The sequence below is a fragment of the Amphiura filiformis genome, unplaced genomic scaffold, assembly GCF_039555335.1.
Source record: "Amphiura filiformis unplaced genomic scaffold, Afil_fr2py scaffold_97, whole genome shotgun sequence".
Classification (NCBI taxonomy): Eukaryota; Metazoa; Echinodermata; class Ophiuroidea; order Amphilepidida; family Amphiuridae; genus Amphiura; species Amphiura filiformis.
The window spans coordinates 11,902-83,990 of NW_027305561.1; the positions used below are offsets into that span (position 1 = coordinate 11,902).

The 72,089-nt window shown below is 37.4% G+C and overlaps 1 long non-coding RNA gene and 1 other non-coding gene across 2 annotated transcripts; one reads left to right on the top strand and one right to left on the bottom strand.

The window, feature by feature from the left end:
* Positions 1-22,261: 22,261 nt before the first annotated feature.
* LOC140144911 (uncharacterized) lies at positions 22,262-33,196 on the bottom strand. The gene is made up of 3 exons (XR_011857958.1): positions 33,090-33,196; positions 29,934-29,984; positions 22,262-23,060 (listed from the first exon to the last, which is right to left on the bottom strand). It is a non-coding gene; the product is annotated as an uncharacterized lncRNA (long non-coding RNA).
* Positions 32,034-32,106, top strand: Trnat-agu (transfer RNA threonine (anticodon AGU)). The gene has a single exon. It is a non-coding gene; the product is annotated as a tRNA-Thr (tRNA).
* Positions 33,197-72,089: the final 38,893 nt, after the last annotated feature.

Here is a 72,089-nt window from a genome sequence, read left to right on the forward strand (position 1 = left end):
TACATCTAGACACGTTAAACACCCTATGATCTCTTCACTACATATCGTATAACAATATTGATTAATCAAACCACGCTTATGAGAGGTCGGTGTTTTATGTCTTATTGGCTTTTAAATGGTATTCTGAATAATGAGCTAGGAATTAAACAAGATATTAATTCCATACTCTAAATTCTATGATTACCGTTCGGAACTTTTTAGCATTTTACTCCACTAATACTGTTTTTATAACGTAACAGTATTGATGAATTCCAAAATACTATATTAACCTTTCGGTTCCATATGGTATTAAAGGTGGACTGCTCTATAATCCGACGCTTCTATAATCCGAAGGTTCTTTAGTCCGAAGGTTCGCTAGTCCGAACATGTGTTCATAGCATTCGCTAGTCCGAATTTTAAAAGAGGTTCTTTAGTCCGAAAAAAATTTAAAAGAGGTTCTTTATTCCGACGCCTCTTTATTTCGAAGGTTCTATAGTCCGAATTTTAAAAAAAGGTTCCCTAATCCGAATATTAAAAGAGGTCCTTTAATCCGAATTTTAAAAACGGTTCTCTATTCCGAATATGAAAATAGGCTCTATAGTCCGAATTTTAAAAAGGGTTCTATAGTCCGAATATGGAAATAGGCTCTATAGTCCGAATTTAAAAAAAAGGTTCCCTAATCCGAATATTAAAAGAGGTCCTTTAATCCGAATTTTAAAAACGGTTCTCTATTCCGAATATGATAATAGGCTCTATGGTCCGAATTTTAAAAAGGGTTCTATAGTCCGAAACGGATACCGTGTTCTTTAGTCCGAATTGGTAAACGGGTTCTATAGTCCGAATTCAATTTTCATCATTTGTTTCAGTGTCAAATCATCAATTGTTTTAACAATTGATGATTTGACACTGAAATACATATCCGATGAAGTTCAACATGGTTGCTTTTTCTGGATATTTTCCGTAGCATACATTGACGTTTATCTTTATTCTGATGGTATTTTCATCATTTTTTATCTGTTATTCATTCCGTTATAATATTATGTACTAGTAAAAAAATTAAGAGACTCAACACTCTACGGTGTATTTGAGCTCTAGTTTTAATAGCGCTATCCTGCGATGCATGTAAGTGCTGCGGCTTTTGCCTAAAACAAATTAGTTTACAGCATAGTATGATTTTATCTTGCGATTTGAAGGGGGTGTAAAATATCCTGGCTGGCTTTTATCAGGGATGCGAACGGGTAACATGCATGCAATTGGCAGTGATGGCGGCTGGCCCTGGGATTGCTTGTCCCTTTTTTGTGTTCGTTTTCATTCTGTCTTTCATTGTTTTTTCTTTCTTTCGTATACCATTTTCCGAATGTTCTTCTTTTGTTCGTCGTTTAGTTTGTTCTTTAATTCATTTGTTCATTGTTTCATTCTTGATTTCGTTCGATATTTTTTCATTCCCTTTCCCATTTTGTTTGTATGTTCTGTATTCAAAATGTAGTATACGTTAATGTTATAAAAATTCGGACTATAGAACCTTTTTACCAATTCGGACTAAAGAACACGGTATCCGTTTCGGACTATAGAACCGTTTTGCAATTTCGGACTATAGAACCTTTTTTTTAATTCGGACTATAGATCTTATTTTCATATTCGGACTATAGAACCCTTTTTAAAATTCGGACTATAGAGCCTATTTTCATATTCGTGACCAAGCACCTTTTGCACCCGAGTACGACTATACTCCACTACGGAGGGATGTACTCAATGGAAGAAGAGAAGAAGAACAAGACGCATATGATTGTGGTGTGCGCGATAAGGACTTTTAGTCCTTAATGTGCCGATCCTAGTCTCTGATGAAATCACCCAAGGTGATTTTGAAATATGCAGGATCTGGGATGCTGGATGTTGGATGGAATAGTATTCCAATCCCTTATTGTCTTTGGAAAAATAGAGTACTTATGGCTGTCAATTCTTGCCTGATGCTCTATAAAAGCCCCTTGTGATTATCTGCGAGTGAGCCTCCGGGTCGGCTGGGCGTAGTTTTGCACTGGTAACGCTAAGTGCCCCCATATGGGCTTGTGGAAGATACAGTCTTGATATTTTTCTCCTGGTTGACAGCATGTCCAACTCTGATTTATGTATGAGTTCTGTTACGCTTTCTTTCCAGTCATAATTATTGTGTATAAAGCGCGCTGATCTACGTTGAATTCTCCCCACCTACTGTGTAAGTCTTATAAGTGCAGTATATGCAGCCTTTTTTGTATCTTTTGTGCATGCCCCCATGTTTCTACGCACAAAATCAAGTGTTCTACTAGCGGAGGTTGTTATTTTGTCTATGTGTGAGTTCCATTTCAGGCCTTGCTGAATATTTACGCACAGGTAATTATGTTGGGTGGTTTCTTGTAGAATAGTTCACCCCAGTTTGTATTTGCTGATTATTGGAGCTCTAGATGCTGGTATTCTTAAAACAAAACATTTGTCAGGATTGAAGCTCATTTGCCAACGACTTTCCCATGCTGATAACGTCTCCAGATCTTCTTGGAGAGCATGAGCATTCTTTTATAAAGAACACAATCGTCAGCAAAGAGACGTACAGTTGAGTGTAGATTATCCGGCAAATCGTTGATGTAGATGAGGAACAAGAGTGGGCCTAGGACCAGACTCCACTCTTGCCCGGCCGGAGTAATCACCTCCCACGACGACACGTTGGTTACGGTTTTTTTTTTAAATGCAGACAGCCAATCCATGATCTTACCATTATTACCATATTGAGAACATTTGAGTAGTAAACGATTGCGTGGCACGGTATCAAACGCTTTTGAAAAATCCATAATTATGACGTCAGTTTGAGTTTTGTTGTTGAGTGAGTATGAAAATCAACTGTGTCTCACAGGAGTGACCCTTTCTGAAACCGTGTTGCGATGTTGTAAGTATGTTATGTTTATCTAAGAAGCTCATGATGTGAGAGTGAACAATGTGTACTAATACCTTGCATGAAACAGATGTGAGAGAAACAGGTCTGTAATTACTTGCCATAGTTCTCTCGCCCTTTTTGAAAATTGGTTATTTAACCATGATATTGATTTACAACTGTATGCCAGCTCCAGCAGGAGGAAGCTCATGTATGTATAATCTACATTACTACTATATATTTTCACAAGGCTCGTGTGATGTAAACAGATTGAGTCTTACCAGCGGTCGATCCCACTCCTTGGAATTCGTTGCTAAAGTCACTCTCAGATTGAGGCTCAATAATTAACTAAAATTATCGCAATCTGTTTGATATACTTGCTGGTGTACTGCAAGGAGACACCCTTGCCCCATACCTCTTTGTGGTGGTTTTGGACTACGCATTGAGAGAGGCAGTCGAAGGCAGAGAAGAGCAGCTTGGATTCCAGCTGGAAAAGAGAAGAAGCAGACGAATAGGACCTGAAGTGCTAACAGATTTAGACTTTGCAGACGACATAGCCCTACTTTCAGAGGAAATCCACCAAGCACAAGAGCTACTGCAAAGGGTTGAATCATCTGTTGGAAAAGTTGGCCTCAAAATGAATGCTTCAAAAAACAAAGTTCATGTCTTTCAACCATAGTCAAGAGATATCTATGCAGACAAACAACGGCACCAAACTAGATGAGGTGAGCGACTTCAAGTATCTGGGTGCATGGATGGCTAGCACGGAAAAAGACGTAAAAACACGCAAAGCAGCTGCATGGAGAGCATGTAACAGCCTCAACAAAATCTGGAGGTCAACTCTCCCAAGGAAATTCAAGACTCGTTTATTTTCTGCTACCGTACTAACCTATGGATGTGAAGCATGGACCATGTCTCCCAAATTATGTAAAGATGGTTGCTACACAAGAATGGTTGCTACACAAGAATGCTTAGAGCAGTTTACAACATCAATTGGAAGCAGCACATCACAAACAAAGAGCTGTATGGGGACCTACCGAAACTTTCACAGAAGATCAGAGAGAGGAGGACACGTTTCGCTGGGCATGCATACAGAAGCAAAAATGAGCCTGTAGCCAAGCTGATCCATTGGACACCAAAACATGGAAACAGAAAACCTGGCAGACCCCCTCTAACATACGTGGATGTATTGAAACAGGACACTGGACTGGATGTTATGGATTTGGGAACGGCCATGCAGGACAGAAGGGTTTGGCGTGCTGTTGTAGTTCGAGGACACCACTCATCTTAAGCAAGTAAGCAATCGCAATACCCACAATGATCATTGGTAACGTAACATAATGAATGAGAGATGGGGGCACTCGGCCATAGGGGAAGAGACTCGGAGAAATACCAGCGCTACTCTTACTCACAGCACGACCCGTGTAGGCAACTTAGCACGCCATTTTGGAATCCACTACCATTTCGCAATTACACTGTAGCGATGACGTGTGAATCAAGATGGCCGACTCACGCTTGACCAGGACGATTTTTAAGTCCAAATTCGGAGCGATGTTGAGGTCCGACTGTACCACTTCAAGGGCGCACACCACTATGCACGGCCATAGATAAAAAGATGACAGTGAAAAGTCAAAAGGCGTGGTGTTCAAATACCCTACATAGAGGGCCTCCCTGAACGTGTTTTTAGAGTTTGCAAAAACACGATTTTTCTATTGCTATGAGTAAAAAATGCTGACCCCTCTTTTCATCGAGTTGTGTAGTGTTAAGTCCACAACCACATATTTCTCATTTACTTGTGTGATACAATCACGAATACTTGGACAGGTTTGACATTAGCGACAATGAGTTGTACCATCAGAAAGCCATTACTTACCACAACAATGCTTGTTAACAATATGCAGACTATTGTTCTCATTTGGGAATCAAAGGCCTCACACAGTTACTGTGCATCCATCCACTGTTTGCTTTGTAATGGTGCATCCAACTGAAATTAGAATACCTAGCATTACAACCCATTACAATATCACACAGGTGAATCAGAAACATGTGTTTGTGGACTTAACACGGTTTGGAAGTAAGCTCTTCATTTGTAGGTGTATAATATCGTCGGTCGCAACACATAGTGGCGTATAGCCATTTTCCAAATTTTCCGTTTCACATAGTGGCGTATAGGTTTAGAGCTAGCTAATATCCTTTAATAGTTATTCCTTGTTAACTATGAAAGATACAGTTCAATAGTTTGAACCTTAAACTTTAATTTTAAATGGAATCGGGCCACTAAGAGATAACAGTGGAGGAGTATCGACTCCGTTACTAGTAGCATATCCTTCAAAAACGTTTTTGATCGGAGACGTATTTTGTCCTTTACATACGCCACTATGTGTTGCGACCGACGATATTATACCAACATATCCAGTGCCTTGGCGTATAATATTATACTGCATTGTCGCAATGCTATCTTACACCACAGATAATATTTACTTATTAATTGTATAATATTGTACCAACATGTCCAGTGCCATTGTATGTTATATTATACTGTATTGTTGCAATACAAGCCTACACAGCAGACAATGCTTCACTTGCATTAATTGTGTAATATTATAAAAATTTATCCAGTGCCATAATGTATAATATTATACTGCATTGTTGCAATGCAGGCCTACACCACAGACAATGCTTTACTTGTATTAAGGGTAGTCCTAACCCTGGAATTATGGAAACTTTCGGGCCTCATAACTCTAAATTGTTTGTCTAAAGTGTATAAAAGTATACACATTCAGAAATGGGAGGAGTTTGAAATATGCCTCTTAAAAGTGGTTAGCACTCAGAAAGTTTGAATGTCCCCCACTGGGGTTAAATATTATAACCTTACGGTACATAACAACTGCGCGGATTTCTGGTTGTCCAATGAACTCCTCTGTTTATTTGTGTACTGTCAGTTTATAAAACTTGGCCCCATGGGCCATTCAAACTTCCTAGTACGTACCACTTTTAAGAGCCAATATTTTTTTCAAAAGCTCATCCCACATTCAAAACTTGTACATTACAAGTGCATTTCAGTTCTGATCAACACCTATTGGTATTTAGGTTCAATGTGAAACGTCAAGATTATCTTCACATGTTTGTACATATTTACGAATAATTGATTTTCATAAAACTAAAATATTGTATTTTCTTTCTATTTTTGAAGAGAACATCAAATTAATATGAAATAGTGTGGTAAACAAAATGAAATAGTGTGGTTTGTCAAAGAATTTTGGAAATGTCTTTTTGATTGCTAATATTACACCACCGTATTCAACAAAATTTGTGAGAACATGAAATATTCGCATCTAGTCCTCAAGCAAAAGGAATTTCCCTCTATCATTTAACAAACCTTGTTTACCCACTTTGATGTTTTCCCTATACCAAAGTGAACTTGTAAGTATTTCCTGCCTGGTAGTTGGTTGATGGCAGTTAGAAAACTAATCCATGCCGAAAAACATCTTTCAAAAATTGATTTGGTTTATTTTTGTTGTTATTCATGAAATTCATAATATTAATAAATCCACACTCAATATCCTGAATACGATTTACTCATTTTTCCTCCGTATTTTTAATGATTCTACGGATCCAGGTCATTTTAGCGCCTGTATTATATGACTGGACATCACTCATTCCCACACCTCCTTGACCATAATCTTGGATAATTTTATTTCATGTAACCTTGTCAATACCTGTTCATATAAATTGATAGATTATTTGATTTAAGGGTACAGGCTATAGGAATAAAGACCAATCGAACATATTCTTGTTTATTTTTTTAAAAAGTGGTTCTTTTAATTTTTGAAAATCTGGATTTTTCGTACTGATCATACTATAATGATCACCAGACAATAATGTTCTAATCACACTATAGACTGTGTTGACATGAGACGTCAATTACTAGGCAATTGCGGTCATATGCCCACGGATATGTTATGTTCAGTACATGTAACATGCTAACTTAAAATAATTTTTGTAAACTCAAATGATTTTTTACAAACTCAAATAATTATTACAAACTTACCTTTATACAAAGTTGGGTGGGAGAAATCTGTTTTACTCACCAGTGAGGCAAAAAAAATTTCCATCTCACTAGTGGGCGAAGTTGTTTTCGGCGAAGTTTTTTTTTCAAAAACATTAATGTTTTTAAGCAAATAAAATTCCAAAATATGGTACGTTTTCTGTCTTTGCTTGCCACGTGGTAAGCCTATATTGAGGTTGCGATTATATGTACAAAAAAAATCAAGATGGATACCAACAAGTCGTGTGGCCAAGCGGTCTAAGACCCTTCTTTTTTTTTAATCATATTATCGCATCGCGCATAGACTCAATCTCGATAGCCTGAGTCTCGCTGGGAGTCTTGCTCTCTCGTGAAAGTCGAAAGTTTGCAAAAAATATTTCAAGTTTGTAAAAAATTATTTGAGTTTGTAGAAAGTTATTTGAGATTGTAAAAAATTATTAGAGTTTGTAAAAAACTATTTGAGTTTGTAGAAAATCATTTCAGTTTGTAAAAAGATATTTGAGTTTGTGAAAAATTATTTTAAGTTTGCATGTCCCTCATGGTACAACCGTAGTTCAAGGACCGTGCTTTTAAAATACCCGCCAGATCGCAATCAGGCCATTGACCTGTGTAGTGGTCATACGTTGCTCGCTCAACCATAACAGCATGACTGTCCCTAATAGCTACTCATTAATAATGCGTTGCATCAGGTCATGGACTCTATTCAATAATTTTAATCCTTTCTTTGAGGTCAATAGATGAAAGGGAGACCTTGGAAAACAGATGCGTGGTTCTAGATAATATTTTATCATCATAGCTGGTGATCTAGGATATTTCTAGGAGGCGACACTTATTAATTCATAACGCTCACATCTTTCTTCATCCAATGGACGTTGGGGAACTGCTGAGATAATGAGTGGATATTACAATCTAATCGGCTACAATCGGCATAGTTGATGATATCTGATTCTGATAATTCACTAGTAGCAGCGAAATTAATTAGCTATATAAATCTTATATGGATTAATGTTATTTATTTATTTATTTATTTTATAAATATTTCTCTTGTAAACACAATCTAATGTGGTGCTCACTACATGTAGAAGGCCTAGTCTGCAAATGTTCAGTGCATAAATCTAGTAAAGATAAAGCTTCATGTTTAGTGTAATCAAATGAAATACCAAAGCTGGATATTAAACAATATTGATGCATTCCTTCTCAAGTATTAACTTTGATATTATTATGGCAATATCCATTCCCTTCTCAATTGATTATGCTTTCTTTTCGAAAAAATAAACCATGAGGCCTAGAGGCCATGATATAAACCTATATTCGGTATGCGGAAACCTTCCACGGTTAGGGCGGCGCTTGCACTCGCATATTCGCTAAACTGCCGCCTCCTTCATTTGCCAACCTTTATCGAGGGACGAGTTTGAGGTTTTATAGTCATACATGTAGGCCTACCATTTTACACCCTGATGTGGCAGTCAACGTTAACGCGTTGAAGCAGCTGTTTCGCTCGCGCATCTATGTGGCGTCTTAAGCGTGTGCATGTGTACACCAGCGCTTTGACCGAACGCTAGTAATTATTTGGCTTTGCCCAATTAAATGCTCACTGTACTGACATCACTACCACATCAGGATGAATCGCATATCGCAAACCAGCCAAATTTGTCATAGGTTTGAATTGCTAGTAGGAAAACCGTGAATATAGGGTCTCAAACTCTGAAACATCTGAGCAGAAACGTGTCCTTTTTACTGGTTTAAAGTGAGTCTGTAGCCGTCGCCATCTTTGGAATATAATACAACATTCTCTGGCCAAACATCGGGTTAAATGTAAGTAAATAGTTAAAATCGTCTAAATTCAATAATATCAAACAGCCACGGACATTAAGTCAAGGCTACATGAGAAGTTTGGGGTAGGTCACGCATTTCCTTGGTATAAAAAACAGCTAAAAGGATGTCCAAAATTCCCTCTTTTTATCACAACGCGATTTATTACGAAACAGCATTTTCATAGGGCATACGCTGGTTCTTTCAATTCTAGTTTAAAATCTGTTCGTCACATGCAGTCTGATTTGGTATCTATGTTTTCATCAAAGTCTTGGGAACTAGTGTGGACAGTTGTTTTGTTTAAAAAACGGATACTGTTTAAAATATCAGTTTTGAGTGTGTAAAATGCATTGAAAATTGTCGGCTAAAGAGTGCATAAATTAAAATCGCGAACAGTAATAGCAACAATAACTATCTACATTCCAAGCGGAAACGCTTTTCATATGCATACCACCTATTTTTGAGCAATCGCTGCAACCGAAATATGAAATTCCAGGCCATCTGTAAAAAAGAGCGTGAGCATATTTTACTATGAACTTGGGACATCACAACACATGTTTTAATTGGTGTCAGACCTATTTTAATGATACGATAATTATAACCCCAATAATGGCTTTCATTTGAACTATTATTTGTTAAACTGCTATTTTTACTTTTTGAGAAATTAATGAATTTATCGAAAAACTCTACGGAGAGTGTCACCTTGACTGCTACATCCCTTAAATCTTTTATTAACTCGTATTGGGGATTAGTCAGAGTTCAAATCAAAAAGGTAATAGTGTAGTCAAAAACCTCAATTCCGGGACCATTCTCTGGCTAGTAAGGTTTGACGATTGATTTGACTTCTATGGACAATTTAGAAAAAAATTAGCCCCCATGTCCCTCGCGAAAATCCCGGCATTTTTCGCTAGAGGCCAAAATCCAAAATGGCCGCCGCCACCATTTTAAAAATTAAGTTTTGGACCAGAGCACCTATAATCATGTAGAAAGACACTTTTTCGAGTATGTCGAGCACAAGGAGTTCGACTCTGACATTAGTTTGACATTAAGGCATGATTTTCACCCATAAATCCAAGATGGTGGCCGGCATGCACCATCTTGAAAAATTTAGTTTTGAACCAGAGTACCTAAAATCGTGTACAAAGACACTTTTTCGGGTAAGTCGACCCCAAGCAATCCGAATCTGACATTAATTTGACGTTATAACAAAATTTTTGCCCAGAAATCCAAGATGGCCTCCATTTGGTAGAGCGTAAATGTAATTTTTGAGTGGGAGCACCTAGGATCATGAATTAACTCCCTTTTTGGCTAATTATGAAATAGTAATAGATATGGAAGCATTAGATATCGTTTCAGCTTTATCTTGGGTTAACGTCCCTTATCTGGGGTTTAGATTGCTCTATCTGCGGTTTACGTCCCTTATCTATGGATAAGGCACCTTATCTGGGGTTTAAATGCCTTATCTGAGGGTTACACTGCTTTATCTGGGCTTACGTCTCTTAGCTGGGGTTAAGGCGCCTTATATGAGGTTTAGATGCCTTATCATGGGTTTAGACTGTGTTATCTAGGTTTACGTCCCTCATCTGCAGTTAAGGCGCCCTATCTGGGGTTTAGATGCCTTATCTGGGGTTTACGTTCCTTATCTGGGGTTAAAGCACCTTATCTGGGGTTTAGACTGCCTTATTTGGGGTATACTTTTCTTTTCTTAGGTTTATGTTCCTTATTTAGGGTTAAGGCGACTTATTTGGGGTTTGGACTGCTTTATCTGGGGTCTAGATGCCTTATCTGGGTTTATACTGCGATATGCTAGGGTTAAGGCATCTTAGCCACAGGTAAAGGAACGTAAACCCCGGATAAGTCCGTCTAAACCACAGATAAGGCGCCTTATCCCTAGATAAGGGATGTAAACCTAAGATAAGGCAGTTTAACCCCCGGATAAGGGACATAAACCCCAGATAAGGCGGAAATGACACACTTATGCTTCTGCTCCCACTCAAAAATTACATTTACGCTCTACCAAATGGGGGCCATCTAGGATTTCTGGGCAAAAACTATGTTATAACGTTAAATTCGGATTTCTTGGGGTCGACTTACCCGAAAAAGTGTCTTTGTACACGATTTTATGTACTCTGGTTCAAAACTTATTTTTTCAAGATGGTGGCCGCGGAAATCTTGGATTTCCGGGTAAAAATGAGGTCGTAATGTCAAAGTAATGTCAGATTTGAAATCCTTGTGGTCGACTTATCCAAAAAAGTGTCTTTGTACACGATTTTAGGTCTTCTGGCTCAAAACTAAATTTTTCAAGATGGTGCCGGCCACCATCTTGGATTTCTGGGTGAAAATGATACCGTAATGTCAAACTAATGTCAGAATTGGAATCCTTGTGCTCGACATACCCGAAAAAGTGTCTTTCTACATGATTATAGGTGCTCTGGTTCAAAACTTATTTTTTCAAAATGGTGGCGGCGGCCATTTTGGATTTTGGCCTTTAGCGATAAATGCCGGGATTTTCTCGAGGGACATGGGTGCTAATTTTTTTCTAAATAATCCATAGAAGTCATATCAATCGTCAAACCTTACTAGCCAGAGAATGGTCACGGAATTGAGGTTTTTAACTACACTATAAGTTTAGATAAAACAAGCGATTTAACTATTGGTCATTGACAAGGTATACAATAGAAATCACAGAAGTCACAGAAATCAAATCACTGGTCAAAGTTTCGGAAACTTCGTAATCGCCTGAAAAATCTGATCGCTGTTAAATATGACCAGTACATTGATGATTTTAGGTCTACGCTTCTGGAAAATCAAAAACGTTTTTGGTGATTTTTTAGATCTAAAACCAGATCAAAATCCTTGCCCCAGGTCATCAGTGATACCAATGGTGTAACCGCTTCCTCTGCTAAAGAAAAGGCTATTCTCTTTAACAGTTATTTCTTTTCTGTATTTACAAAACCAAAGAATGATCTGAACTTTCCAAATATTCCCATCTTTGAACATGAATCATTGGACAATTTTGAACTTCAAAATGATGATGTACTTGATATTCTGAAAAATTTGAATGTTTCCAAAGCATCAGGCCCGTACGGTATATCACCACGTGTTCTAAAGAAATGTGCATATCAAATTGTATCTCCCTTATGCCATATTTTAACGTGTCTCTGAGTGAAGGTAAATTACCTCAGGAATGGCCTGAAGCCAATGTAATACCGGCTTATAAAAAGGCCGACAAACAACAGGTTGGAAATTACAGGCCAGTCTCTTTACTTTGTATATGTGGAAAAATCATGGAGAGAGCAATATTGTCAATTTGGTTTTTCCTCATATAAAAGAGAGGCTCTATCATATTCTACATGGCTTTATAAAAGGGCGTTCCACTGTCAGTCAGCTGCTTGAAGTTTTTCATGAAGTCAGTGCAGTCTTGGACAACGCTGGGCAGGTACGTCGATATGGTTTTATCTTGATTTTTCCAAAGCTTTCGACAGTGTTTGTCATAAATTACTCTTATACAAACTCTTTTGGTTTTCATTCTGGTCTACTTAATTGGTTTGACGCTTAGCTTACCAATCGACGCCAACGTGTTGTTGTTGATGACGTCCAATCTGATTGGCTTCCAGTGGTACCGGGGTTCCACAGGGCTCTATCCTTGGGCCCGTCTTTTGGGTTTTATACATAAAACGACCTGCCCAGTGTTTCCCAACATTCTAAGATTGCTTTATTTGCCAACGATGCTAAGTGTTTATTAATGTAAAAAACCTTCAGATTGTGAGCAGCTTCAGTCAGACTTAAATGCTCTAGTCAATTGGAGTAATACCTGGGAGCTTAATTTTCACCCATCCAAATGCCAGGTCATTTCCTTGACAAGATGTAGGAAACCCGTCCTTTATTATTAGAATATGAATGGCACAACTCTCAGTAAAATTGATACCATCAAAGATTTGGGTGTCGACATATCAGCTAAACTTGTCTGGGATACCCATATTAATAGAGTTGTCAAAAAATGCAATCGTACGATGGGCATGATCATAAATGTAGATATTTATATAGCGCTTTATGCCGTAAACAGTCTCAACGCGCTTTACATTTATTCCGCCGTCATTAGAATATGTCGGAACCACGTTTGCAGCCTACAAGTGGCGCAGGGTCCATCAGTACAACGACTGTGACTACCCCTAACAGCTTCCCATTCCACCTGGGTGGGGTGAGGCAAGCGAGGCAAAGCGCCTTGCCCAAGGGCGCAACACGGTGGTGGGACGGGGAATCGAACTCACGCACGTCGAGCAAGCTCTCAGATTATGAGTCCAAGGCCGTAACCACTGAGCCACCGTGCCCTCACGCGTATAGTAGCGTTCAATGCCCCAGTAAAAGTTACCAGAACTCTTTATACTCAAGATCAGGAGTGATCTTGAGTATGGTAGCTGTCTTTGGAATGGTACATCCAAACACAACATCCAGATGTTGGAAGGTGTTCAAAGACGTGCTACCAAATTCATTTTACATTATCCTGATCAGGATTATAAGGAGAGACTTACCAATTTGGACTTACTTCCCCGTACTCTCAGGAGAGACAAAAGTGATCTCTTGTTATTTTACAGATGTAGGGAGGGTCACTATGATATTAATATCAATAATTATGTTAAATTCAGCCAAGGCAATGGGCAGGACCATCCCACCACAAGATTATTTTCCGATCCATTTAAACTTAAAATTCAACGTTGCAAAACCGAAGCACACATGACTTTTTATTTTAATCGCATTGTGCAGCTTTGGAATCAGCTGCCTTTGTCTACAAGGTCAGCCGGTTCCTTTTCTTCCTTCAAATCCGGGGTGGTTGAATTTTTGAATTCTCATTTTACTCAAAATTGTTGTTCTTTGAATACATGCTCTTGGAGTGCTTACTGCAGATGCTCGAATTGCAGGCTTATATAATTTGGGATGGGGCTGTGTTGTTTTTTGTTGTTTTTTTCCCTATAAATTGTTTTCAAAAATCGAAAGGTGGGGTGGTCCCAGAGGTGATTTTGCACCTGTTTGTCCCATTCTTTTCGCTGGCATTTTACTCTATTTACTTTGTCTTGATTAGTATGTGCAATATTTATATATATATATCTAATATATTTGTCTTTGTAATTGTATATGAGCCAGTGATGAAGCATAATAAATAAATAAATAAATAAATAAATAAATAAATAAATAAATAAATAAATAAATAAATAAATAAATAAATAAATAAATAAATAAATAAATAAATAAATAAATAAATAAATAAATAAATAAATAAATAAATAAATAATCGATCCAAAAATGTAAGATTACATTTTGACCATTGTTGAATTAATTAATCTTTCAAGTAACACATTCTGCATCCCCTATTTATAGGTTAATGAACGCGTATTACTTGTTGGGAGATAAATTAGACATTAGCTGATGTTGATGCGTCTAATGCACGAGCCCCGAACAACATCAGCGCAAGTGCATTATTTTGTTTAATTTGACGAGCAACAAATAATACGCGTTCATTAAGCTATTTCATACACGAGAAGAAAAAAAACATGTGATTTTTGTTGTTTTTATAACAAAATTTTCACTAAAATTATTGGAAAACAAAACCAAATATGAAGGCATCAATCCGCCCAAAAATGAATGAAGCCTACGCGACGCGAACGCGTGTGCAATCAATGCATGGTTTGGATTTTTCTAACGATTGGTCTGATTAGTTCGCGCTATATAAGAGTGTATGAATGTATTACCATTAATATTTTGATTGTTTTGAACCATCATACCCAACACTTCCACACATTAAATAAATTAAATAAGTCGCCTTGTCTGCATCCTCTGCCCATCTTAAAAGATTCCGAAAGAACGCCATTAACTATGACTGGTGATGAACCTTGATTGTAAAAAACGCGAATCCATTTTTGATTGAATTGCCAAAATAAATTTCCATTATAAATGTATGTGATACCTAGTCGAAAGCCTTTCAAAATTCACCATGAGAGGCTAGGAATGTTTTTATTCTCTGCCAAACTCATCAGATCGTTTTCGCCAATATATTGTCCCGAGACAAAACCTTTTTGGTGTTCATGTATAATATTAGACAAGCAAGATTTCAATCTGGTTGCAATGCACGACGAGGCGAGGCGAGTTTATAAGATACATTTAGTAGGGAAATAGGCCTTCAGTTCTTCAAATATTGGTGTGGTTTTATCTACATATTTGCATCATTAATTAGCATTTATGCAAATTAGGTCATTAATTATGCAATTATGCACATTAGAGGGAGGCTGGACAAAATAATACATTAGAACATATTAGAAACACTATTACCAAGTTTCAAGGCTCAAATATGCAAAATAAAACTACCCTGAACATTTATGCGGGGAATTTTTGCAAATATTACATATTAATGAGTCTTTTCAGTCAAGTTAACCACATTGATTATTAATTTTTATTAAAACATGATACAAAAACAACATAATTTCATGTATTCTGAAAGCTGTATGTTCGATTTGCTTCAACCAAAGGCATAATGATCAGTATACTTTACCCTAATCCATTAATCTATTGACAACATGCTCAGAGCATTTCCAGAAATATCCTCGTATATTCTGTGTATGTTATAGGACCTTCAAGACTATCACGCCGGGGTCGGACCCTTGAAAATTGGTAAGGACCCTTAAAATCTCAAAGGCAAGGGTCCGGATTTCGAGGCCTGGATGTGACCTTTTCAAATCAAAGCTAAACCATGATCTATAAAAAAAATAATAATAAATATGATAGAAATAATAGCTCTGCCAGCAGTGAGGGTCTTGCCGCCTAGTGCTACTCACCAAGTCATCTAATCAACTCTCCTGTTTGTTGTTCTGCACTCTGCACATTTATGAGCATCATCACCTTACTCCTGGATAAGCTTCGCATTCTGCGTGTTTCTACTGGGGAACGGTTGGCGGGTAATGCGGTTTTGTTTAGAGTGTTACCGGTTAATGTGCTTAGTGGAAACAGATCGGTTCAGAGTGATGCGGTGTGGACACCCGGCAACCGTGATCTACCTCATGAGGTAGACCATGTGGTGTAATACCCGGTATTTCTGACAGTGGAAACACAACAGTTAACGGTTGCTGGGTGTTGAACTTGATTTTATGTATCCCATCGTGACCTTAAAAGCAGCTTGGGGTCAGGAAAATACTTTCAGTACTTCCGGTACACACCACAACCCTTATTTTAAGCATCAGTAGAAACGTGCTGGTTGTTGCCTGAATCGAATTGTGGGTTACCGGGTAATACCGGGTAAAAATACAGAGTGCTCAGTGAAAACACGCAGTTTGTTAGGAGATGAGTACTTGAAGACTTCATATTACTTCAATTACAGATGAAAATATAATTTGATATGAAACCAAAAACATTTATGATTCTACATAAATTTAAGTCGTGTGAAAATGACAAATACATATAAAACCATAATTTTACATAGCTATGATGAAAATAATAAATTGCCATAAATTATGGATATAATTTGAAATGAAACCAAAAGTAAAGGGGGAGTGGGTTCTTGACGGTTACATATAAAAATGTCTTGCCTCAGAAAGAATATTCTCTTAAGTTGGTTAACGGGTCGGGCAATTTTAAATCGATCTGCGATCGCAGTTTAACAAATACTGTTCAAATGAAAGCCATTATTGGGGGCTAATTGTTGTATAACTATGAAAGGCCTTGCACCAATATAAACATTTGTTTCGGTGACCCAAGTTCATGGTCATTTCTGCTCACGCACTTTTTTACAGATGGCCTGGAATGTCATATTTCGGTTTCAGCGATTGCCCGAAAAAAGGTGGTATGTTTTTGAAACGCCTTTCCGCTTGGAATGTAGATAGTTATTGTTGCTATTACTCTTCGCGATTTTAATTTATGCACTCTTTAGCCGACAATTTTCAATGCATTTTACACACTAGAAATGTCGCTTACATAAATACCGATATTTTTAACAGTATCGTTTTGTTAACCAAAATACCATCCACATATTTTTCCCAAGAATTTGATGGAACCATAGATACCAAATCGGACTGCAGGTGATGGACAGATTTTAAACTAGATTCAAAAGAACCATTTTTAAATATATCGCGCTGTGATAAAAAGGACGGCTTTTTCCTTGTATTTTATAACAAGGAAAAGCGTGACTTACCCCCAACTTCTCACGTAGTGTTGTCTCGATGTCCGTTGCTGGTTGGTATTATTCCGATTAAACGATTTTCATGATTTAGGCCTACTTAGACTACATTTGACCAAATATTTGCCCACACAATGTTCCAATGTATTCCAAAAATGGCGCTGCATTCAGTGTCACATTAACGACAAGGTTATACTAACATGTGTGAGACTTTCTGACACTATATTCACGGTTTTTCTACTAGCTATTCAAACCTATGACAAATTTGGCTGGTTTGCGATGTTCAATACCATTTTCACCCTGATGTGGCAGTGACGTCGTGTCAGTACTGTACGAATTTTATTAGGCGCAGCCTCACTCGCTAGAGTTCGATCAAAGCGCTGGTATATATACGCACGCGCTTAAAGACGCCGCATAAATGCGCGAGCGAAACAGCTGTTTCAACGCGTTGACGTCACTGCCACATCGGGGTGAAAAAGGGTATAGGTAATAGATTATGAAACCTCAAACTGGCCCCTCGATAAAGGTTTTTAATTGAAGCAGGCGTCAGTTTAGCGAACTTTGCCGGTTGAATGCGATGCGAGTGCAAGCGCCGCCCGGACTGTCGTTTCCGCATACCGTATATGGGTTTAGGTTAGGCCTATATCATCACCTCTAGGCCCTATGAGTTAATTTTCGAAAAGAAAGCCTAATCCAGGAGCCTAATCAATCATTTGCAGACCCGGCCTTCTACACGTAGTGGGTACAACATTAGAATGTGTTTAAGAAATAATAAGCGCCGCCTCCATAAAATATCCTATGCCAGCAGCTTTGATGGTAAAATATTATCTTCAACCACGCACCTGTGTGATTGAAGGTCTTTCTTTTATCTATTGACCTCAAAGAAAGGATTGAAATGATCATATTGCCGTCCCTGACCTGTTTCCACACATTGTTAATGAGTCACTAAGGAACTGTGCCTACTGTTATGCTTCAGTGAATACGTATGACCACTACACAGTTCAATGGCCTTATTGTGATCTGGCGGTTGTTTTAAAAGGACCGTCCCTGAGCACAACATGACGCGTGCATGGGCATATTTCCGGGCCGGAACAATATAGACAAATTGCCTGGCAATGACGTCACATGTAATCCCAGTCTATAGTGTGATCAGAACATTATAGACTGGTGGTCGTTAATAGTACGATCAGTGCGAAAAGTCCAATGCCATTTTTAATGTATTTTCTAAAATTAAAAGAACCCTTTTTTAGCGGGAATTTTTGTAAGTTACAAAGCTGAAGTTGTGAAAGGGTTGAAAGACTACAATATTACGACATTAACAAAAATATGTTTGTTTGGTCTTTATTCCTATAGCCACATCCCTGCCGGAGCCATCAGTAAATACTATTCTGCTTATTGTTTTGTTAACTAATTACGTTTTTCCATGTTCAAAATTATATTTAAACGGTTATTCACCTAGCTCAAACCAACGAGTTGTTGATCTTATTAAGACTCTGCTCCTTCATTTTACCTTTACGCAGATCGGTCTGCTTCATTTTAATTGTTTCCGAGGCGACCTTTGTCTCAGATTCAAGTTATCTCTCCAATCTTTCCAAATCATTGTTTTTGGAAGCTGGATAAGAAATTAGCACGAAGTTTTAGCATAAATTTCTAATAAAATCATTTCCAAAAACAGTTGGTCATTGATTATAAACTGAATATCTCTAGGATGAATTGTGTTTAAATTTGACAAAAGGTATGACGGTGCCACATACCTTTCTACCACTTCTTTTAGTTTTCGTCACAAAATTAACATATTCTGTATCCTTTACGAGAGAGTAGGCCTATTCGACTTCCTGGTAGTAGTTTTTGCCACATTCAATGTCATCGAAATCTACAATCCAGGAAAAAAAGGTTGGCACACTTTGCCTGTCTTTTGGTATATCTCTTCCCCCGCTCCCCCAATTCAATGTTGGACCAAGCCATGTTGTCAACAGGTCCGTGAGACCCTCCAACATTGAAGGATGGGGAGTGGGGAAGGTGAGATATAGGGGAGTCTGTACTTCACTTATATTGCATGCATGTTTCACTAGCCTCTCCAATTTTGATAGGGCACGCATTTCCATTGTTTAGTGCAAGTGTGCCAACTATTTTTTTCCTGGATTGTAGATGCATATCAACTAATGAATGGTCTGTACGATATCCTGGTTTGATTTAGATAATTCGTCGTCCGTATTCCATAATGGCGTATAGTGGTGCGCCGCGAATAAACAACTTTTCGAGAAAATCGGGTTTGAAGAAATGCCAATTTAAAATCGAGTTGTGTAAATCAGACATTCATAATATTTTGTAAATGATGTGAAATTTCTGTAGTAAACTAAATAGATTTTATTGTTATATATTTTTCAAAAGAAATAAATACATACTATTGCTGGCAAACTGACAATAAAACTATACGTCACTATGGAAAACGAACAAAACGCAATACCCTAACCTTACGTTAACCGTACGCCACCTCGGTCGCCGTGTAATCCCTATGGCGTTACTTTTCGTCGTTCGTATTCCATAGTGGCGTATAGGTCCGATACGCGTACGCCACTATGACATACGATGTTTTTCATTTTGCCGATATTTCATAATTATAAAATGTGTATAAAAAGTGGCGTATGGTCGATACGCCACTATGGAATACAAAAATGTCACTTTGTAACTATACGCCACATTTAATTAATTAATTACTAATTAATTAGCTAATTATGACTGATGAGACTTAGAAAAATGAAAGAGAACATCATTAAAAACATATGTGCCAATTTTCAAAAAATGACCAAAAATCACTATACGCCACTATGGAATACGGACGACGAATTTGGAGTTTAATTCTGACGATATTAATAAGAAGTCAAGACGGGCTTGTTTTAACGTATCATGTTGCCGCCATGTATATTTACGTAGATCTTGATTATTTAAACGCCAAACATCCGCCAAGTTCAATGAATTGCAAAGTTCTACAACTCACTTTTTTTTTTTTGGCATTTGGATTATCTATTCTAACATAATTAAAGTATCAAGAACCTCATTCATTACCAAATTCTTATCACCGAAAATAGCTATATATATATATAAACAAATTCAAAGTATAGACCTCTGGAAAAGGCAACCGTTACTACTAGTTTCACAGCATACCCTCACTTACGATCATTGGGTATACCGATCATCAGACGGATAATTTGTCATGGTTTCAAGTTAGCACAAATGCATATACGTGTATATACATTCTGTGGTGTCAAAACCGTGACAAACCTAGCCATTCCAGCACAGTCTTTACTCCAAAAGTAGTCGAAAGTGCTCAACCACTATAAATAGTGGGGGCGTAATATAACAAGTATTGTTTTTCAGGTGACTAACTTTGGAATTAAATGTCAAACCCATTACAGGTGAGCGTAAGAAACTTTTAATTCAAAGTTAGACACTCTGAAAACAATACCGTTATACTAGTTTCACTATTTATAGTGGTCACTTACGATCTTTGGAGTAAACCGATCATCAGAATGGATAGGTTTGTCATGGTTTCAAGTTAGCACAAATGCATATACACGTATATGCATTTGTGCTAACTTGAAAACCATGACAAATTATCCGTCTGATGATCTTTATACCCAATGATCGTAAGTGAGGGTATGCTGTGAAACTAGTAGTAACGGTATTGTTTTTCCAGAGGACTATACTTTGAATTAAAAGTTTCTCACGCTCACCTGTACAGGTTTGAGCACAAATTCCAAAGTTAGTCACCTGGAAAAACAATACTTGTTATATTACGCCCCACTATTTATACTGGTTGAGCACTTACGACTACATTGGAGTAAAGATCATGCAGAATGGATAGGTTTGTCATGGTTTTGACACACAGAATGTATATACACGTATATGCATTTGTGCTAACTTGAAACCATGACAAATTATCCGTCTGATGATCGGTATACCCAATGATCGTAAGTGAGGGTATGCTGTGAAACTAGTAGTAACGGTTGCCTTGTTTTCCAGAGGTCTATACTTTGAATTTGTTTTTACGCTCACCTGTAATGGGTTTGAGCACTTTTAATTCCAAAGTTAGTCACCTGAAAAACAATACTTGTTATATATATATATATATATATATACATTTAAAATAGACTTGGTGATTTATTACAGCATTATTTACAATATTGTTTCATGCAAGCCAGCCGAAGCCGACCTACACTCGTCAGAATTATGCTTATCACTGGAAACTGATTATGATGCACGGAATGCTCACGCCGCGAAGTGGCGACGGTGAGCGCGAAGCGCGATCACCGAGCGTAAAGCGCGCGGAGCTAGTGCTAGATCATTAGACAGTTTAATTGGCATACATTTACAGTCAAAAATGGTTACATAACATTATAAGCAATTCAAGTTCATGAAGGCAGTCAATACTTGATATATTGATCAGTTGTAGTTTATCAAGAGATGCTTCTTCCTGTGTCTACAAGTGTTTATTAGCTCATTCCTTTTGTTCAGTGAAGAGAGATGAGGCTTAAATATGATGAAGTATTTTTCCTCTAAACAAAGTCTGCATAGTTTGTTGGTAGTTGAATAGGCCTTAGCCCGACTGATTAATTTCCATTCAGTTGAATAAGGTATTTTCTTATCCTTTAATTTCCAAATGTACTCGCTCAATGTTGTTGAATGCCTTTTGTCACTGTTATTAAAGTCGCTCTTATGGCAATTAAAGCGTGTTTTGAACGAGTTAGCGGTTAGTCCAATATATGTTTCCTGATGTGAATTGTCAAGTCGAGTTACCGTCGCCTGGTAAATTATACTGGAAGCTAAACAATTGCCTTGGAGGGACAGTCAAGTTTCACTTTACAGTTGCAAGTTTTTCCATCTGGTTCCTTGGGTTCTGCTTTGTGCAAAATTGATCTGTTGTGTGAAGTTATAATTTGTTTCACGTTGGTCATGCAACAATAACTAAGTTTGATAGTATTTCTGTTTAAGAGTTTGTGCAATTTGTGTCCAGGGGGGAAACATCTGTCCAGCAAGTTGAAGAATTTTCTTCCAAGGTTTGTTGATACGCTTTCGCTATATGGCGGGTTAAACCAAGTTATGTTTCTTGAGCGTTGTCGTTTTTTGTTGTCTTTATTTGGTCTCCGGTGATCATTAAATGTGAGAGTCTCACTATATCCGCTATTCTGTAAAGCTGTTTGATATGGCGGAATGGCAGACTTGAAGGCCTGTTCACTTGCAGAAATTTTAGTGAGGCGTTTGTTTATACTGTCCGGAATATTCTTTATAATGGATGGCGGGTGATTGCTGTCTCTATGTACATAGAGGGGGTTATTGTTGGCCTTCATGTAGGGTCTATATTCCCCAACCATCCCCATACATCGTTATTACTCGTTTTTATATTCTATGGTGTCAAATATAGCTTCAAAACGTTTCATATACGCTCTTAACTTAATTAATAACCACACAGGGTGACATCACTTCACTAATGTACTCAATATTAGCAATTTGGAAGGTCGACCTGTCGTGTTATTTAAACATGCCAAAAGGCTTAAGATACACAACAGTGAACTGAAGTCAATGTTATTAGTTAAACTTCAACACAACTTGTGTATTTCTTGTAAGCTAAATAAGCAAGTAGTATTGAAGTTAAATTTCAATTACTTTCATTTTATTACCATTACATATGAATGTGCAATTCTATTAATTAACTAAAGACCTTTCAATTCACTAAGTGATGTATAGTGATCTGTTTGAAGCAAACTGTTGATTTACAGTTGACCTTATCTGACTATTAGAATAATAATTCGAGTTACATTTTAGAACTTCATATAAACTAGTATTGTTTCCTTGTTTACCTCTAATGTCTAGAGGAACTATTTGAGATGTATATATCATCCAAATTGGAACATTTTAACATTTTAATTTCTGTGTATTTGACCTGTTCCATGCATCTGGAAGTGGGTAATTTTGGAGTGGAGCATATTCAGAAGTTGATCACCATGATATAAGGAAGCCAAATGCCAAATTGATGCTTTTGTCCACTCTGTCCGCGTCTTGATTAAATCGAAATTTATCCTCACGGACATTCTTTTGGACACGCAAACGCACACCAGCCTGGACAACCATACTTATTTGCACACTTCTTACAGTAAGACGTCCTGCACATTGAAAAAAGAAAACAATCGAGACTTTTAAGTATCTTGTGAGATATAAATGCATTATCAAGATTAGTCGCACAAATGTGATGTGCCTTGTGAATGACAATGTCAGTTATGAGCTTGTGAATATTTTGAAATCTATAATTTTTTTAAATGTTGCTAGCAAAAAAAATAACGCTTGTTTATTACACAGGCTAGGAAAGCCTGATTACCTTTCCAGAGGAAGGCGATGGCACGTTTATCAAAGAAATCTTTGTACAATCCGATGTACAAAGGATTATAAATTTGATATTTTTCACATTTTTGATATATAACAGTCCTCGAAGTAAATTTTATAAATTTAATGATATATTCTTAAAGTGTTTGTAGCTGGGATGAAAAGCCGATAATCAATTGAAAATTTTGATCTTTCATATTTAAGATATGGATTTTTTTCCCAAAAAGACCTATTTTTTTGTGTTTTGGAGAAAAAATCCATATCTTCAATGGGCTATTCCAGAAATTAACGGCACCTACCCTAAAGAAGACATGGGATTCCCAATAAGTTTGCGTTTTCCCATGTCTTCTTTAGGGTAAAAAGCCGTCCTCAGCAATTGCGAGCATCAACATGCGAGGGGGGGTATACACCCCCCCCAAACCCACACACACGCATTTGAACATGAGAGTCCGTGATCATTATTTTTAGAATCCAATTAAATATTCATAGCTGATTGATCATTGATTATCGGTTATCGACTATCGATTAACACCATCTCAAACGCTGCTTACCAGCGTGCTAAGGTAAGACTGTGATGAAATCCGTAGGGATGATACTCTATGCACTACTGCTGGCTATATGATCTGACCTCATTGTTTACGAGGTCAGATCTTAAAAAAAAGATTAAGATTTTCCCATGTCTTCTTTAGGGGTGGGCCAAAATATCTGGATGCGCCCATATAAGGCAGGGTCACGTGACACAAAAGTTCGGACGCTCTGAGAGGCTGTATATCAATCTTCTGTCACAGTTCCATAACAGGGATTAAAGAGTGAAGTGAAAGCAGCAGGCGGAGTTGGGTGTATGAGGCTATTATTGTCAAAGTGTCCAATATTCCAATATAGTTTGTTTATTTCTTTATCATGTAGGCCTACTTGTACACGAAATTAGGGTCAGGGTTAGGATTAGGGTTATGAGTAGCATTAGGGTTAGGGTTTGGGTTCGGGGGTATCATTTACATGAAGTATCAGCTTAGAATTTGTTTTCGTTTTTTTTTTTTTTTTTTTTTTTTTTTAAGTTATTAAGCATATATAAAGATCTTATAAAACGATTTTGAAGAAAATTTATTTTCGAGTCCCAATTTTTTTTCTTGAGAAAAAGGCAGTTTTGTGATTTTTCTTCCATAGATGACAATGTTAAAACTATTTTTGCTGTTATCCGTTTGTCAAAATGGAAACTCGGATGGCTTTCAAAATACAGTACCACGTGCCCACGGATATGATGATTGATATAAAAAGTTTGAAATTTACCATCAAAATCCGTAATAGTTTTCATTTTATACCAAGAGAGATTTTCCAATTCAGAACAAAATATTTGAGCCTCATTTTACGAAAAATGTCATTTTTAAGTTGTTGAAATTCAAAACGGAAACAAATTTCGTTCCTTCAGGTTGCAAGAGATACGATGTGCATAGAAATGATTAAAGAGTGTGCTTTTATAGCACTTTGGAGAAAATCATTTTTTCAAATTAATGCAGATATCCCGTTTTGGCGTTTGTGTAGGCCTATACATTTTCAAACATTGAATATGGATAAACTAATGATTGATTATCAATAATCGATAATTGATTATCGATAATCGATAATCGATAATCAATTATCGATTATCAATTCCTCACCCAACCCCCCCAGGAGATCATCCTTAGCAATTCCTAGTTTTGTCGGTTGCGGAGGCCTATACATTTTCAACAATGAATATGGATAAATTAATGATTGATTATCGATAAATGATAATTGATTATCGATAATCGATAATCAATAATCAATTATCGATTATCAATTCCCCTCACACCCCCCATGCCCAGAAGGAGATCATCCTTAGCGATTCCTAGTTTTGTCGGTTGCGGAGGCCTATACATTTTTCAACAATGAATATGGATAAACTAATGATTGATTATGGATAATTAATCATCGATAATCGATAATCGATAGTCAATAATCAATTATCGACTATCGATTCCGCCTCACCCACCCCCCCCCCCCCACTACCCAGAAGCAAATCATCCTTAGCGATTCCTTGATCATCATTTGCGTGTTTGGGTTTAACTGAACGTTTATAACTGATTGATCATTGATTATCGGTTATCGACTATCTGTAATTATATATTCTCCCCCACCGCACCAACTCTAGCACTACTTTACAATGGCATCTACTAGCGTGGTGGGAAAAGCTTCTGATTATGAAGTTGGGGGGGCAGACCGTGGGCTATTCCAGAAATTAACGGCACCTACCCTAAAGAAGACATGGGATTCCCAATAAGTTTGCGTTTTCCCATGTCTTCTTTAGGGTAAAAGCCGTCCTCAGCAATTGCGAGCATCAACATGCGAGGGGGGGTATACCCCCCCAAACCCACACACACGCATTTGAACATGAGAGTCCGTGATCATTATTTTTAGAATCCAATTAAATATTCATAGATGATTGATCATTGATTATCGGTTATCGGTTATCGACTATCGATTAACACCATCTCAAACGCTGCTTACCAGCGTGCTAAGGTAAGACTGTGATGAAATCCGTAGGGATGATACTCTATGCACTACTGCTGGCTATATGATCTGACCTCATTGTTTACGAGGTCAGATCTTAAAAAAGATTAAGATTTTCCCATGTCTTCTTTAGGGGGTGGGCCAAAAATATCTGGATGCGCCCAATACGAAAGGTCAAAATGTTTAATTGATCGTCGGCTTTTCATCCCACCTACATACACTATAAGTATAAGTTATCAGATTTATAAAGTTTACTTCGAGTACTGTTAAATATAAAAAATATCTATGTTTAATCATTTGGCATAAAATGTGTATTACATTATGAATTTCAAAAAATCAAAATTATTTGATATCAGAAGGACATTCTTCGTATTCAGAATGCAATTCGATATGTCTAATGTGCTCTAATGTTCCACAATAAATACTGTCCAAACGTTTATACCCCATCCCTTAATAATGTTGTATTATCATCGATACATTAATACAGATGGTTTTAATGGAAATCTGTATTAGGAACATATGGGGTTTGTCAAAGACTTATAAACTCGGCATTCGATTTGTATTTTGCATACCCTGAGGAAAATACAAAGATTTGCACAAGGGGCGCGTTCGCCCCTTTGAGGATGGGGCATGTTCGCCCTGTATTTTCCCCGGGCGGACTTACCTCAAACTGGTGGGCGGACCTGACCCATCAGCGTATACCATTTAACAAGGTAAAACTACTGAAAAGCTTGTTTTTTTAAAAGTTATGTGGTATCAGTATTACTCATACCACCGTTTATATCCTAATCCATAATCCACCCCCCCGAAGTTGTATACAAATACGCTTAACCTCACTTTGGACCTCTTAAGCTTTACCTGAACCCGACCCCTGCAATAAATTTAGTAACTCCACAGAAGAGAATGAATGCTCTGTATACTCATGCTAAATGTTTGTATTGAATATGTTATTGTTATGTTTTTATTTACCGTCGTTTTATCTTTTCTGTTTCTGTTTCTGTTTCCGGTTTCGGTTTCGGATCTCATTGTTATTTTGAAGTGTTAGCATGGTACGTGTGAACAATCCTTTAATCTAGTCTTTTGTTGACTACAGAAAAGTTGAACAAAGATAACTTCTGTTTCGGTTTCGGGAGTTATGTTAATTTCTGACATGAAAAAACGTGAGATGAGAGGGTTGATGCTAATCTAGATCTAGACAAAAGAAGTGTCTAAATTTTACTGTCGTAAATTCGCGATAAATTGTACGGCTTCAATTGACTTGCGTTGGGTGTATAGGTACTCCAGCCTAGGCGGGAGTAGCTCGTGAAAATAGCCCAGCGTAGAAATATACATTAACATGATTAATATAAATTAATCAATAGTAATCAGTGCTGCCAAGAATTACGTATACTTGTTCGTGCAATCGCGCAAAAATCGGTCATATTATAATTATGTAGAGATTAAACGGGGAATTATTTTTGTCCCAAATACACCTTAAAACTTGGTAATATGCAACACCAGAGAAGTGCGTTGAAGTGAAACTAATAAGATTTCTTTCATTGGAATTGGTAATCTGATAATTACGTCAGGCAAAATTGCCAGACTCAAATCTATTTTAAATGTATATTATTTGAGAGAGTGGGGATGATGAGACGAGGAGATGATCTGGTGGAGGAGAGGAGAAGAGAGAGAGGAGAGGAGAGAGAGAGGAGAGAGGAGAGAGAGGAGGAGAGAGAGAGAGAAGAGAAGAGAAGAGAAGAGAAGAGAAGAGAAGAGAAGAGAAGAGAAGAGAAGAGAAGAGAAGAGAAGAGAAGAGAAGAGAAGAGAATATAAGAGAAGAGAAGAGAAGAGAAGAGAAGAGAAGAAGAAGAGAAGAGAAGAGAAGAGAAGAGAAGAGAAGAGAAGAGAAGAGAAGAGAAGAGAAGAGAAGAGAGAGAGGAGAGGAGAGGAGAGGGGAGGAGAAGAGAGGGAGAGGAGAGGAGATCGAGAGAAGAGTCGAGAGGGGGCGAGCAGAGCAGGGAGGAGTTTGTTCCTTTTATTTTAATTTTTCCACATTGATCATAGGCATACTGCTAAAACAGTGAGAGGGGGAGAAGGGTAAAGGAAATACAACATCCAATATAATTCAGATATCCACATAATTCAAATAATTCAAAAGATGGCACAGGTGAGAGTTGGGGAGGGGGAGAGACAGACAGACTAGAAAGAGAAGAAAGTGAGAGGAGAAGAGGCAGGGGTCCTTGTTTTAAATGTCACAGTAATATAGACCATAATGACACCAAATTTGCGTTCGGACCTATCCTGCCTAGTTAAATGACTGACATGAGTAAGATTACCCACTTGAGACGCCAGTGTTGCATATAATTGACTTATCCAACCTTTATTGACAGACATAAGTGTGATTGACAGCACCTATTACTACCTCTTCAAATGAGAAGCATGATGCCCCAAACGTAACAATGAAGTCAACCTACACACCATCCCACTTAGTCCCTTGCGTTTTCGTTTCTGAACAATAGAGCTCCCGAAACAGAAAAGATAAAACGACAGTTAAAGGAGTATTTCGTGATCCTAGCATCCTCTTTTTATGGCATTTTTCAGTACATATCCACGAAAAAGCATATTCCCAAAATTTCAGTTGATTCCGATTTTGCGTTTGCGAGTTATGCATGATTATGTGTATTACACTGCTCCATAGACAATGCGTTGTAATTTCGTTCTGGTGCACCAGAACGAAATTCAAATTTCACGATATCTTTGCAAAACGAATTAATCTGCAAGAAATATTTTGTACATAAACATTATGTAGCCAGAGGTTTCCAGTGATATAAAAATCTCAACTTTTTTGAGAAAAGTGGGGGATGAGGCTGTGGATCACGAAATGCCCCTTTAAGGTGAACTCACCCCACCATATGGGCGAACCTGCCCCCAACATGGGACAAGTTCGCCACTTTGCAAACAATTTTTGTTTGCTCTATCCTGTTGCTATTGTAAGACCTATAGTTCTGAGATTGTAGTCGTATATAGCCAAGACATATGGCTTTCACATGAGCTAATCAGGTCATCCCTAACCTTAAAATTGACATCGCTAGGCTGGTCGGAAAAAAATAGGGCGAACACTCCCGGATAGGGCCTACTATACACAATCATATTTTCTTGGCCGCTGAACTATTTTTCCCACTGATGAAGGCCTATGCATTTTTAAGTTAGAGATACTTCATAACGTGTTCCATGTTGAAATGTGATAAATCTGCTTAAGACGATTTATTTGTATTATGACTTTTTTAATATACCTATTTATATAAATTATATATCTCATACCTAATCAAGAATATAAGAAAATAATGTAACGGCCGTAGATATACGCACTTATGTATAGTGAGACCCGTATATGACCTTTGACCCCGGTTGACCTCTGCTGCCTGAAGACCTTTGACCTCGGATGACATTAATTAATTAACGACTCTTTCATGAGTAACGTCGTTTTGCATGCCGTCTATTGATAGGAATTTGCAAGTTATGTTGACAAATCTAGCAAATCTAGCGAATGTAGTATCATACGCAACACGACCAACATATACGTGTGTCCGCCATTGCCCATGTTATTTTAAACAATAATTGGTTAAATTTTGCGGCACAATGTTTGCAAACAAAGTTTTATGGTAATCGACACTATAAGCGTATGATATAAACTTCAAAAGTTAAATTTAAAGAAAAAATATATTGCCACGTCAAATGGTCATGTCTGTTATGCTAATGCCTTCCAATGTCCTGTTTTGGATCTGCATAATATTGTAAAGTAAATTAATATTCTTTTATTATGATATCAGGTTTTTGCAGCTGTAGACTGCTACTTTAACTAGTATGACAATGCGCTTGCAACAAAATGGAATTCACACACAAAAATAGTACAAACCTTTTACAGCATTTTGATTAGTAATGAGAAATCCATAACTTTAAAATAACTATTTTTTCCGTAACTATCTCACTTGCTTTAAGCTTCAGCTTGTGACCTGGATCTTATACCTCTCTATTTAAACTTGTAAAACCATTTTGTATAAAAGGAAATGTATGTTTTGCCAAATATGGCTTATTCTATAAGAAATATGTTTCTGTCATCACTAATCGTAGCATAGGACGGTACTACTTACCTCTTGTTCAGTCGTTCTGACTCCTCGCTACCAGAGTTAACAGGTACACGTCTTTAAGGAAAGAAAAATTAAAACAATATCAATGCAAGATCATTAATGATGTCACATATGCATACCCCATCTCACACCCCGGTCCCACATGTGAAGAGAAGGGGTAGGGAAATGACAAACAAAATTAATTTCCGTAATGTTTACCTAAGCCTTTTTAGAACGTTTTAACCAAAAATTGCCCACCCCCGGCTTGTCAAAAAACCTCAAGTGTTCCCTTCATCCAATCAGAATTTGTTTTTTATATCAAACGAAAGCTGACACTTCCCCCTAAAAACGTTTTCAGTCACTAGGTCAACAGATAAGAGTGCACACCAGTAAATACAAGTCTCCTACACCCTGGGAGAAAAAAATCAGTGTTTCAAACGAGGAAACGTGCAATACGACTGAATTAAATCCATTAGAAAAGGCTTAAAACCCAACTATTAGGCCTTGATTCATATTTAATCCTCATTTAGGCCTGGGAAATAGATTGTCTGTGACAAATGAGCAGGATCTGACTTTTTATTACAATTTGGCTAAACTTTCAAAATGTGTTACATTTCAGAAACACCAAGCTATTTGTAAGGTGGCGTACGCTGTATGGGCTATAGGGTGATCTAGTCGGCATTTTTCTGAAAAAAATGCTGGACTCCGTATATAATTTCTACAATAGATGACTTCATCTGACCTTTGACTTGCAGAAAGGGTAAGTTTTGAAGAACTGAGTCGCTCTGGAGTCAAGAAAATGACGTTTTCCTGGACCCTGTTTGTACAGAAAGTCAATGGGAGCTATTTACTGGTGTGCACCCATAACGCAATTCATTGTTATAGCAAGGCGAATGTAGAAAATCTGTTGACAATTACCTATCCAAGCACATTTTTTGACCAAAATGTAGGTTTTAAAAGTCAAAACCTCAAGTTTTCCTTACAAAATGTTTCAAATTTTATGTCATTAAATGAAAAGACACACTTATATTGTCCATATACTAGAGTCACTAGAATGAGCAATGGTCAATTCTCTTTGAATTGCAAATCTTGTACAAAAAGTTACTATTTTCGCCTGTTTTGTCATACAGTTGTAAATTCAATGAACTATGACTTTTAAAAAGGAGCGCTTACAAATTGATATGTTTGAGAGTTATGAATGATTATGTGCTTTTAATGAATTAAAACCATAATGTGTGATTTGCTCTACATCAGCGACGACCTCAATTTTTTTTCTACTTTTTGCATGGTGTATTAAAATACCATGTGAAAGACTAAGCCTGAAGTGCTTTAATTACAGTAAATTTAAGTTTTTATATTAAAACCGGATATTTCCGGTTTTATTCAGAGTTCACTGATCGAGTGGTGGTTAAACACATCGCGTAGGCCTACATGTGTATTGTTGAATCAGTGACGTATATCACTTATTAAGAAGTATAACAACTGCCATGTCGAGAAACGCCATGGGTCATTATATGTGTTATTTGTTTACAAAGTTTTCTTTTTATCTGGTAAGATTTGATTTGATTTGAGTTTATTTATGGTTTGAGCAAATTGGTGAAAAATAGGTATTTTGCACTTTTTTTCAATAATAATAATAATTATAATAACATTAAAATCCACTGAAAGGGAAGTGGGAAAGGGAAGTTATAAACCGGACTATAAGGCGAAATAAGCCTTAGTCGGATGTCCTCGGCTCATTATGTGCCTTAAAGGTCGGAACAAAATGGCCATGCGTGGCTGTGGACTCAACCTACCATGGCGATTTCTGCCATGAAGATATCGGGGGGATGACACTGTGCGTCGGTCTAACAGAAAATCAATTTAAAACTAGATACAGGAATCACACAAGCTCATTCAGAAACGTCAAATATAGATCCATTAAATTAGAGTTCTGGAACAAACCGTTTTTATTTTCTGGGAGACCACGAAGGCTGAGTGGTAAGACGGGTCGCTAATCCAGCCGATATAGGTATACTGCCATGGCATTTAAAAAGCCGTACTAGGCCTATATGCATGGTGGAACAATACGTAAAGCAAAGCCTCGCCTATATCGGCTGGATTAGCGACCCGTCATACCACTCAGCCTTCGTGGTCTAGTGGTTAGGACGTGTGCATAGTACGCATGAGGTCCCCGGTTCGAGTCCGGGTGAAGGTTTTTGCTTTACGTTCTTCGTGGGTTTTTCTCTATTCTTGTTCAGTGTCTTTATATTTATTTCATAGAGAAGCGCATCGTTCCGATCCCCAATATGAGTACTGCCAGTGGTTTTCCACTTTCCCGTTCAGTGTATTTATAATTATTTCAGTGGATTGCATCACTTGGTGATCACCCAGCAGTATACCATGGCATTTAAAAAGCCGTACTAGGCCTATATGCATGGTGGAACAATAAGTAAAGCAAAGCCTCGCCTATATCGGCTGGATTAGCGACCCGTCTTACCACTCAGCCTTCGTGGTCTAGTGGTTAGGACGTGTCCATAGTACGCATGAGGTCCCCGGTTCGAGTCCGGGCGAAGGTTTTTGCTTTACGTTCTTCGTGGGTTTTTCTCTATTCTTGTTCAGTGTCTTTATATTTATTTCATAGAGAAGCGCATCGTTCCGATCCCCAATATGAGTACTGCCAGGGTTTTTCCACTTTCCCGTTCAGTGTCTTTATAATTATTTCAGTGGATTGCATCACTTGGTGATCACTCAGCAGTATACCATGGCATTTAAAAAGCCGTACTAGGCCTATATGCATGGTGGAACAATAAGTAAAGCAAAGCCTCGCCTATATCGGCTGGACGAAGGTTTTTGCTTTACGTTCTTCGTGGGTTTTTCTCTATTCTATATATATAAATATATAAGTATTATTTTTCAGGTGACTAACTTTGGAATTAAAAGTACACAAAAAGGAATCAGCAAACAGCGCATATTATAAAGGGTAGCTGGATCACGGATGTGATGCAAACCAATGAAAGAAAATAAACAGTTGAACAACAGAAATTGGTAAACAGCTCTGACCAAGCTTTCGCTATTAATACATAGCTTCTTCAGGGTAAAATTTACATGGAACAAAAAAAAATATATATATATATATACGTAAACGGCTAGGTCGCATTAACAATAAAAGACCACAATAAACATGCTCAAATTACATACCTGTCCTTGTCCTCACCAGAACATTTGGTCGTAGATATGAATGCCATGAGCACAATTAACACAACAAGGATAGTTGATTTCATCATGTTGCTAGTAGTATGGTTACGAGTACAATGAGAAGTATGTTCACATTAAACGCATATTTATAGGTTTTTGGTTGGATACATTAACCATGATGAACGTGCAAAATGATGTAATTGAATTTGATGAATTGCAAAATGATGTAATTGAATTTTTGCGGTGATGTATTCAAACACGTTTTGGCGGTTTGGTACAATTGGTGATCCTACTTCTTATACGCTACTTTTCATACCCACTTGACCCGCCTTATTGTTGTTATTATACATCTTGTTTAAATATTTTAATGTAAATGAAATCTATCGAATTGAAATGGCTAAATCAGTGTAATTAGTGAAAAATTCATGTTTTAGAAAATATTATCTATAAACCTAGCTCGTTCTTTCTCATTCGCCGCCATAATCTCCAGTCGTTTTAGGATAAGCTACCTTTTCGTAAGAAAGTAAATCTGTCTGTCGCATTAATATCTACACATGGTGACATTATAAAATTTAATATTGTCATTGCATGAAGTATTTAGCCTTTTACTGCTAGAAACATTTGGGATTCAATGTACTGCCCTAGTTGCTGTAAGCAAGTTCATCAAAGTTAGCAGATCAAGGCATGTGGTTATTGGTTTTTTTTCTCCTGGTAATTGGTCAATACATGGTAAAGCAAACACTGAAAGCAAACTTTTAAACCAGGGGTAAGGGCAAACTTAAAGTACTGGTAGGCCTAACTGGAGAGACGACGCAACGAAGAATCCCAAATCACAGCGCCAGGTAATGACCGGGCCACCGAGTGCAAATGTGCATTTATTTTGGTAGGTTCATGTTGGTTTTAAATTTTGGGGCGTTTTTTCCGAAATTTAATATTTTGGTGATATTACAAGAAAGCGACATCATGCCAAAGACAAATCGTTTGGCACAAAGTTTGTTATTGTTAATACAACTCTTTTCTGCATACCTACATTACAATTCATTTTGGTGGTTTAGTAATATCATAAATTGTGTGACTGTATTTTGGCGTTTTCAATGCGTTTTAAGCTTACCGTGGAATTAACGCTGATATCTGGTCCTGCTCCTTTTATAATTTCTGTCTGAACGTCGGCTTTTGCAAATAATATGATATAATTAATAAGGAATCTATATATGAGGTATATAATAAATACTGTTCTCCATTGAACTTTGAATTTGATTAAACAACGATATCGATACTGAAGATGGTACTGGTAAAATGAAAATATTTTGGCAACTATTTTATCCCCCTATGTGTTGATATATATTTTATTTTACAGCAACTGCTATCTACTTAAGATAACATTGATTGAAAAAGCTGCCACAACATATTTTGCTTGAAATTCGCAATGTCAAAAAATGACACTTATACTTTCAAATTCTACTGAAGCATGAATTGCAAAACAGTTGCGAATAGTTGCTTTTAATTTGCAATCGATATGTGCAAATATTAAAATGTTATCTACAAATTTCAGTAACCTCATTGTTTGTGTGTGTGTGTGTTTTCAAAACTCAAAACAAAAATATCGATTTTATCTACAATGCAAAAGGTGGTCTAATTTGAACAAAAAATAGGGTAATTCAGAATACGGGACATATCGTCGTCCGTATTCCATAGTGGCGTATAGTGGGGCGCCGCGAATAAACAACTTTTTGAGAAAATCGGGTTTGAAGAAATGCCAATTTAAAATCGAGTTGTGTAAATCAGACATTCATTATATTTTGTAATGTGAAATTTCTGTAGTAAACTAAATAGATTTTATTGTTATATATTTTTCAAAAGAAATAAATACATACTATTGCTGGCAAACTGACAATAAAACTATACGTCACTATGGAAAACGAACAAAACGCAATACCCTAACCTTACGTTAACCGTACGCCACCTCGGTCGCCGTGTAATCCCTATGGCGTTACTTTTCGTCGTTCGTATTCCATAGTGGCGTATAGGTCCGATACGCGTACGCCACTATGACATACGATGTTTTTCATTTTTGCCGATATTTCATAATTATAGAATGTGTATAAAAAGTGGCGTATGGTCGATACGCCACTATGGAATACAAAAATGTCACTTTGTAACTATACGCCACATTTAATTAATTAATTACTAATTAATTAGCTAATTATGAAAGATGAGACTTAGAAAAAATGAAAGAGAACATCATTAAAAACATATGTGCCAATTTTCAAAAAAATGACCAAAATCACTATACGCCACTATGGAATACAGCCGACGATATCTCTTATTAACTTGCTAGTCCTTATACTAACTATAATACCAAACCTAACCAATTACGCATATTCTTCTTTCTAGCCCAGTAAATACCTTGTATTGAGCCCAAAATAATGTAAAATTGCGAATTTGTTCCGATAAATACGACATTTAAATACGATCATTTTTTGACATCAATGTAGGAGGTAAAACGCTGAGACAGTATAGAAGTGATTTATTTAATAATGTATTATTTAACGGCTTCGTATGACAGATGTTTCAAATGGACAAATCATTTAGCATAATGTTCATAAGAGTCAGGAATATTTTTTCTGCCATGCTGGAAGTTTTGTAACCCGTACTTTTTATTCCGTTTCAATGGCAACGGTTACACTATTGAACCCGATACACACATGTGTACACGTAATACATTGTGTCAATACGGCCGTATTGGCACGGTAGATGCCGTGCTGGGATGGATATTCTGTATTACAGCATACGTATGGTCACGGTGTATCCGTACTTTAGTACAGTATTAGCGCCCTCTGTTGGTCATAATTCACTTTAGTACGTAGTAATATGCGACCCCATAGAATATAAAAAGCAGAATATTGGTATGTTAAAAATCAAAATGAGGTATGGCTGGGGGTGGTTACGGGGCGTTATCTCAAAAGACAATATTGCTCAAAGATAATATTGTTCGAAGTTGCGCCGCAGGCTTATAAAGAAACGATGTTGCTCCAAAAACAATAGCAACCCAGCAAACACAAAAATGTTTTAAAAACATTTTAAATAAGTTATATTTTGGCTTTTGGTTTAGGTAAAAACGTTTTAATAACATTAAAATGTCGGGTTATATAAAAGTCATGAAAACGTTTTAAAATGTTTTGTATGAAAACACACTACAACAATATTTTTAAATGTTTTCAAAAAATGTTATTGTAAACTATTTTTGCAAACATTTTTGCCAAATATTGTGTCAATACTTAAATAACATTATGTTAAAATATTTGAACCCAGCAAACACAGAAATGTTCTTAAAATTTTTTTTTTTCAAAACCTTTTAATAACTTTTAAATGTCGGGTTATATAAAGGGCATGAAAACGTTTTTAAAACGTTATTGAAAATATTGTGGGCAAACATTTTTCGCAAAATATTTTTTCAACCCCCAAAATAACATTCTATTTAGAATGTTTTGTATCAAGTTTATAAGAATGTTTTTGGAATGTTATTAAAACGTTTTTATACACTTTATATAACCCGACATTTAAACGTTTTCTGTAAAACATTTTTGTTTGCTGAGCAGTAGATTATCAACAAATGTTTTTAAGGTTATGAAAACGTTTTATATTATACCCTTTATATAACCCGACATTTAAACGTTTTCTGACAACCTTTTATAATGATGTCGAAAACGTTTTGTGTTTGCTGGGAAACAAGCTTAAACTATAAATTCGCCCCCGATAGAGGACAGGGCCTGACGAATGAGGGAAATTATGGGGTAAAGAGTTATCTCAAAAGACAATATTGCTCAAAGATAATATTGTTCAAGGTTGCGCCGCAGGCTTATAAAGAAACAATGTTGCTCCAAAAACAATAGCAAAAAGGCTTAAACTATAAATTAGCCCCCGATAGAGGGAAGGGTCTGAAGAATGAGGGAAATTATGGGGTAAAGAGTAAAATATGTAAAAGTATGCCTATGAAATGGGTGACGAGCTGTCCGTAAATATCCATAAGGTTACTCTTGCTTTCTTGCCCTGCGGGCCCTTATATTGGGGCCCCACTTGGAGTGATTAGTCGTCGTATGGGAGTCGCTGGCCTCGGGCCTGCCGGCCCTGCGGCCTTGATGTTTTGGTTGATACTGGGCCCCTATTCCTTTATATATTGTAATGACCTTGAAATGTAACTTCTAAAAATACTAGTTTTTATATTCTATAGTGTTATATTACCTCAAATATTTCTTCACTACGTTGAAAATACGTATTAAAGTGAATTATGACCAACAGAGGGCGCTATTACTGTACTAAAGTACGTGGTATTTTGACAACGGGATACATCGTGACCATACGTATGCTGTAATACAGAATATCCATCCCAGTACGGCATCTACCGTGCCAATACGGCCGTATAGACACAACACAGTGTATTTTTTTTCATACAGCTCTATACTCCGTTGGTGATCAATATTCTATTGTTGACACCGATAAAGAAAGTTTACATATGCATTGTGACATAGACGTGTGATTAAATATATTCTATACAAGCACCTGGATCATAGGTGAATGGGCTAAATGTGTTCCTTTATATATTGTAATTCTCAAAATTAAATATATCTCAAATTCAACTTACGATTTAAAAATCGTTACGCATAAAATGCAGTAAAAATATATCCAGATCAAACAGCAATGGCCGCTAATTAGTGTATTTAATTTCAAGTTAGTGTATTAAAAACAAAACCTGGGTTTTGGGTTTTACCTGAAAACAAATCTAATTTCCTTGTAATAGCAACACCACATGGAGTACTAGAGCATGTACGCAAATCGTAATAATGTGTAGAATAGAAACTTGGTGGTATCTCATATGATAGTCGTATGATGCTTAGCCTGAGTCGCTCGGCCTATCTCGAACAAAATCGCCATGCGTAGCTGTTGAAAAACGAGCAATTTTTGACACGAAGATATAGGGATGATGGCGCTGTGCACAATGTGTTATGTGTACACTGTACAATATGTGTGTATTGGGTCAATTTTTACACAAAACTGTCACATTTTAACTTTATATCTTAAAACTAAATGGAATAGAAACTCTATATTCGATATACAGAGCACATGACACGTTGATATTTAATATCTATGAGCGATATTATCACTTATCTCAATATATTTTGATTTATGGGTGAAAATGATATTTTTGACCAAAATCAGTCAAATAAAGTGCATTTTATGCCTACTTGTGAATTTCAAGAGGTCACAGGTCAAAAACCATATGTCACAGATAAATGTTGTGATAGACTCTCAATAAATTGCTACTCCTTTGATGACGCATAAGTCGTTTTTGAACAAAAAATCCCGTGTAAAAATTATTTTTTTGGTCAAAACTGCAAAAAATATCAACAAAAATGACTTTTGCAATCACAGACTCCTGTCTTACAGGATCAGGATATGACGTGACAGCCGTCCACTTTACCGATTTGGGCAATGACCTACTACACTTTCAAGTTCATCATCTGCCGCAAAAATAAAGTATAGGCGGTGGTATATGTCTTTTGTCTCACACGGGCCAAGGAAAACCGAGCCACCAATTTTTCATCGTTTGAATACATGGATTATTCTGTGACTTCCAATGGCTCCTTGAGACTTGCAAAATACCAGCCACCACCTTCAAAATGAAACAAACTTACTGTGGAGATACTATTGGTAAATTATGTTTTACAAGTCCGATATTTTACTCACGCTTTAGGCGTTTCATCTTCTGATCGGAAGACTTCATCAGTAATGAGCAGGGACAGGCGATTTGCGCGGAACTTTTTTTCCGCGCAATTCCGCGCAATTGGCTATTTTTTTCCTCCCTCAAATCGCCTGTCCCTGGTAATGAGCCAGCAACACTCCTCACAATAATATTGTTTGATGTGGTCATGTATTAATTTTTCGAACAAAACATTTCAAAATGTTCATTTCTAGACATGGACAATACGAACAGATATCACACTAATATACATACTTTTTAGTTATTTTTAATATAGATTTTCACTTTTTTATCAAATTATTCTTCCTTTTCTGCCTTCTGCAGGTATAGGCCGGTATAGGCCATTGCCTAGTTAACGTCACTGTGTAAAAAATAACCAGCCAATATTGTTTGTACTCTCCGAAATTCTAGAAAATATAGTTTTGTAACACGTCTTAAATTTTTAGCTAATTTAGATATTTGGAAATATTCGCACTTTGGTGTTTTAGTAAGGAAAGGCACGGCATGCCTGCAAAATTTCCTGTGTAAATCGAATGCAACATTTAGTGACTATCACTCACTTGTAGACCGGTCTCTTCCGAAGGGCATTGAAGCTAAACCACTTGACGGATATTTTTGTACTTGACGTCAATCAAGAATAATGTATACATTACATGTAGGCTAAAAACTGAGTAGGTGGGGCATCTGCAAATATTCGTACTTCCCTGTAAATGACCTGTCCATAACTTTAGTCAGTGCAGCGAGCCAGGGGATTTCAAGTGGGTGATTATTGATTGGCAAGTGCCATATTTGGGTAGTCCACCATTCAATGTGGAGGATAGACTAGACTTTTTCGATTGATTTGCCTGGAGTAATTTCATGTTAACCAGGTTTAAGTAATGCAAAGGTCGAATCGTGTTTGCTGTGCAGCATAAGTGCACTATGGTATGTTCCTTCAACGCGGTTTTCTGATCCATATTGCTTTCTGATCCATAACCTTTGCTCCCTCCAAATCAATCTCATGATTTTACTGTGACAAATTGTCCCGGTGGGCCACTTGTATTTCAAGGTGGACACCATGCTCGTTTAAAAAAACAAGTAAAAAGGGTTGTTTTTCAGCATTGGGCAATTACAGCGCTGTACCTGTTTAGGGTGTCAAAAATGCAAAAAATCAGGAAAAGGGGTATACTTTTCCAAGCAAAATACTTGCTTAGGGTACCAAAGTTTAATGGCAACATAAAAAAGGGTGAAATAGGCTATGTTTGGCTTCAATCAGAACAAATCGTGGGTAAAACATTAAGAAACATCAAACTACTCATAATTAAACAAGAACCTGAACATGAATTTTCACTTTCTTAGTGTTGAAAAATTTGCAAAATACTTGTTTAGGGTATGTTTTGCATGCGCTGAGTAATACTCGTTTAGGGTGCGTTTCGATACATATATGAGCATGGTGTCCATCACGTAATGTAAGTGATACATTAGCTATTCCATGTTTTCTAAAAATGCGAGTGGCTGTCTCTGTCATTTTTTCAACATACGGTACGATCACAAGTCTTTGCTTCTTTCTGTAGAATTCTGTTGAAATCAGCTCCCGTTCACTCCACTTACTTTGACGAAAGAGCCTGTGCCCTGAACTACACCGGGTACAGGAGAATGGTGGTATCATACTTATACCAAGAGTAAAAACTGTGATGGTCATGTTTGTTATACTGGGCACCTAAAAAGGGCGGCTCTGTTGCATTCTTACTCATCAAGACATGTTTACATGCATGTATCTTGTTTATTTGATATTTATTATGAGCTTATTTTGTACTATTTTGTTCCTTAGACAATGGTCTTTCAATTTCTGAAACAAAAATTAATGATTTTCATTTGTACTAATTTCTGTAACTCGTTAAGTCTAATTAGTCAGGGGTGGCTCGTGTGGCGGAGGATCATGTGGCGGAGGATAACAATGCTGTACAATGGTAATCCTCCGCCACATGATCTTCAATAAACATTATTGATGGATTTCTACTTGTTTCTGTACTTGATATCAGCCAAGTGATATCATGTTTAGCATTCATTGCCTCAGTATTCGTTAATTAGACAATTCAAAATTACTAATTACTTGTTGCTACATTAATAAAGTTCGTTGACCTCTATGTATTTAATAGGGATTTAATGTAGGCAACATTCAAAAGGATGCTACAGACAAACGAAACATGATAAAAGGCTAAAATTTCTTAAGCAGACCTTGGTTGTGATCCTCTTTACTTCAGTAAACTAAAAACTAGTAAAACATAGAAAGTTTGCGACAAATTTGAAAGAGCGCCCTCATGCTCAATTAAGATCCAAAAAGTCAATTTTTACGAAAACGCTTTGTCGAATTCTCTTTTAACTTTCAAACCTGGATTGTTGAGCTTATTGTACATCTAGTTACATGCCTCAATCATTAAAATGTGCATCTCCAGTGCCAGAAAATGGGTGGTTTAGAGAAATTTATATAAATATTGACAGATTTTTGACCACCCTGTATCTACATAATTGAAGTACTTGACCGCTAAAAGTTCCTTATGGCTAGGTGGGCAATTGGGTAACTATATTAAACATGTGTCAAAACTTTACATTATCAATGTACGTCGAGGGTGACACCCTAACTGAATTAATATTTTCATTCTTATTTACTCCAATTGTATGGTTTCTGAAATCGTCTGAGTATATGCTCTCAGAATATATACTTTTATTGGGTTCTAATGCAAACTTTTGAAGTTATAGTACCAAACCTGTAAAAGCATGTGATTTGTTTGAAAAATACACATGCAACGTAACTGGTGCCCAACATAAAAAGCATGACCCGATCTAGTGTTTCAGATCCATTGTTGGTCTGGCGGATTCAAGGATTGTGAGATCTCTAGTACAATGTCGATGACATGTACACTATCATAACAATAATATCTACTGGAAATGTATCCAAGTTTTTAAAGTTAACAAAAATAATTTGAGGATAGTATACATCACTCGCATCATAAGATAAATATCTTTGAAAAGAGCGATATTCAATCTATGATTGCAGACATACACAGGTGTTGAGTGCAACCTGCTTGTAGTGCAGGGCGAAATATTGTATAAAAATAGTTTTTACCTATTGCTATGGTAGTTAATCCTGTTACATCATCATTTCTATGGTGAATAAGCAGACTGCACTCATCACCTGTCATGTCTCCTTGAAATGTCGACTCTTTCTGCACTACAAAACTGCATTGATGAAATACAACTCTGGATGACTGAAAATATGCTGAAGCTGAACAGTGATAAGACTGAATTGTTTGTTGCCACCTCACCTCATTTTAAACGTTCTTTACCGGACATTCAGTTGCAAGTTGGAAATGACATCATCAAACCATCAGGAACTGTGCGAAATCTGGGCATCAACTTTGATGATGTAATGTCTATGGCTCCGCAAATAACATCTCTTTCCAGTTCTATTTCATACCACTTGCGTAACATCACTCGCAGACGTTTCTTGGATTTTGACACCTGCAGTAGTATTGTAAGATCACTTATTTTATCCCGACTAGATTACGGAAATGTGCTTCTGCTGGGAGCAAACACAACCCATATCGACATACTTCCGCGCCTTCAAAATTGGGGTGCAAAACTCAACTTTTCTGCATCAAAACGGAATCACGCGACTCCGTTTTTAAAGCAACTCCACTGGCTCCCTGTGAAAGAACGCATTCATTTCAAAGTACTGATATATGTTTTTAAATGCTTAAATGGACATGCTCCAGGTTATCTAGTTTCATACCTTACAATCAATCACGTACCGGACTTTGCTCTGCTGCAGATACAACCAGGCTTACTCTACACCCGGGCGGGGGATCACTCACATGTAATGGAGCCTACGCATCCGCGTTAATAAAAACGTCGAAAAGGGTCAAATTTTGGCCATCAGGCGATGCCTTCATTTGCACTTTTTAAACTTTTTAAAGTCTCGCACACAGTTCAGAATTGTAGAAAATATAGATCAAATTCAAATATTATTTTAAAAGAATATTTTTCAGACTTTTGTCACACGTATGTTGAACACTTTTCCTTGTCTGATGTTGTTCGCTCCATTTTTTTTTCTTTTTTGATTGTTCTGCTGTAGGAGACCTGTTCTTTTCTGTGTCTCATCATGACTCCTAGTTTATTGCGTTATTTGCACAAGTAATTGTTTAATCGCCATTTAGGGTACGGTTTTGGTTAATACGCCATTTATGGTAGGATTTTAGTTATTCACACCATTTAGGGTTTGAAAGGTGTCGAGTTACGCTATTTAGGGTAGCAAATTAACAGGTGCTGGTTCCGCTATTTAGGGTCCATGCTTTGAATTTGTTTATGCGCTGTGGTCTAGATGTAACGGCGCTTTATAAATGGGGTGTGTATGTATGTGTATGTATGTATGTATATGCAATACCGCTCTTTTCAAAGACACTAATCGTGCAGGTGCGGGTGAGACATAAATTGTTCAGAGGATTACGATCCAGGTCTTGGTGCTTATTCTTTGATAATCGATGGTGCGATGGAGAGTTACAGTGCAAGGCGTATTTATATCAGCTGCGTTACTTTTTGTGCAGACTTTATATTAGATATCTTCCATCACACAATAGAGGATACATGTAGTAAAAAAAAAAATCCCCATCATTTATTCTCTATTAAGTAGGTGTGTTCAACTGTTTTGGTTTGTTGGACTTCCTTCTTCATACTTTTTTAATGAAAAAATATTGTTTTTTATTTTTTCACTTCCTTACAGATCTCAAAATAAAATAAAACAATGATCAAAGCTATATATTCACCATGCATTCTTGTTTATTTCATGAACTCTTGTCTTTCTAATAATTATGTACCAGAGAAATAGGTGTAAAATACATTTAGTAATGAAGTATGAGATAATGAGTGCAAAAAGACCATTTATTTACAGTCTATTGGCAGCCACTAGTCTTTTGAGAAGGCTTTTGTGCAGACCTTGATTTTTTTGGGGGTGGGGTACCCTTTGTCAAGGCCATTGGGCACCACTTGTCAACAAGGAATGAAGAATGCCTTGAAGTTAATAAAGATATGGGGCCCAAAAGCCAAAACTGAAAAACTGCAGGCAATGGCCCTGACTGAAATTCGAGCCCAGCTTGTGTGTTAATATGGTGCCTTCACAAACGACTAGCATTGACTGACATCGGCTAGTCTTTCCTGAAGGCTTTGGGTGTAAATGCATTGATGCACAGCCACAGCCTTCATGAAATAAACAGTGTCTGCCAATAATAAACTATGAACACTCCTTTAAAAGCATTTATAAGTCAAGGGTTTACATGTAGGACCTTCTTTTATTTATTTATTTTAATAAATAACAGACATTAACGAGGCCTTATCTGCAATAGCTGCCAGGTGTCATATTTTAGATATGTATAAATTATGGGGCAGCTATTGTAGTTAGGGCCTTCTGGTCCTAAACCCTTGATTAGTGGATACTCATCATATTTACGGGGATGAAGGTAAACCAGTAGCGTAGCCAGCAGGAGGGATGGAGAAGCGGGAAAATGGGGACAAGAAGAAGCCTCGGAGAAAAGAAAGAAAGAAGGAGAGGGAGAGAGGAAGGGGAGGGGGAACATAGATAGGGACGATACGGACGTTTGCCCCACCCCCGGACTGACAATGCTGGCTACGGACCTGAGGTACACCCCCTTGTGCCCCTGACACTATGGATCAGCTACTAAACAATTTGGTCTACAATTACTCTACATCCTGCATCCGCTAATCCTAAGGTGCGCTAGTCATAAATGTCACTAGTCCAAGAGAAAAAAGGGTCGCTAGTTTAATGGCTGCAGATTTTCCATTGGGTCTGAGTGCTTAATCTCGCCGATAAAGTCTGCGGCGTGCCCGCAACCCAAGACGCAGACCCAAGCCGATGCGCCTATGCTGAGAAATAAAATACTGTTGCGATATGCACTAACAAAATGTGTGTCTGCTCGATGAAAAGCCATGTTCAGTCACCCGTTCATCGGCTTGATCGGCCCAATTCCTACATTTCTCGCAACCGGCTTATAACACTGACAACAATACCCTTACAAATTAGTGTCCTTGAGTGCGTTGATTCTTTGCCGGATTATATCGACTGATCCACAAATTGCTCACGGTGAGTAAACTCAAGTACGTACTACAATAAACATTAATATAAAGGTTTTGAGTAATGAATGGCAAACCGCAGAGCAAGAAGATGGCAAGATGTTGCGAACTCGATGCCCATAACTGCTCGCGAATTATGGCTACACTATATTAATTCATCGGCGTGCTGCGGCTTGAAACTGCAAGACGCAGTAGAGCCATCGAAATGCAGCGAGACGACGCAGAGGTAATCGGCGAGATTAAGCACCGGGTCCTTGCTAAGATCTTGCAAACCTTATTTATTTTTGGACTTGTGAACCATTTCCTATTTTCTCGGACTAGCGATCCGTATTTTTGGACTAGGGAACCTTGGCTATACATTGGTTCCCCTCAAGTTCAGTTGTGACGTAGGTGCATATTTTGGTGGGCGCAGTATTGAATCGTGTGCGTATAGTTAATTGAGTCGCAAAAAATGGTGGTTTGTGTGGTGCAGCCATGAAAAGACATTGACTTCACTGCTGAATTTGAGGCAAACCAAAGAAAAGTGCCTGTACATAGAACATTTCCAATAATTCAATGCTACTTTTACAGCCTGTAAGGAACTATGCATTACGATTACATCACATGTCAGTGTCACTTGTTGAGGTCCTTCTTGTTTTTATAATTGGAGCAAACATTTACTAGTGCACCATGCATGTAGTTAGTTTATGCACCACATAAATTACTATGCAAGTATTTAAGTTCTCATAAAATGTTCACCTTCCAGAAAAGATGTTTCTTCAAAAAATTCAATTATTGACATTTTCGGTCCGGCAGCATGTTGGGAAAGTTTTCAATGCATGCGAGTTATAGCCCTACTAGTATAGGGCCTTTTGACTGTGGTGGTCCAAAACAATGCTATATCGTAAAACCTGGCTATATCCAGAGAACTGCTAAACCCAGACTGCTAATTCCCCCTTTCGGGTGGAGCGGTTAGTGGGTTTTAGCGGTTCTCGGGTATAGTGTGTTTAAAAAGCCCTATAGTAGGGTTAGCGAGTGATGCGACAGATAACAGATGCCAGCTGTTGACTTCCAAACCATCATCTTCTTTGTCTTTCAAGAATTGCGCCATAAAACCAGTATCCTTAGTAGTACTGCTGCACCTGGAAATTGGAATAAAATAAAATAAAAGCCAATGATTAATTATTACACATTATTATCAGGATTATGGTATCTAGGCTGTTTGTTCACCCATAGTGGGTAGGAGAACATGAAAACTAATATGAGATACTGTATTAGGATCACATATTAAGTATCATGTGAGAGTATACTCTTGTACTCCAGAAGACAGGATCACATATTAAATATTTGACACCATAGAATATAAAAACTAGTAATTTGATAAGTTAAAATAAGATTTTTAACGGAATAAATCTAAATAATATGATTATGCAGTTTATTCCGTTAAATATTTACTATAATTTCCCTCATTCTTCAGGCCCTGCCCTCTATCGGGTGCTAATTTAAAGTTTAAGCTTGATTGCTATTGTTTCTTTGTAAGCCTGCGGCGCTACCTTGAACAATATTGTCTCTTTGTAAGCCTGCGGCGCAACCTTGAACAATATTGTCCTTGAGATAACCATAGTGGGTAGGAGAACATGAAAACTAATATGAGATACTGTATTAGGATCACATATTAAGTATCATGTGAGAGTATACTCTGTACTCCAGAAGACAGGATCACATATTAAATATTTGACACCATAGAATATAAAAACTAGTAATTTGATAAGTTAAAATAAGATTTTTAACGGAATAAATCTAAATAATATGATTATGCAGTTTATTCCGTTAAATATTTACCCCATAATTTCCCTCATTCTTCAGGCCCTGCCCTCTATCGGGTGCTAATTTAAAGTTTAAGCTTGATTGCTATTGTTTCTTTGTAAGCCTGCGGCGCCACCTTGAACAATATTGTCTCTTTGTAAGCCTGCGGCGCAACCTTGAACAATATTGTCCTTGAGATAACGACAGAAATCAAAAGTTGCACTTTTGTGTTCTAATCAGTGAAAGCACGACGCTAGTTTTACCGTGCTAATCGGCGCGGCGCTAGTTCTCTTGTTCACGAACGCTTTGTGTACAAATCAATAGGGCATGCAATGAAAGCAACTGCAACTTTTACATTGGTATCTTCCTTGGGTTTTGGGATCGCCATGTCTTTATTTCTTGAACAATTTCAACGAATGAGGTCTTAAATTCGAGCTAAAAGATGCAGCTATTGGCTGCAGGTTCCAATTATGACATATCTGTCTTTGTTTAGGTTATGCAGGAGGTGAACATAAATGGTACCTTAATTTTTTGGCTTACTGTATATACAAGACAAGCCACGCGCTATATTGTACGAGGACCGTTCTGGCCGCAAGAAGGCCAGTTTGAAAAGAGATGCGGCCGCGGTGGTGGCCAGTCTTTTTGACAACAGGCATATCCATATTTCAAAGAACAAGATCGTGGTGAAACCAAAAACATATCTTACGCATCATTCCCCAAGAGTTGGAATGGTTCAGAGGTGTAATATGGGTTTTTACTGCAGAGATGAGGACAGAGAGGCTGTTGAGTCATGTCTTTCGAACCGACGGATTATATATCGTTTAGAGTAGTTTTCTGTAATATTATGTTGCAAGTTTTGAATATGAAACGCGACAATTAAAACAAAATTAATAAAAAAAGATACAAAAAATACAACCAAAAAAAAATCAAAAAAAAACTAAAAAATAAAATAAAATAAAAAAACCCAAAAAAACCCCACAAAACACCTTCTAAATGAAATTTCAAATGTAGATTCGTAGTTTTAAAATGACCTGTAAGACAAACATGGCAGAGGAAAAAAAGAGTGAAATGATGAGCAGATTTGAACTTCATCGAATCTCGAACTTCTGAGACTCGACGATGATGTACCAAAGTCCGGCGCTTTCCCAACTGAGCTAATAGCGTTAAGACATAGATTTGCGGGTTTAATTGTTAAGGTATGTGTTGAATAAATAACCTATTACCCGAGTATGAAAAAAATCAGAAAGAAACAAAATAAAGCAAATAAGAAACAACAACAACTAGACTTAGCTGTGGTCTAACCCACGAACACAGCCGTGTTGTAACCCCTTAATGACCTTTGACCCCAAAATATATGAAAACCCCATAGACATTGGATAATGTCAATATATGTGTGCACGTGGCATCACTTTGCCATGTTATTTGTGGCAGAAGGGGCATTTTGAAGGTTTGTCTCATTTTGAATTCATTTTGAATGTTAATGTGGTCAGTGAACTGTTGGACTTTCTCCTTATTGATTACCACGAAGGTATCGTCCACATAACGAAGCCAAATTCTTGGGGGGTCAGCGGTGGATGTTAGCGCTTTGTTTTCAAACCATTCCATGTATAAGTTGGCGATAATCGGGCTGACCGGGAGGCCCATTGCGCATCCATGATCTTGTTGGTATAATTGTCCTCTAAACTTGAAATAAGTGGTGGTTAAGCAGAATTCTCGGTGAGCGCCTGAAAGAACACACTGCCAAGACAACCTCAAATCAATCGGCATTAGCAGAGCACAGCAAGGACACCGGACATAAACCGGACATTGGAAATGTTAAAGTCCTCTGCAGAGAAGACAAGTTTTTGTCAAGGAAAGTGAGGGAAGCCATTCAAATCAAACAAGAGACCAGCCCCACCCTTAATAGGGACGGGGGCCGAGAACTTTCTGGAATATATGATTCTCTTCTAGAAACACCATCACAAAGGACAAAAAGGACATTGTCAACAACATCTAGAAACACTGGAGAATCATCAGTCAGTCTACCAACAGCATTACACTGCTGAGGACGGAGAATGGTTTCTCTGAAATATTCGGTTCAAAAAGTGAGTGTTGTTGACCAGTTTTAAAATATACCTTTGATGTCTATTCCCAACACGTATAAATCTCTTCATTCGCGAATATTAAAATCATATTTTGAATATACAATATATTCTGTAGTAAATCGATCAAATGACGGTGATTGTTCAGGTATTATATGCTTGATAAAATTAAACTGTCTGACCAGCTAGTATTCTCCTCCGCCGTCAGTATGATTCCAGACACTCCACGTACCGTGTTGCGAAGGTGGAGGAGACTAAAGCTGTATTGACGAACACGCATGCGTTAAAAAATATGTAGCCTAGGTCGAACAATAGCGTGACGTAGTTTCCTGCATTGTTCCTATGCACTTTCACCCTCCTGTCTAAAGTTCCTAGAGTGATTCTTATAAACTCATCACAAGAATTCTCCGTTAGCAGTATGAACAAAAGAGTTTATCCGAGTATTCATTATGACAGCATGGTAGCCCACATGATATACGCTGGAGAAGTTACGTAATAATCGGATTAACTACCATAGCAATAGGTGAAAAAATTTACCGCGCTGCACTGATACGTTCACGCGGTACCTCTGCATTGAACCATATCATACTGATCACATACACCTGTAAGATTAGTATCTTTGAAAAGACCGGCATTGTATTCAATCTATGATTGCAGACATACACAGGTGATGAGTGTAACCTGCTTGTAGTGCAGCGTGATTTTTTTTAACCTATTGCTATGGTAATTAATCCGATTGATTACGTAACTTCGCCAACGTATCGTCTCTTGAACATATTCTTTACTTTGTTCTCTTTCATTTGACCCCACTGGGGGGGGGGGGAGGGTCATACCTTCTTGGCATTTCCCCCAGTAAAACCCAAAACTTGCCCAGATTGTCACTTTTTGCAGTAATTTTGGGCAACATTTGTTGATTTTTCCCCCCTGAAATTCACTCTGCCCCCACAACATAAAAAAATACCTGGCGCCGCCACTGGTAGTAACCTAATAACCTATTATATACACTGATTATAGGCTGATACCATTTCATGGTTCAGCAATAATTTGATGTAGTAAACAACCCGGTCACTGATCTATTATCTGAAGGCCGCATGTGAATGAAGCTTATAACTATACACACTTCTATAGAGGTTGTGCATATGACGTATCATACCGTAAATAGGCGGACTACTCAAATGCATTCAACAAAAGCATGATTGCAATCTACCGTGACAGTTCGTCTCACGCACATAACAAATGCACAACGATCAAATAGGTTGATGACAACATTTCATTGAATGGACTGCACTGCGCCATGACGGTGCAAGACACCGGTTCAAATCCTTTGTATGGAGCCAATCAATAATTTCACGCACATCCTCTATTATTGCCCAATTATTGCCCGGGATGATTGCACACAAAAGAGCTATTGTTATGTTTGATGAAATCGTGTTTAACTAAAATACAGACAAAGCAGACAGATTTACTACATGTGGTACATGTATAGGGAATGTGTGTGAGTATTACCTAATTATAATAGGGGCGTATCCAAAAATGAATTCACGCCCCTTTCAAATGTCGAGACTAAGTGCAGGCCCTGTGGGAAAGATTCGACCAAATGTTCGCCGTTCGACTTAAACATGCATCATCTCTTCCACAGGTGATACACTCCTACACGTACAGGGGTACTATGCCATCACATGCATTATCGCGCGTAGGCTGAATGACTGACTTCATTTGTGCAAACGAGTGGCTTATCCTATAGTATATTAGTACTCGAGAATCCTTGTGACTGTCGCAAAAACAGCTGATCGAGGGCAGAGGTGAAATCTGTCAATCAAACTACTTTCGCGCATGCGCAAATGGCACACCTGAACTTAGGGAAATATTTTGCCGAAGGCATTGAGGTGGTGTGGTTTTAGGGAGCGATCGTTATTTATGGCAGAGGGGAATGGGTAAATTTAGGGGGGAACACGAAATTTTGTTGTGGTCTTAAGGGGGGAACCTGCAATTTTTAGTTGAACCAGGAGGGGGATTGTTAAATTTTAAATGGAGAAAATTGGGAAAACAAGGGGGAACGCGAAAATTTTGAGCGGACGCGAGGGGGGAAACGCGAAATTTGTTGTCGATATTTTTGCCAAAACACCCATTCCTCCCTGCCGTAAATAACGATCGGTTCCTTAATGTATCAAAATAAATTGGTACAAGAAATGTCTGTAAAAAGACAATGCCTCCAAGATACCAGTGGCCACCTTTTGTTATTAGTTAAGGAGATACTTATAATGCTAGCTTTAAGGTAGCGCTAATGGATATAGATTTTTGTCTGATTGAAATATGTGAGTCCATTCTCTCCTGATTACAAGACTGAAAATTTTATTTTAATCTGATATTCGGTTATCAAAATTTGGCCTGTCAAAATGGCGCCAAACCAAGAAGTTGGCAACAACTTTCTTTTATTTTTGTTATGCAATGTTGTCAGGTAGGCCTTATTTTCTAATTATATATGCAAGAATTATGCAAAGTAAAATTTTCAGATTTGAAAACCATTGCAACAGTCCGACACACCGCTAATCCGAATCTGAAAATACTTTAACAGTCCGACACGCCCCTAGTCAGTGCTAGTCCGAATCCGACATACACTGCGCTAGTCCGAGTCTGGAAAACACTTCGTCAGTCCGAAACTGCGCTAGTCCGAAACTGAAAACCAAAGCGGTAGTCCGAATTTGCACAGCGCTAGTCCGAATATCGGACTAGCGCAGTGTTTCCTAAATTCAGATTCGGAATAGCGCCATGTTTTGCAAATTCTGAATTGGCGCAGTCCCGGGCGCAGTGTTTTTCTTTTTCGGACTAGCGCCGTGTCAGACTGGTATGATGGGAAGTGGCTGAAAAGAACAAAAAAAATGTACGGGGACACGTCCCCCCTGTTGTTTACATCCATGATGTATTGTATGTAGGGTTAAGTAGGCCTATAATCATCGTGGGAGTAGGCCCAATTTTAGGCTTTGGACTTTAGTCAGAGATTATAAACCAAGTGCAGGTCAAACTGCCAACTGCCAAGGACTAGTAAAGGACTAGCCCCGGGCCTAGCCCTAGCCTAGTCATAGTAGTATCGTGCACTCAGTCATGCACTACACATAATTTTGCGACATACAATGTAGATTTGACACGGGTTCTGTTTTGTATTTTAATTGAGGTCAAACTCATGAACTTACCATTTAAATGTTGATATCAATCAAGATGAACAGAAACAAATAATCCATTCTACTTTCTAGTCATGCATGCATGCTATTTCCCGGGGCTAGTCATGTAGTTCATGAATTATGACAGCAATTTGCTTGTACGTATAAATCGTAATTGTAAACCGGCACGGATCTCACTGTTTAGTGTTTACATGTATGGTCATTGATGGTCCTGAGTTTGCAATATTGAAATTGTTATTGAAATCAGTTTCTTCCGAGTTCAAGATAAAAGTAACATGATTGTACTGAAATGTAAGTTATAAACATTCTTCCTGTTGTCCAGCGTGTATGAACTATTATTATGATGTAGACACGATGATTGCGGCCTAGTCGAGCATATAAATTTGTAAACATCCAGCCAGGCCTGGCTAGGCCTGCATGCCATGCAGTCGGTCTGTGGATCCACGGAAAATCCAGTTTCGTGGGCATACATCAGAATTCAGATGCTGACTCGCCGCGTATTAAACGGCACAAAAAAACCAATTTTGCACAAAACAATCCATAATGTCAAATTATCACATCCAAAGTGTCGCCATGAACGTCAGCTTCAACAATAATCAGGTTTCATGAAATTAAACCTTGTTTGATGTGTATTCCCATTACCACAGCATACCGGTTGTCCGGCTTGTCTCAAATTTCTTGTCTTGCTCACGAAAAAATTCTGTGTCATGAATATTAATTGTATCATCTCTTTTACAAGCCCTTACTGGACATACGACAAGCATACGCAGGCGTCTACGATAAGCTGCTGATGAGGCTACAACCTATAATTAAAGACCGAATGAAAAAAGACTAGTTTGCATCTGACGTCATGACAAAGTCTTTTTTATTCGGTCTTCGTCATGACAAAGTCTTTTTAATTCGGTCTTCAATTATACAACGTACTGACCTTGAGAATATTCGAATGCATAATTAATGAACTTGAAAGACCCACGCCAGTGGCGCCTCTTGCTAGAATCCCTATAGAATAAGATTAATTTTAATGCTAATTTATTGCACATTCTAAGGAAGCGTGATTACCTTTTTAAAAATTCAATTTAGGGAAATGGCGATAGGCGAATTTATGTATGGCGCAGAGAAGTGTGGGACTTGCTATCGCTCTCAGTATTGGGCGGAAATTAGAGTACTTGTCAGAAGAAGAAGAAGTATCAAGTTTTATTTGTGTTTCATTAATTGTGATTACATATACAATGTTTTTAATTATGTGACGAGTCGTTAATGACTCAAGGCCAAAAACACCCTTTTCCTAAATTCACTTCAGAATGCACAACAAAACACACTGTTTAATTAAGTTAACCATATCTGAATCTTTTAATGCAAATTTAACAATGCATGATTTAACAATAATTTTGTGACTCAACATAAACACATACAATCAGTCACAAATACACTCAAATACAGTCAGAATCAATCAAATACACTCTTAGCAATGTTACAAATCAAGCAGCCTTCTTCTTGTTGTTGATTTCTCAATGTTCTTGATGTATATCCTGATTCACTTGTCCTGCGAAGATCACTGTCCAGCGAAGTGTACTGTAGACTTTTATATCCTTTGCATAAAATCCTCGCACAGTTAAATATCTCCAAAATGGTGCTATTTTCACCTTTCACGCAATTTCTTCAGGACAACAGGACACACACAAGGTCCTTTTTTAAGGAATTGTTGTTCGTCAGTTTTTGTTTTTTGTCATTCATCCTGTTGATGAAGGTGATTGGATTGTGATCTGTGAATACAAGCACAGGGTATACTGCGGCACCCAAATACACATTGAAATGTTAGCAATGCCAGACACTCATAATAATAATAATAATAATAATAATAATAATAATAATAATAACAATAATAATAATAATAATAATAATAATAATAATAATAATAATAATATAATACAAGTCGGCGATAATCGGCAACGGATTGCACGTGAAACATTGAATAAACATGTTTAAGGGGACTCGATCTTTTGTGCCAGGATTCACTCTATAATTTAAAAATTATTTGAAGAAGTTAAAGAGCCCTAAGAATAAAAAACTGTAGTGTAATTCACGCCAGACACAATTTATGTATATGACAAAAATTAATTTTTGTAATCGATCAAAAAACAAACGTTTTATATCAATTTTAAATTGAGCCTGAATCGGTAAATATGGTACCTCTCGCCCTTTTTTAGGTCAATGCTGTTTTTATCATTATGCAGCGAACCATTGTTGAAGCTATTTCACATACATGTACAAAACATTCTAGAGAAAGAATGAGGCCAATGCTCTTTAGGCCAGTTCAAGTTTGTAGCTATCTTTTCAAAATTGGAAAAATACTTGTCAACTTCTTTTTCTTGAAATTTAGGCACAAGCTTAACATACTTTGTAAAATCAAAGCCTGACTTTGAGGAGAGACTTGATGAGTATTTAATCACCTAGTTTTTCTCTTGTTCAAACTTGTACTTTGCCTCGATTTCTATTTCAAATGTGTTTCCATGTCCATTTTATTGGGTTTTCCTTTTCTTCCATATCCATTCTTTGTTGCTCAAGTGCCATCTTTTCTTGGCGCGATTTTTCTTCCTTTGCTAGTTTTTTGTTTTCCATGTCTAGTTTTTCTTATTCATTTTGTTTTTCTATATCCAACTTTTGAATATCTAACTGCAATTGCATTTTTATTTTCTCCATTTCCAACTAAACTTCTAGTTCTTAAAACTGCATCCCCACCACTAAGCCACCAGTTTGAACCTCAACTTTCTTGTCCAAAAGGGATTCCTCAAACCTCTTCCTCAACCAAAACATCAATCAAGGCAAATATTACAACTTGAATGTAAAGCAATCCAACAGAAAACAAGTAATAATTTTGATTATTTTTCTGTTGGATTGCTTTACATTCAAGATGTAATATTTGCCACAATTCAATAATGCAGGCTTTTTCAACTCATCAAACTTCAAGGTATAATTTTAAGAAACTCCTCTGCATTGAATGCCATACTGTACTTTCACTTTTAAGACTCAGTAAATTAATGTCAACTTTCTTTTTACAGTGTGTTTCCCGGACAGAGTCACCAATTGTTACGAGTCATTAATGACCCAAGGCCAAAACCACTTCAGAATGCACAACAAAATACACTGTTTAATTAACAATATCTGAATCTTTTAATCAAAAGTAAAGTATGATTTAACAATAATTGTGTGAGTCAACATAAACACATACAATCACCAAGAATCAATCAAATACACTCTTTAGCAATGTTACTTACAGGGCCCGATGTACCTTTTGGGGGCCTGGGCCAAGCCCAAAACTTGGAGGCCCCAAACTCACCGTGAGGAAGGCATGTGCACTCAAGTGGCCAAGCTTTGGTTTAGGTATAAGATCGACGGTGTCGGCGGGAGCATTACAATAAAGGGAGACGAGCATAGATTTTACTAGGACATTGGCGCGCAAAGCGCTCGAAAAAAATTCAGACTATCTTATGGTGAATTGTGCTATATAAGGGGCTTGGCCCAATGATAGATACGGTCATGGTTACTTATCCAGCAGCCTTATTATCTATGTTGATTGTAAAGTTCTATTTCTCAATGTTCTTGATGTATATCCTGACTCACTTGTCCTGCAAAGATCACCATTCAGCGAAGTCCACTGTAGACTTTTATTAGGCATGTCGCAGTGGCTGCACAATAATTCTGCCACACTGTATATGCAAGCATAACAGTAAATTGAAAAGCGCGCGCATCAAAGTTGTTCAATTTTGGCAAACATCCATGTCGAAAAATTAATTTCCTCATTTTATGTGCTATTTATCACAATTGTTTAAATTTTTGATATATGGTGTATGAAACCTTTTTGTGACTACCATCGGGTTTAAAAAAAATAAATATTGCTTCGTTTAAGAGCTACTACCTGTTTTTATGGATTGTTGAAGATCCCTCATAAATCAATAAATATAGGCCTTTTGAAAAATCAAGACCTACCACCATTTAGCTGAAATCTTAATCTTTCTAAGCATGTAAATTATTTCCGTCGACATTCGACACACGAATGGCACACTTGAGGAAAACAAGTTGAAACAAAACATTTTAAAAGTGAGTTTAAAGGGAGTAATATTCCAAACCACAATAGCTCTAAGCCATTGTGTGTGTCCAAGGCCACACCATTTTTGTATACGCGGTATAGTGGAGTGGCTGTTCCTTTTACCGTTTGTCTTCCCATGTTAATCCAGATAACAAAATGTAATTTAAAGTCTCATTGCAAATGAATTTTATTTTTACTTTTCGGATTTGGCTTTGAGCAATGGTGACACATACCATATTTACAGAAAACAAAATGAAAATTCTATCCCAGACACCGTCAAAATGTCAAAGTTTGTATTTTTTGTATTATATTAAAGTAATTAACTGCAGATTCTTTACTCTTTACATCATAACAGGTTCATACTTGACAAATTTATGATGAATGAAAAGACTTTCATTAAATATTGAAAAACCCAAAATTACTCATGCCTAATTTACATAATAATATCATGAATACATAAATAGCTGTAATTAGCTAATTTGCATAATTAATTACTTTTTGTGTATTTTTTGTTATCAATTGAAAGAACTTTGTATACATATGTGTGCGAAAAAAACCGCACCCTGATATCATGTACGGTTCTCTATTGGCATCAATTTTGCATATTAATTAGCTGAACTTATTATAGCTTTAATTTGTCTGCAGATTGGCCACAATTGCTAAAATAGTACATTTGGTTAATTTATTATAATTATTCAATGATAGATTTTTTTTAATTTTTTTTTCTTTGACGAAGTTAGAAAAGATATGCAATTAACCTGTGATACTTAAATTAACGTTGCTTTTTCAAGCAAGCGTCCAAATAAACCTTCGAAATCTCGAAATGTGCCAATTTTGTCATTACAGCAATTTGTGCCAGATTTGCATTCCATTTATGAGCATCTTAAAATTGACACTACATCATAATGCATTGACCGATTTCAATTCGGTTTTTGATTTTGATGGTTTAATAAAGCTCATTCATGTAGAAACATTAAATAACGTGTTTCATGCTGCGCCTATTTTGAGGTGATATACCTACTTTTATAACCTTTGCATCGCACAGTTGACTATCTCCAAAAATGGTGCCATTTGTTTATTTTTTAACCTTTCACACATTTTCTTCAGGACAATAGGCGTGCCTCCGTATCCGCTCTATTTCCACTAATATTGACAGATATATTGTTTCATAAACCATACTTCAGCAAGTCGACAGAAGAATATAATATAAATTCCTATTTTCTGCAATGGGCAATTGAGCATATGGACTGTAAGCACACTAACGAGCCCACAGCAGCACTAATAACTGTGAAGAAGTGTGTTAACATTTGATTATATGCCAAACTATCAGAAAAAATTATCAGAAAAATCCCATCATATTAATAGCCAATTACTTTCACAATATATGATGTAATCTGGGAATTCCCAAGAATAATTATAAACATTAACCTTTCTCATTACATCATTTCCTGGGTAATTCCAATAGGATGTCATATCCATATCACCTTTTCAGAGATTTTCCCAATGGTGCAATAAGATGAACATTTTAGATTCCCATCAATCCAAAATTGGATATGAATCAATTTGTATTGATCAACTTCATGTATGAAAGGGATTTCCCTCAGATTTTCCAAAGGCAAATAATCAAATTAAATTACTCACGGCACATCAAAATTAAACCAGTATCTTGTAACAAGCATTGAATATATAATAGTCAGTCAATCACACGTGTGCTTAATAGTATAATGTAGAGCAATAATATTAGACGTGTTTGAAATTAATTTACCATTTGTGACTCCCGGGGGGGGGGTTCTCAGTACAAATGACCATACGGGGACGTGCCGCAAATATGGGTAGCATTTTCAGCCTTTTGGTATATCAATGACCCCTTTTTCAAAGCCAATTTTAGTATATAAATGGGTCCTTTTTTTTTAATTTTCTCATATTTTTCGGAAAATAGCCCAATTTTTCCTTAATCTAGCTAAAATTGTCAAAATTTTCCAAAATTTTGGGAAAATTTGTAAAAACTAAGACAATTTGGGTTAAATATGGCCGAAAATTTTGACTTTTGGTATATAAGTGGGTCCAAATTTCTTGAAAAATTGGTATATTTATGGGTCCACTTTCAAATTCTCAGCGACACGTCCCTACCAAAACCAAACTTGAGTACCCCCCTGGTTGTGACTACTTTCACCCGGCATCGCGCGTCCGTTGCTTGTCCCCAAATCACACGGCAGGGAGTACGATCAAAACAACAACAAATCTGGTTTCTTGCCGAGAAATCTCATTTCTCTTTTTTGTTCCAACGAGAAATCAGGTTTTTCTCTTTTAGTGTGCATAGAACTTGACATACAAGCTTCGTCAAATTCAACAATTTATAAATAGTTACATGTTTTCGAAATTTTGGTCAACTAGCTGCAAATATGATGACACTTGTAGTCAGCTGCAGGAGTTCATGGTGTACTGCTCAAACCTTCGTAGAAGTTCTGGTTTGCAACGTTGCCATTAACTTAGAATTCGCGATAGCTCGTTTTGGCATGAATGTTTTAACAAATGCTTGCCTATATCGTGAATTTGTAAGCCCATATATTATTGGGTTACTTGCAGCGTTTATATAGAGACACACGGTTCCAGTTGTGATTAAAGGAGTTTGGTATTGTTCTGCGATGACATCCGTGTCAAAATAGTGGCGTATGATTTGAAACATGGACATCAGTTTATCCTGCAAAATATATATGTGTCAATAATATATATAACCATGCTTTAAGCTCAGTACATCATTAAGTCACAAAACGTTACATAAAACACTGTATATAACAAATATTATTTTTCAGGTGACTAACTTTGGAATTAAAAGTGCTCAAACCCATTTCAGGTGAGCGTAGAAACAAATTCAAAGTATAAACCTCTGGAAAAGGCAACCGTTACTACTAGTTTCACAGCATACCCTCACTTACGATCATTGGGTATAGTATACCGATCATCAGACTGATGAAAAAACACTGTATACATAAATTATATAAATTACAACGTAACAACAATAAATACGCAAGTTTAAACGTCACCATGGTTAGTACAAGCTTGATGCAGAATGAAAACATGCATTTTAAACAAGAACAAGATCAATCAAGAGCTCAGCTGCACCCTAAACACAAGATTGAGTTCATAGAGGTTCAAGATAAGCAAAGCGAAGTTTGCAAATAATATAGGCTTGTATGCAAGCGGGTGGAAAGGGTGCACGAGGTCCATGGTCTCCGAGGGTTCAGGGTCCCCCAGCAAAAGCGAAAATGAGATGTTGAAAGGGCCACCCACTGCTCCTTGTCCCTCAGGCTCTTGCTACGCCCCTGATAGCGGTGTAAGTTCACGAAGACTCCTGGCAAAACATTCATCAACTTAATATGGCATTTGACAGGTAGCCGATATCCCTGAATTTTCTACTATGTTTACATTTTAAGATCAGATTTCACTGGCGTATTGCCTGCCAAATCTTCAAAACTTATTAAATACACGACATCGCTTCCATATAGGAGATTGGTTTTGATTATAGATCGACAGGCGTATGATCACGGCATTTGGAAATCGCAATCTCTCTATTATGTCCAAAATTCACTCAAATTTGTATCATAACCATTAACAAGGGCACCAACTTGGGCTACCAAATTGCTTGAGTAATTCTTGCTCTCAATCCAAAAGGACATGGAATGCCACAATGGAAATATCGAGTATTTCTGCTTGTTGCTTTCAAAATAAAGGTACTGGGTTGAACATTTAGCAGTTAGAAGTGAAAAACGGTGAGACTAGAACGGAATTTCGGACAAAATTATACTAATATAGACCCGTGCAATGTAAGCTAATGGGCGAAGTTCAGGCCTATAATAATCAAAAATCTTACACTAAAAGACACAATTTCATGCCTAATTTTAACACCAGGATTTTTTAAAGGTATATTCAATCAATATGTTTTTATGGGACATTACTATTAAGTTAAATTATTGTTTTCATATTGACCGAAAAATGAAAATTAATTTCAATTCAAAAAGGTGTATCGCAGAATTGTGTTGATTTCAGCATGTATCGATCGACGTTCAGCACGACTATGTGAGCTTATGTATAGACCTTTTCAAATCAAGATCGGAAAAGATCGGAAACCACAGTATTTATTCGGTAAGCTAGGGGGTCAAATTGGTGCACAATGAATCAAGCGGAATCGCGTACCCTTTTGAGTGAAACACAACGTATTTAGCCAAAATCAACATGAGTCATCGCAGAGAAATATTTTCTAAAGGTATTGAACTAGCACTTCCACTATTTGGCAGTTCACAATCACAGTAAAAGAAAGGAAAATGCAGATCTTTGTCGTCTACGGCACATTTGATTTGGTCTTTGTGTGCTCTTCACAATATAAAATATCAATCTCTTGCACAAGCCATACCCAATGCTTGACCGTGTCTTTCACGCAACACCCCTTCCACTCCCACCCCTCGAATGATACGTCAATATTTTTACAGAGGATCAGGCTGGTTTACTTCCTGCAAAAAAAGAAACCAACGAAGAAGGGATACTATTTTATACATACATACATGTATACTATGTTTGCCCTGTTGCACAGGCGATGAAAAGAACATGCAAGATGCAAGGTAAACTTACCGTTAAATGAAATAAAAAGAACACTAGTCCGTTGATAATAAGCATCCGAGCTACTTCATTTCGGGTTTTAATCGCCTTACCGTCGTCTGCAGTTTCGCTATTCAATCTCCTACTGAGACTATGTATTATGCTGGCATACATGAAACTGGTTCCTACAAAATAATTATTATAAATGTACAAAATGTCAGTATATTCGTTTTGGTTCTTAGTTTGACTGAGGAGCCATTGTAGAGGGCATTTCCATGTTACGGGAGGTTATTTTATGGTCATTATTGGATCAAATGTGTATAGAATATGACAAAACAGACGAAACTAGTAACTTTTCGCACAAGAAAAAGAATTGGTCATTGCTCGTTGAAATGGAGCTTAGTATATGGACAATATAAGTGTGCTCTTTCATTTAATGACATATAATCTGAAAAATATTATAAGGATCACTTGAGGTTTTGACTTTTAAAACCTACATTTTGGTCAAAAATGGTAAATCCGGCACTGAGCATTATAAGAGCTGTGTGAGCTTCTAGCTGGTGACTAGTGGAAAATAGGCATCTGTGATTGGTTTTGTCAAAACCTCAAGTGTTCCATTCATCCAATTAGAAAATGTTTAATTATGGACGAAAGCTAACACTCCCATTATTTTTTTTTCATTACGTCAACATATAACACAATTTAATATTAATGGCGAATGTGGTAAATCTGTTGAAAACACCAGACAACATATCCAAGCACAGTTTTTGACCAAAATGTAGGTTTTAAAAGTCAAAACCTCAAGTGTTCTTTGCAATATCTTTCACATTTTATGTCATTAAATGAAAGAGCACATTTATATTGTCCATATAAATAAAATAAAAATAAATGTAGACATTTATATAGCGCTTTATGCCGTAAACAGCCTCTAAGCGCTTTACATTTATTCCGCCGTCATTAGAATATGTCGGAACCACGTTTGCAGCCTACAAGTGGCGCAGGGTCCATCAGTACAACGACTGTGACTACCCCTAACAGCTTCCCATTGCACCTGGGTGGGGTGAGGCAAGCGAGGCAAAGCGCCTTGCCCAAGGGCGCAACACGGTGGTGGGACGGGGAATCGAACCCACGCACGTCGTGCAAGCACTCAGATTATGAGTCCAAGGCCGTAACCACTGAGCCACCGTGCCCACTCCACTAACTCCATTTCAATGGCCAATTTTCTTTAAATTGCAAATCTTGTTCAAAAAGTTACTATTTTCTCCAGTTTTGTCATACTGTTGTAAATTCAATGAACTATGACTTTGATAGTGAGCGCTTACAAATTGATATACCAGGCCCCGTGGTAACGCACCCCTTACCGCACCCGCTTAGGTGAAATCATGACAAATTATCCGTCCGGCAACCATAATGGGCCACAATTGTGTTGTTTGGAGCTGTTGCGGCCCATTATGGTTGCGGAAAGAAATTACGCGTCCGGCAAGGCCCGCAGAGCTGGCATAGTATTTGCTCGCGGGCAACTCAACCCAAACCTTCACGTGGTGTCGGATGGGTAACGCAAACTTGGGCAATGGGGACCTGGCTTGGATGCGAGGAAGTCAAGCTAGCGGAGGATCGTGTAAAGTTTTGACCACGTTCTAGCCCTTTCTCGGCTGACTCAGCCTGGTGTGGCTCTGAAGAGACACCGTTTGGTTTTTACCACGTCTGCTAAGAAATGAATTTGGATTCATCGTATGAGTATACACATACAGCAAGAGACATACAACGTGGCGTAAAGAAGATAGGAAATAACTATGATGCAGTGAAGCATATAGCGTTTTGTGACTGAATGGAGATATACAGGTGCAATTTGACAAAGGAGTGAGTATTGGCGCAAATAACCATAGGAGTTGAAAGCGCCATACAAATCTACAAAAACAAAACAAAATAACAAATTATCCGTCTGATGATCGGTATACCCAATTATCGTAAGTGAGGGTATTCCGTGAAACTATTAGTAACGTGAAAAAACAGTGGCATGATCGACGGGAATTATATAAATAAACATAATTTTTCACCAGGTTCGCCGTCACAAATAATAAAGGAGACAAGTAGAAAAAGTGATCCCGCCTGGGACTCGAACCCAGGACCTCAGGTTTACGAGACCTGCGCCTTAACCACTGGGCCACGGTAGCTTCATGATTAGGCTGGTTGAAATTCGAACCCATAAGCGGTCACTTAAACTTATTTCCTCCCCGCAAATAGCCCATAGTAGCTAGTGCCGTAAATGAGAGAAATAAATTGTATCCTCCCTGTGAGGAAATAGTAACAGTTTCCTTACCAGAGGTCTATACTTTGAATTTGTTTCTTAGCTCACCTGTAATGGTTTGAGCACTCTTAATTCCAAAGTTTATAGTCACTTGTAAAGTAAACTTTTTATATTACGCCCCCATTATTTTTAGTGTTTGAGCACTCTCGACTACTTTTGGAGTAGAGACTGTGCTGGTTGGTTGACATCATGACAAATTACCGTCCGACAAGGCCCGCAGAGCTGGCACAATGATTGCTCGCGGGCAACCCAACCCAAACCTCCACGTGGTGTCGGATGCACCTTTGTTCCATAACCATTAAGGTATAGGACATTTTTTGTTTTTGATATAGCCCCCGAATGAAATGTATTTAATTATGTTTGTACTCACTCAGGTAGCATTGTGTGTGAATTTTACATCCGGACTAGAGGCTATTCTTTTTTTATGGGCATTTTAGTGTCTAAAATGGCCCAAAATTAGTGTTTTTCAATATTGCCGTCCATTTCTAATCGTCATCCCCATAGGCTTTACATGTAAAATAAAAAGGCTCGTAAAAATTTAATAGCCTCTAGTTCGGATGTAAAATTCACACAAAATGCTTTTTGAGTGATTACAAAGATAATTAAATACTTTTCAATCGGGGGCTATGTGGAATTTTTTTTTATGTATTCCTTGTACAATGAGATTTCACAATAAAATGTCCATTGGAAACAAAGGTGGATGGGTAACGCTAACTTGGGCAATGGGGAACAGGCGTGGAAGCGAAGAGTTCGGCGTATCCGGAGGGCCATGTTTAGTTTTGGCCACGGTTTAGCCACTTCTTCCTGCTGATTCGGCCTGTATGGCTCTGAGAAGACACCGTTTGGTTTTTGAATTGAGTGCAAGAAAAAGATATAGGAAATTTACGCACGAGCATCCGAGAGGAATTAACGCACAGGCATTCGTATGGAAACACGTACAGCATAGCATAACCGCATAGCCAAGGTACAGTGAAGCATAAAAGTATTCATGGTTTTGTATGGAAACAAAGGTATTGTTCAGGTATAATTGTACAGCTGGTGGTGCACATAGCCGTAGCAGCTGAAAGCACCAACCCTCTTCAAAAAAAAAAAAGAAAAAGAAAAAGAATGACAAATTACCCGTCTGCTGATCGGTATACCCAATGATCGTAAGTGAGGGTATGCCGTGAAACTATTAGTAACGGTGGCCTTTCCAGAGGTCTATACTTTGAATTTGTAAATAAATAAATAAATAAATAACACCACAATGCTAAAAAACGTTATACTCCAAACTCTTCCATGCATGTTTTTCAGTTTTCTGTCATGCGACTAGAGCCATCCTCGTCGGGCCATGTAATACCATTGCCAACGCGCGACGCACAGCTACCGCGAAACGCGAATTAGCGTATAATTGCCGTCTCTACCGTATACGCGTTCAGCAAGTTACAATACTCCGCAGGTATGCAGGCCCGCTGATTGCCGGTGCTGATTAAGAGCTGATTAATACGGCTATATATTGTATGGTAATTTATGAAAGCTGAACGATACGGATTATGTTATTTGGCAATAAACCAATGAAATGTCGTTATTCATGTCTACTGAATGATAAGATCAGCTGCAAATAGGCGATAATTATCCCCGCCCAATATTTTGCAAGAGGTGGTCCATCCAGGGTTTTCTTTAAGCATTTTGCTGATGGGGTATTTTCAATTTTTTTACCCTTTCAATTGTGATTTTTTCCTCTTAAAGGGTCCAAAACATTGCCCAAGGGGTATTTTTCTATTATTGTTTTTGAATACACTTTTAGTACAGTATCAGATCAGGTAATTCGCCCAGACTCTTGAAGCGATTTGGTGGATCATTTTGGCACTATTAATGTGTAAAATTTAAAAAAGCCAACAATTTGTGAAATGAGTAGTCCATGAAGCATTTCGTGGACGGCAAGTTTTCCCTATTATGGTAGGCCAATAAAATGTGTTAAACATAAATTGGCAAATGTCGAAAGCAGAAGTGAAAGTGGCCGTTTGTTTATCTACTACGCAGGGGATGTTCCTCCCTCAGAACTTGACTTGGAAAATTTTGCAAAATGAAGACCTAATTGAAGCAATTTGGTTGACCATTTTGGCACTATTACTGTAAAATTTAAGTTTGAACATTTGAAAAAAGCCTTTCGAAGGGTACGTTTTCCCTAATATTGTAGACCTATAAATTGTGTTCAAAGGGCCTAATTTGGCAAATTTCGAAAGCAGTAGCGAAAATGGCCACTTATTTGTACACAACGCAGGGGATGTTCCCCCCGGAGAGGGGAAATTTTGATAAAATGAAGATCCAATTGAAGCCATATGGTGCGTTATTTTTACACTATTTAAATCATTGTTAAAATAGAAAAATGGACCCGACCTAAATTTGGAAAATTTCAAATGTTACACAGGTCCACTGACACTACATGTATACAAGTCTTGAGACTCGCAATTACTAAGCATGCATGGATTGATGTCCACTGAGCTACACAGATTGTCGATGTCCCTGATAAACATGACTCAAGTCTGGTACTTGAAAATGGATATGAGCATGAGCAGTCAGGGTAAACATGGTAAACAGTACAAACAACACATTACATACCAGTGTACGAGATCAATTAATGATGCTTACCCGTCAGCCTAATAGATGCAGTTTTACAGCGGGAAATATAAAACATGGTCTCTAGTTTTTTCTCGGGGCATCATGGTGTTCGAATGGAAGCAGTTCTCGTTCTAAACAATGAGATTTAAATATCCAAAAGCGGATCGAATATACGCATAAATTAATATGCTATAATTTATACGGGGAATAAAATCATACAAAATCCAACATACTGAAAGGGTGACCAAACTAGGATACAAAAACGAACCAAAACATATGTGAGCGTACACGACGAATGAGCCGCAAATGTCCTAAAATGAGCCGTAAATGTCCTAAAACGCTGAAGATTATAATATCTTTCTAACAAAAACAGAGTTTGCTAACAAAACAATAAGAACTGCCAGCTCAAGAAAATGGCATTTGATTGACAAATGCGCCAAAATCTCCTAGCATTTATACTATATTCACAACATGTCAGCTTTCTTGTGCGATATAAGCCAGTATATGTTATGAAAGAATGTTATGAATGTATGAAAGAGGGTGGGTGGGGTGTGTTTGTATGCACGTAATTGTTTTTTATTAGCTAAATTATGAAACTTAGGCCATTAGATTAAGGGGTGTTTGTTCAGACCTTTGTGGCCTTCTGAGCATCTCCTCATTCAAATGTGTATGTTTTGCTGTTATTGTATTGTTGTATTTTGAATGAAATAAAGTGCATTCTGAGTTACATTGTAAAATGTGCATGAAAGCTGTATTCATAGGTACCTCAAGTTGGTGCGACAAGTATCTCATTTTGATAGCGCTAGTCAATCACCTTTTAAACCAGTCAATAATCCTATTGTTGAAGAGGATAGTAAGCTTCTACCTATTTCTATAGAATTTTTAAATAGCTCTGGTCTTTATTTGCTTTGGCTAAATCCTGTTAAAGTGGTGAGTTACAAAGCATTGTATTTTGTCAAGGGTATGTATAACCAACAATTAACAATGAGAGGACATTCCTGAACCTCGTTGACTTGGGGATGATTTGAAATGACCACCAATTATGACTGTTTGATATTTAATACCAGCAATGTGGAAAAAGAGACACATGTAGAACCGAAAAAAGGAACCATTTTGTTGAAGGAGCAAAGTTCAACAAACCATAACCCCGCTTCTAGATATCGTTTGAAGTCAAATGATATATCATTTTAAAGCTTATGACATATATTTTCTAAACACGAAACAAAACTAAATTGACCGGGGGACGAATTTACGGCTCATTCGTAGTGTACGGTCACATATGATCTCCTACCAAGAATTTGGCGTAGTGCTTTTTGTTTGGACACTTACCAGCTACACAGATGATATATGGAACCGTCTTTATGACTGGTGTTGCCATTCGAGTTCCTGCAGTACTATATAGCGGGATGCAGTATGAAAAAAAAAATTCGGAAGGTGTTTGTATACTTCAGGATGGGCTAAACAAACTTTGTAAATGTATCCATCACCCACAATCCACCAAGAAGTAAAAATCAACGCAAACGACCAGCAGAGTATGATTAATTTGACCGTCCGCGATTTATTAGCTACCGCTCTATGGCTAAGAGGCCAACATATTGCTAAGTATCTCTCTACACTGACCAACGCTATAAGAAAGAGTGATGCATGGTAAGTTCCGTAATAAACTATTGATTCTAACAAACATCCGAATCGCCCAAGAAACGTAAGATCTGATCTGAAGGGCGTTTTGTAATACGAGATCAAACTAGTTAACCCCGAATAAAAAAGAAAGAAGCAGTCAGCAATGGCCAGATTTAACAGATAACCGTTAGTGAGTGTATGCATTTCTTTTCGTAAAATGACAACAGCTATAAATACTACGTTTAAAACGACCCCGAATACTGCAATAGTAGGTTGTATATATCCCTGTAATGTCTCTTCGTAGCCTTCTCTAAGAATGACCGCATAAACAAATGGTAGATAGCTATATGAATTGTTTTCAGTACATGTCGGTAAGTATGAAATCATGTTAATGCCTTTTGAAGTACCGTGTAGAGGGTTGAAAGCGAAATACGTCAAGCTGCTGACAGTCTGCAATGTGTAAGAGCAAATAATAAAAAACAAACACAAAACAGAGTGAGTGAGTTTCAAGTAAAACCGTACTAAACATCTCAAAAAAGGCCCCCCCCTGACAAAAAATGAAAGAAAAAAGTGCCCTTTTGACAAAAACTTAAAGAGAAAATCAGGAGGGCAAAGGAAAAGAAAGAGGGCAAGGAGCCCTTTTCTAGCAAAATTCAGTGCCAAAATAGTGTGAAATACAAAATTTTTCCGCGCTACGCGCGCACATTGTAGCAATATAGCCCTTTTCAGCCGGATAATGGGCGAAAATAATGTAAAATACCCATTTTTTATTTTGCCCCCCCCCCGACCAAGAAAGCTGGCTACGCCCCTGCACTGAGGCCCTTGAGGGTTGCCTCGACAAAACGCCTGCTACTAAAGAACACTCTTGGAATTAACGCTTAATTGTAACAAATTTGTTTTTAATGGTGACAACATTCAAGTTTCGGGAACCCTTCTAAAACCTCCTTCAACTCAGTTGCATAATGTTGGATACCAGGATCGTATTCTGATTAGTTAAGGTGGTACTACACCCCCTGATAAATTCTGTGACTAATTTTGCATTTTTCTGGAAAAAAATCTACACACTGGTAACAAAGGTTAGTGGCAAGGAATCAATTACTTCACTGAAATTTCAGTGATTCAAGACAAGTGGTTCATTGTATATGTGAAGAAATGAAGTACATTCTAGTGGTACCTCTTTTCTTATCATAAATAACGTACCACTTGTCTTGAGTCACTGAAATTCCAGTGTAGTAACTAGATTCCTTGCCCCTATAATATACATAACTTTTGTTACCAGGGTGTTATTATTTTTTCAGAAAAATGCAAAAATAGTCACAAATTTATCAAGGGGTGTAGTACCACCTTAAACTTCTAATTATCATACGTTTGGAAACCTCCATATTTGGGTTTACATAATTAATTATTTATGTCCGTACATTGTTTATGTCGTGACGTCGTTAGTGTCACTTGTCCGATGTGATACACCACAAACATTTGCACTTTTCTATCCATTAATGTTATATCGAGAAATACAATATAGCGGAAGTGTTGTGTTTATATTTGGAAAATATTTCTATCGATGACCCTATCATTCCGTACGGACAGTACCGTGCATGCACAGATCACAAACAGTGACGCAATCAACCAATCAGCAGTTGGAAAATCGTTAACCAAATGACGTCATCAAAATTCAAAATCGTTCAAAACACGCGTTTTTAATTGCAAATATTTAATTTTTGTGTGTATGAATGTCACTCTTTCTCAAATTAACATCATGTATTATCGTAGCGTTGAATGCGCTGAAGCTTGTGATTCGGGTCCGTTGCAAATTTGGCGGTACTCTTGTTTTTTGTGACATTAAAAATCCATCTTTCGCATGGCCGCTGTGTGGGGTGTGTGTGGGAACGGGGGTCAGCTATGCACGCATGGATTCTGTTAATAACGACCTGCATGCATAAACACTAGTACTGCTGACTGAGTGCACCAATCGTAGCAGGGTGTAAAATATACAACAAAGTCAATGTTTAATCTCAAATACGTTATGGGGTAAATATAAGCATTTGAATAATTTAACAATAATTTGAACCTGAAAAATAAATGAACATTTTTTCAACATATTTGACTGTTCGATAAATATGGGTGCTGCAGCTTTAGAGCTAAGGCAATATGGCGCATTACTTTGCCCTCGACAGCTGGCGGAGCATTTATAGACTGGTTCTGTCACTGCCTATACAGTAACTATTTACCTAGTGTAGACGATGTGCGGTAGTCATCTTTTCCTCCTTGGTAGTTTGCATTAGATTCATCAGCTCTTCTTTGTATATTAAGTGGTGTCGTCTGCAATATTGTATACGTTTGTGAGACACGTGCTGTCTACTTATTTAGGCCCTTATATACCCTTCAACGGCGTTCTCATAATATTATCTGCAGATGTTGAAGAGATTTTGTGGGACAGAGAATATCAAGATAATCTATAAACGCCTACTCACAAGTCTAAAAGACCCTATCTGATGTTGAAAGTTCAGTTTAAAAAGAAATAAAGGGAAAAAACTTGTTACATCGTAGGTTAATGCAAATAATCAAATTTTGATTTTTAGTCTAGCCGAAATTCTTCTAGACTCTTGTATGTCAGCAGTTTCTTTCTCTCTTTCTTTCTTTCTTTCTTTCTTTCTTTCTTTCTTTCTTTCTTTCTTTCTTTCTTTTCTTTCTTTCTTTCTTTCTTTCTTTCTTTCTTTCTTTCTTTCTTTCTTTCTTTCTTTCTTTCTTTCTTTCTTTCTTTCTTTCTTTCTTTCTTTCTTTCTTTCTTTCTTTCTTTCTTTCTTTCTTTCTTTTCTTTCTTTCTTTCTTTCTTTCTTTCTTTCTTTCTTCTTACATAACGACTGTGTCTCTAACCGTACAGGTTCTTCTTCTTCTTTCTTTCTTTCCGTGACAACAGAATGAACATAAATGCTATAACCCTTGATCAGATAATGACATTTCCTACTCGAGGTCAGACAACCCTGGATCACATTCTAACTAATATCCAAACCCATTATTTACCACCATCTGCTCTCTCATCAATTGGTAAAAGTGACCATGCATGTGTTCTATGGCAGCCAAAAATACAACAGCTAAGAATACAGTTAAGTCCAGGATTACCCGACCTTACTGATATTTTTGCTAAGGTTGCTGAGGGGCTTGTTGCCAAATGGAGTGTGTACGATATTGAACCATATATGGATATTAATCAATTTGGGAATGTCAGTGGTATATCAACATCCCATTACCTTATCAATCTCGTGCATACACTTTTTAAAGGTTCAGACAAACGCAACAATGTAGGAACGGTAGTCCTCACGGACTTCTCCAAGGCATTTAACCCGGTAAATAGCTGTTGAAAAGTTGATTGCTTTGGGGGGTCCGGGAGGCTATCGTTCTTTGGGTTTGCTATTTCCTCAATAATCGCACTCAGTGTGTGAGATATAACCAAACCATGTCTGATTATGCCCCCTTGTGTGCTGGTGTTCCTCAAGGTACAGGGTGTCCCAAAAGTAACTTAACATTGTGAATTTGGGTTAATAATGTTGTTACACAAATTGCACAGTATGTAGATAATTCTTTTAGAAATGTTATGATACCAAACATGCCTATGTGGTCATGACCCTTTGGGATGAAATTTACGGATATCTACCGTACCGTAAAACCCATTTTTATCAACGCAAAATAAGCCTCGCCATTTGAGATGTAACGTGTAACGTGTAACGATGTAACGTGTAACGATGTAACGTGTTATCGTTTTAAAATGTGATTTGTTTAATTTTGCTATGTTTGTTTGTTTGTTTTCAATGCGTAATATTCATTTTCTGTTTTATCTGGATTTTGTATGGAAACTGTTTAAGATCTTTTCTGAGGATTCGATGAACAGTTGTACGCGGTACGATGAAAGTCGACGTACTGATCGTCTTGGGCTTTTCGCCACCGCTCTTCGTATGACATTGATGTTTGTAGCCAATCTTCCTATTCTTGCAGTTCTTCAACGTCCTGCCCGAGGTAGTTTGACCTCATTGGCCATTTTAGCCTAAAAAGTGCAAATTTTCTCGCCCTTCACGCACATGTATTCCAATTTCACACCATATTCCACTAATTTTGCTTCAATATGGCAAAAGTTTGTATCATAACCTTATTCTGTTGCCAAATGGTCCTGGATTTATTGTACGAGGGTTGGTCAATAAGTCCTCGCAACTACTATATATCTCCGCTCAAGCATGACTTTGATGACTGTTACTTATCATTAATACAAGTTTATTCCTTTGTCTTTCAAAACAAATGTGTAATAGCGAGGTTGCATAGTTGATGAGACTCAATATGTGACCGTACAGCTCGAATGAGCCGTAAATTCCCGTAATTGTATTTTGAGTTACAGTGTAAAATGTGTACGAAGGTCGTATGCATTGTTAACTTAAGCTGGCGCGACATCTGTCTCATTTTGATAGTCACGACACCAATCAATAATCCTATTATTGAAAAGGATAATAAGCTTCTACCTTAGATGGCAATATAATTTTTAATAGCTCTGGTCTTTGTTTGCTTTGGCTAAATCCTGTTCAAGTGGTGGGTTACCAGGCATTGTATTTTGTATAGGTATGTATAACCAACAATTAACAATGAGAGAACTTTCTTAAACCTCGTTGACTTGATATAACCGCCAATCACGACTGTTTGATATTTATTGCCAGCAATGTGGAAAAAGAGACACACGTAGAAACGAATAAAGGTACCATTTTTTGAAGGAGCAAAGTTCAACAAACCATAACCCCGCTACTGGATATCGTTTGAAGTCAAATAATATAACATTTAAAAGCTTATGATGTATATTTTCTAAAATACGAAATAAAACAATTTTGACC